A 72089-nucleotide genomic window follows, 5' to 3' on the forward strand; every position below is an offset into this window, starting at 1 on the left:
ATCAAGCAGGGGTTTGTAGTCCGTTACTATGATAAATTTACATCCATAAATGTATTGGTGGAACTTTCTCACACCAAACTGACCACCAAATCTTTCTTCTCTATCTGGATGTATCTTCATTCGGCATCAGCCAAAGTCCAGGAAGCATATGCTAGCTGGTGCTCCTCTCTGCTGGGCTACCGGTGAGCCAACACTACCCTGATACCATAGTGGGAAGCATTATATGTCAGCACCACATCTTACTTGGTATTGTAGTGTGCCAACACCTTAGACAATTATAGCTGCTTCTTCACTTCCCTAAAGGCTCCATCTTGACTGTGACCATTGCCAATGCTGACCTTTTCTCAATAGCAGATGTAAGAATGCCAGGATGGAGACTGGCTATGTATGAATTTTCTGTAATAATTCACCAACCCAATGAAGGACCTAAGCTCCAGTACAGACATGGGAGCCGGGGCACCTTTGGATGCCCTCACTTTATCTTCCAATGGTGTAACCCAGTCTTGTTGATTCTGAAACCCAGATAGGTCAGTTGGGGTGACTGGAACACACATTCTTCCCTCCTAAGGCATACACTCGCCTTGGAGAAACTTTTAAGCATTACGTCCAAGGCCTCTAAATGCTGTTTATTGGTCTTCCCAATTATTAGCATGTTATCAGATGAATGGCGTCCTGGGGTAAACCTTGTAAAACATTCCCCATCATCTGCTGAAAAATAGCACAGGCTGATGATTCCCCAAAAGGCAGTCTCATATACTGATATAAACACTTATGGGTATTAATTGTAGCATACTTCTGGGAATCCTCAGCAAATCACAGTTGCAGTTACGTAGGGTTCATGTCCAGCTTCATGAAAGACAGCCCACCCACCACGCCAGATTTGCTTAAGTCCTCTATGCGATGTATTGGGTATTTATTCAGCTGCAAAAAGTGGTTTACTGTTTGTTTGAAATCCTCAGAAAGGTGAACCGACTCATTGGGCTTCACAATTGGTACAATTGGTGCTGCCCATTCTGCAAACTGTACTGGTTTGATGATTCCTTCGCTTTCCAGCCTCCTGATTTCTGCCTCTACTTTTGCATGTAAGGCAAATGGCACCGGGTAGACCTTGCAGAATTGTGGAATTGCTTCTTGGTCAACATAGAATCATAGAATCCCTACAGTATGGAAACAGGCCATTCGGCCCAACAAGTCTACACCGCCCCTCTGAACAGCATCACACCCAGACCCATCCCCCTGTAACCCACCTAATCTACACATCCCTGAATACTATGGGCAATTTAGCATAGCCAATCCACCTACCATGCACATATTTGGACTGTGGGAGGAAACCGGAGCACCCAGAGGAAACCCACGCAGACACGGGGAGAATGTGCGAACTCCACACAGACAGTCGGAATTGAGCCTGGGTTGCTGGTGCTGTGAGGGAGCAGTGCTAACCACTGAGAGACCATGCCATCCCTAAATTAGATAATAGAATCATAGAATCCCTACAGTGTGGAAACAGGCCCTTCAGCCAAACAAGCCCACGCCGTCCCTCGGAGCATCCCACCGAGACCCATCCCCCTACAACCCACCTAATCTACACATCCCTGAACACTATGGGCATGGCCAATCCACTTAGCTCGCACCTGGGAGGAAACCGGAGCACCCGGAGGAAGCCCACGCAGACATGGGGAGAACGTGCAAACTCCACACAGACAGTCGCCCGGACTTGGAATCAAACCCGGGTCCCTGGCGCTGTAAGGCAGCAGTGTTAACCACTGATCACCCCCCAAGGTGACGGTCACATGTAAGGTGACATTGGCCCCTTTGATAGTCCCTAGACCTTCCTGGAAAACTTTCAGGTATTTAATTAGGCATTCACTCAGGCAGCCATTTTCTTATTGAAAAATGTTGAGCCAATCAAACTGAATCTTTCTCAACCAATTTCACACAATCAAGCTTGGGCCTGAACCTTCTGCCACAATCAGTGGTAACTGAATCAGCTACTTCTCATAAGAGACCGGAACCGAGCGTATACCCTTAATCTGTAGAAGTTCTCCTGTATAGGCTCTCAGCCTGGTCGAGGTCTTACAGGTTGGAGTGTAGAGTGAATTTTGGTGAAGACTGCGATCACTGATACAGCTGCGCCAGTATTGACCTCCAGTAGAACTCAGTGATAATTTAACCAGACGTTTATTTTGATTGGTTCTGATTTGGATGTTGCTAAGCAATTTAACTATTCTAAACCAGTTGTAGGTGGACTTTCCAAAGTGTGCACTCTCCTGGATACCAGCCTATGAGTTATCTTACTCAATTCAGGCCTAGTGAGACTCTTTTGCTGTCTCAAGTCTGCATACCAACAACAACAACAATGGCCTGCAGGCATTTTTGACCAAGGCTTGGCTTCATTTGGGGTTTTGCTGTGGGCTGACTTACAGTTCCTCTGTTCAGAATATATCCTGAGTAAGGCTATGCAATTGCTTTCACTCAAGTGATGTCCCCCAAACTCAGTCAGCCTGGCATGGGTGTCCACTTCCATCAGAATACCATGTAACTCATATTCTCCACTTGCTGCATTTTCTAATGATGAAGCCGGTTGTAGTACCTATTTGAGGTTCAGTTGGGCTTCAGCTAGTAGGTGGTTTTCCATTATCACATCATTAGTCCCACATACTAAATGGTCTCGTAAGCTTTGTCCCTTTGTTTGAATATGTTTATTTTTGGGAATAAATCAGTTAATTTGTTGCTGAACAAAGAAACTTGGCTGATTTGCTCTTAATACTGTACCTGATACAATCTGAGACCTATATAGTTGGCTGTATCCCTAACGCGATTAATTTAATATTGGTTGTGCCCAGTGAGGTGTGAAACTAGGTAAAGAAACAGTGCAACCTGGATTGTAACAGATCCATTATTAAGAGTTAAGGATTCATCTGAAACATATTTGTTGGAATCTTAAACCCAATGTTCTGACTCTGTGAAGTCTTTTTTTGGGATGTCCTGAAAAATGAAACATGATATATAATTATAAATTTGCTTTTCTTTTATGAAAACACAGTTACTTAGCTTGACAGAAGGTAATGAAATTTGGTTTGCAAAGTTTTAATCAGTCGTACACTGATATTATTTAATATTTATGTTGTTACAGCTAATGCATTCTCATTTTCAACAGAAGTTTTGCTGGTGCAAAAGAAATTCAAAAAATCTGAATTTCAGCACACAAGGAATATCCATCAGGTTTCTGCCTTATTAAGCAATCAAAATGTTGGGACAGTATATTGAAGGAAAATCAGCTCTACTGATACTGCACTGCTATCTCATTTTAAAATGTCATAAGCTTTATCTGCAATTTGTAGTCAAAGTTTTACCCCTAGTAGTATTTATCCTTCTGGTGTAGGGGATAAGAAACTATGAGAGGACTTAGTCAATTCAGTGAACCAATTACAGGAACAAGCTTTGTGGTCACCCATGGGTCACCAAAATATAAACTCACAACCTGGTTTTATCAAAAATGAAGATTTACTTGTGGGCCTGATTTTCTGCAAAGAAGGTAACTAATATCTAATGATGTCCAAAATGCCCACATGTAACCAAGGCAAATTCACGATACACAAAAACCTTTGTGCTAGAAAGACATAACCCATCTGCAAAATGACTGTAAAAACTGTGCACTTCATTTGCAGCAAGATGGCCTTCCTGCATATTTGAGGCTATTATCATTGCTGAAAACCTCAGCCATTATTTCCACGTATGCCTTAATTGACACAATGTATTGTATGAAGCAGTTCATATTTCTTTTCATGTAATTTCTGACCCAACTATGTCAAATACTTTAAAAACAGAAGTAGCATTTCTGAGTACAAAGACCTTCACTGGAGCAATGCTATTCTGACCCTTTATAACGTGTAACTGCGGCATTGCAAATTACTTTAATGGTGTGAGAACCCTCCCAGAAACTGGACTTGCATTCCTTTAATTCTGGTCTCCTATGCAACATCTATCACCCTCATTGTGCATCGGTAGCCGAGTTTTCAGTCATCAAGGCCTTAAGCTCTAGAATTCCATCTCCAACCCTGTGTACCCTCTCTCCTTTTAGAGGCCCTTTCCAACATAAATCATTGGTTAAGCTGTATTGCCACCCTTCCAATGTCCCTTTCTTTGGTTTTGTGTAGCTGTTTTTTTGTTGGATTATGCTCCTGAGAAACACCTTGCGACATTTTTTGTTTTAAAAATTATGGTCGCAATACAAATACAAATTATTGTTGGTTGCACATAGTACTAAGTTGTACTTCATTGAAATTTCAAAATGCAGCACAGGCTCAAAATACTGGACGCCATGTTTTTACACATTAACATTTATTGTTTTTCACTCCCCTTTGGATTAAAAATTTTCAAAGTTTGAACTTCAATACAGTCAAGAGTGTATTATTATATCTCTTCTGATGATTAACATGCTATGTTGTTAAAAAACCCAGTTTTATTAAAATGACTTTATTGAGTGGTTTTGAAACCACTAAATAAAAGACTGAACAGCAGCATTTGAAATGACTAAAGGCAGTAGCTTCTAAGATTGCCAAACATTTCCATAGCCATATCCTCTATTAGCCCACAATCAGCCTCTCTTGAAGGAATGCACCAAAGACAATCAACTAGATTGCCTGGTCCAGGAGATGGGTCAATCATGTTCACAAAAAATTTCCAGAAATCATCTGTGTATTCTGCTGACCACAGATAAAGCTATTAGATGCTTGCTGAGAAGGGAACCTACCAACTATAGTCTCATCTTTTCCAAACTATGGACTTGAAATCAGCTTGCCATGAGCATATTTGGGTAATTAATCAGCATGTGACAAGAGATCATCTGATGATCCAAACCCCACTTTGTGTTTTAAGCTGCTTTTCTCTGAGCCAGTCAGAAGAAGGGCGACAGTCTGGTCTGGGACCAGCAAAGCCCTGAATGGGCACTGCTTTGTTGGAACAATCTTGCAAAATTGTGGCCTCCCTGATGCTTGACCAGCTTTACATAGTAGGCAGCAGCATTCCCTCTAATTCTTTTTCTTCTGTCTGGGCCTCCAAGATCTGTGGGCGGCAGCAAGCTCTGGAACCAAAAATCAATGCTGTAATGCACGTTGGCATCTGGATCACTGCACCAAACACTGGAGCAGCAGCGCACAAGCACAGCTCAGAGGGAACACTGATAGGCATCTTTAAAGTTTAGCCTAGCAGTTGCTGACTCTAAAAGAAAAGACGTAGACAGACAAGCTAGCCCAGTCTGAAACCATCCAAGTTAACAATTTATAGCATCCATTCATAACTGGCTTTCTTTTAAATGCTTAAAATATGTAACTTACTGAGATACCTCCGCAGAGGGCAGTATCCTGTCAGGAAGTCACCCTTTATTTACACATGCACAGTACATGGGCTCTGACCAGCCAGCTCACAGCTAGTCCCTAGAATGAAAAGAATCTCTGAGACTTCTGTTTATATCTGTCAGCCAAGACTCCCTGATTGGCTCAGGCTAACTCAATCAGAGATCTCATACTCAATAAGATCCATCTGGCCCTCATACCAATCACTACATCTACACTTTCACTTTGCCACTTATTGTGTGTGTGCGCATAAAAATTGAACGCATATGAGAATTGAAACAATTTTTAATCATGTCCATGGAATAGCTGTCAAGTACAATAATTTTTTCCCCTTTTTTAACTGTACAAGGAAATTGGTGTCTTTTACAGTCACAGCATGTGAAATAGTTAAACACTCACTGAACTGGCAAATTCCAAAAGAAAATCTGTTGCAGCCAACCAGATTAGAGAAAACAAACAACTAGTCTACCACTGATCACCTGACTCTTAGCAGAATTTTTAGCAATTTTGTACTTCTATTTCTAATTTACAGTAAATTGCTATATATCATACATTTTGAAGTTACTCTTGTGATCTAAATTTTCAACAAATCTTAATTTAGTCAACATAATATCACTTCAAAACTGAGATCTACATCCTTTTCTTGTAACTTTGAGTTCTGTTATTGTGGTTGACTGTCCCTCAATTTGAGGATGATGCCAACTCTAGGTCACAGGTTTCTGTGATGGGTCATTGTGAGATTGTAAATCATTTCTCAAACCAGATCTTTGGAGACAGAGAGCAGAAATATTAGACAACCAATGGATTTGTGAAACTGAGGAAACGAAAGACTTAGTAATAGAAAGAGGAATTACTTGAAAAGTTAACCAGATTGAGGATGATAATTTTCCTGGAATAAATGAGCTTCATTCCATCATGATCAAGGTGATTATCGAAATTGTGGTTGCATTGGTGGTTATTTTTCAAAGTTCTATAGATTCTTGAAAACTGTAAATGTAACCCCAATATTTATGGGATGGAGAGGAAGAATGGGGAACTACAGATGTGTTAGTTTGACATCAGTAGTAATGAAAATATCAATCACAAAGATTGTGATAACTGGACATTTATTAAAAAAAAGTAAAAATGGCAGAGTCAACACAGATTTCTGAAAAGTAAATTATATTTGACAAATCTGTTGGAACTTTTTGAGGATATTACTGAAAGAAGAGAAAAAGGTGAACCATTGGATGTGGTGTATTTGGATTTTTTAGATTATAAGATCCCAGACAAGAGGTTAGTAAACAAAAGTAGTGCATAAGATTGGGATTATATTATTGATTGAGAATTGGTTAATAAGCCAATTCCTACTCCAGTGGGAATGTTATGAACAAAAACAGAAGTTGCTGGAAAAACTTAGAGGGTCTGGCAGCATCTGTGAAGAAAAAAAATCAGAGTTAACGTTTCGGGTCTGGTGATCCTTCCTCAGATGGCCAGCTCATCGGGCAGCAGCAGTACATGTGGTCTGGATCTCCCAGGAACTGATGGTATTCCACTTGTTGTAATGGGGCAGGCAGGAAGCTTCCCCCTCAAAAATATCATTGACAAATGAGTTCATGATGCTCCTTGGCCTTGGAGGAGATTTTGGTGTCAGGGTGAGCCTGCTTCATTGCTTTGTAGATGTAGATGGAGTAACTTTCCTTCCTGGAATTTCTCCTCTTCTTGCCACTCTTTGCTGGCAGCTTCTCGATGATTATCTTTGCGCCCTTGGAAGTTTGCTGTATTTTCTTCTCATTAGCCATAGTGACTAGCAGAGATCATTGTTATCAAAAATGTACTGCTATAGCTTGTATAAGGCTAAGCTGAGGCAGCTGATCCGTGATCTCTTTTTGATGGTGAATTTTGGGGGCATTCTTGTGGCACAGTGGAACCGGGAGGCCCAGGTTTAAATCTCATCTGCTTCAGAGTGTGTAATAATATCTCCAAACAAGTTGTTTAGAAAAACTATGGTGATCTTTTGGGAGATGTGGTTGCTAAGGCACAGAAAGTGCTCACCATATTCCAGAGTTGTCTTCAACTTATATGGCAGGTAGAATAGTTAACTGATCCGGTGTGGGCTGATCTGGGATAAAAACCAAAAGAACTGCAGATGCTGTAAATCAGGAACAAAAACAGAAGTTGCCAGAAAAGCTCAGCAGGTCTGGCAGCATCTGTGAAGAAAAAAAGTCAGAGTTAACGTTTTGGGTCCAGTGACCCTTCCTCAGAACTGATATTAGCTGGGAAAACGTCAGTTTATATGCAGAAAATAGGGAGAGGGATGGGGTAGGGAGTAAACGATAGGATAGAGCCTAAAGAGACAGAAGAACAGTTGGACAGACAAAGGAATTGATAATGATCCGGCTGGGAGGGTGAATAGTTGTTAATGGGGACTGTTAGTGTCTAACAACAGGTGGTGTGTTATGGCAGGCTATATAAATAACAAGGCCTGTCATATGGGGTAAGGGGCTGGGACATGGGAGAGTTTAGGCCCTAAAATTATTGAACTCGATATTGAGTCCGAAAGGCTGCAGGGTCCCCAAGCGGAAAATGAGGTGTTGTTCTTCCGGCTTGCGTTGAGCTTCGCTGTAACACTGCAGCAAGCCAGAGACAGAGATGTTGGCCAGTGAACAGGTTGGTGTGTTAAAGTGGCAGGCTACAGGTAGCTCAGGGGGCTGATACGAGGACAAGGTGACACTTCATGTATGCAGAATTGCTGAGCTGTTTTGTACAACTGGGGAGTTGCGGCAACATCCAGTCCGGATGGCAAACCGACACCTTGGACTAACATCTCTAAATAGGTTGATTAGAAAAGTATGTTTAAAAAAAAACGGGCGTCAAGCCCTTGAGCTGCACCCACATTTTCGGACGAGACCAAATACGCTATGCACTTGGATCGAGCGCTTACCTACATAAAGCTAATCTTCTCATAGCTTAAAGCATGGTGCACAATGATAGGTTATTTCGAAGTATGGACCACGAGTGCCCCCACTTGCTTAGTCCATCGTATGTCAGCAGTACCTGTTGATGTGGAGTGAGCAGCGGGACAGGACGCCCCCTCCCCGCGAATCCTCCCGGGCAGCAGCAGCTAACGGCCGAGCCCGCGCCACCAACCGCCCTGCCTTCGAAATGCCCCTGCCAGTTGATTGGGCGCTGTACCTGTGACTGACAGCAACATCCACCACTCACACAACGCACCTCCATCCAGGAGTGGGCCGATCCTATAGCACAGCCAATCAATTCTTTTGCTTCAGTCGGAAATTCCGTTGAGGCGCTGCTGTCAGCTGGAGGTGTCAGTAAAAGATAAAGTTGCCGTTACAGTGTGAAGCGGAGTTTCCCTGTCGCAGTGCTGATTTGATAATTTATTTACTAAATCAATTACTAAAAAGTTAGTGTGTGTCTTGAATTGAAGTTGTTTAAAGTGTCACTTGCAAGAATCTTGTGGGCAGTTTAATGAAGCCAGAAGAGAGCGGTGGAATCATGCTGTTGCTGTCAGATATCTTTCAGGAGACACCTTGATTTGGTCGAATACCCTCTCATCGTTGGCGTATAAACTGGCTTGAAGATGCCTTTCGGGTACAATCGGGAGACAACAGTTAAGATGAAATCTGGGAAGGCTTCTAAGGTAAGAAGTGCTGACAATCGTTGCAAACATTTGTTAGAGTAACCAGGAAAGTTGAATCAAACAGGAATTGCTGGATAAACTCAGTGGGTCTGGCAGTATCTGTGGAAGAAAAGAGCTAATGTTTTGAATTCAGTGACCCTTCTTTAGAACATTGTTTTCTGTTCACAGATGCTACCAGTCCTGCTGAGCTTCTCCAGTTTCTGTTGTGTACTTGTTGGTGAGCTGTGTGATTTCTAACATGATTTTGGTTTGAGGGTACTATGTACTAATTTAAATTCAATCCGTTAGAATGATAGGATTTTTTGGATCTGATTACATGTTTGCACAGTTAGTTTGTTGTTTTTTTTTGATTGTTTGGGAGATAACATGCATGTTAACAGTCGTCTCTAATGTGAAACTTGAGGACTCGGATTCATGACTTGTGTAATATTTGGACTGAGAATTTTACAGTACTTGGGAGATTGCATTTGTCTAAGATTACATTTCAGAGATGGATGATACATTAAATAAATACTTATTTCAAATCCAGGCAAGAATATCTGAATGATTCCGAGTGGCCATATGTGCCCAACATTTAATCCTCCCACTAACACCAAGATATTCACTGGTTGTTGACTGAATTGCTTTGTGCAGACTAAAACTAAAACACAGAGGATGACCACAAGACATAGCAGCCAAAATTAGGCTATTCAGCCCATCCAGTCTGGTCCGCTATTCAGTCATGGCTGATAAGTTTCTCAACCCAGTTCTCCCTCTTTCTCCCCATAACCCTTGATCCCCTTGACATCAAGAACCTATCTATTTCTGTCTTAAATATACTGAATGACCTAGCCTCCACAGCCTTCTGTGGCGGTGAATTCCATGCTGGAGTTCAAAAATAAAAACAAAGTGTTGGAGAACCCTAGAGAGCCTAGCAGCAACTACGGAGAAAGAAATGAACATTAGATAATGTTTAGAATTCAATACAAATAATCTTCAGAACTGTTATGAAGAAGAGTTATGTCAGACTCAAACATTTAATTAAGTTTTTCTGCACAGGTGCTGCCAGACCTGCTGAACTTTTCCAGTACTTTTTTGTTTTTATTGCTAATGTGTGGTGCATTGCTATTGCTGCTATGCAGCTTGCATTTGTTTGTATTAATAACATTGCCAAAGTATATTGCTAACTGTGAAGTCGTTTGGAACACCCCCGGGGTTGTAAAATGCCACATGCAGAATGTATTCTTCATATCTATTGACTAGATGGTGGTGGAGTTCCCATGAATCAGCTGCCCTTGTCCTTCTAGGTGGTGGAGGTTGTGGGCTTGGAAGAGACTATTTAATACGTTAAGAGAGGAATAACACTTAAGAGATAGTCACATTATTCTCATCCATCACCAACTCACTACCTGAGGCGTAGGGAATGAGAAGAAGAAAAACTTTGAACATAAGCACTCAGAACAACGTGTAGTTGTGGAGAAATTTGAGCCAATTTTCGAATAGAAGCTTGTATTTGTATAATATGTTTATTTCCTGTGGCACTTCAAACAACTTTGCAAACTTAGCTATATCAACAGCTGTTCCAACAAGTGAGTTTGGTCAAAAATCATAGAATCCCTACCATGCAGAAAGAGGTCATTTGGCCTATTCTGCACCAACTGTCCTAAGAGCCTCCCTCTGAGACCCAGAACCCCACCATATCCCCATAACCCCACACTTACCATGGCTAATCCACCTAGCCTACACGTCCTGGATGCTACAGTGCAATTTAGCATGCTCAATCTGCTGCCTAATTTGGACTGTGGGAGGAAACTGGAGCACCTGGCAGAAACCCACGCAGACACTGGGAGAATGTGCAAATTCCACATAGACAGTCAACCGAGGTTGGAATCAAACCTGGGATCATGGTGTTGTGAGGCAGCAGTGCTAACCACTGTGCCATGCTTAAAGTAGCCTTCAAAAAGAATATTAAAGATGGTTAGAGAGGGAGAGGTTTAAGAAGGGCAAACCTGATGTTGGTGTCAAGGCCAAACATTTCCCCACTATTATCCCATTTCGAGTCTTGGATGTTGTGGCATCCCTTCAGTTAGAATTAGGGGGAGATCTCTTAAAACACGGGACAGCCCTTAAAACTCTGCCAAAGTTCCCACAATGGCTATTGTGCCTTAGAGCATGTGACCCCACTTGAGGTCCTGCCCCCACCATTTTGGGAAGCCCTGGACGAGGAGGTTGAGTGATTAAAATCGAGGATATGCATCATGTCAGGGACACTGAGATCTGAAGTTAAGGAAGGAGGTTTGAGGTAGAGAAATACCAGATGGTGTTTAAAAACTAAGATTAGAATTTTTAACATTGTGGTATTGCAGGAATAGGAGCCAATACCTGTGGGATAAATGAAAAACTCTTAACAAAACCTTTGAATGTGTATCAATGCCATCTGTACAAAAAAATTATTCATGGAGAGATAATGAACAACCTGCCATAGAATGGCAGAGGCAAATAAGGCAGATACTGGTAATCTGAACTAAAAACACACAAATGATGGAAATATTCTGAAGGTTTGGCAGCATCTGTATTTTCAGACACTGACCTTTCCACTGGCACAGAAATGTAAGGGGGGGTAATCTGTTATAAACAGATGAAATAAGGGAGAGGTGCAGAAGAACAAAAAGGAAGGTGTATGGCAGGACAGAAGACTGGAGATATTATTTGGCAAAAGAGCTGATGGTATAGGGCCAAAAGGAATGGTGATAGGATCAATAAAGAAATAAAAAGAAATGTCCAGAGGAGGTGTGAATGACAGTAAGATGAGCTGCTGTCCAAAAGATTGGAACCTTATACAGCCTTTTTCATGATATGTTAGCCATCTAGTGTTCTACATTCAGTCACTACTTTTGAACTGCCGTCACTGGTTTCCTTCATGAAACCAATGTCCCGTCCACTCAATCATGCTCAACAATCCTTTCCCTTCTATGGTACCATTCCATGAAAGTGCTATCCTCATTGATATGTAATTCAGTTTTTCACCCTCAAATTGAATTGTGAAATTAATTCATTGTTTTTATAATTATTGCTCCCCAGAGGATCCTTTCATTCTGTTTTATTACCCATTTGCAAATATAAAATGGCCTGTTCCCTGTTTGGTTCCATAACCCATTGTATTCAGGAGTGTTTCTTTAGAACAGTTAATGAACCCCTCCAGGCTACTTCTGCCAATTTGATTCAATGTCTTTGCATATTAAAGTCACGTATAGTTATTGCAGACAACAAGGTGCAGGGCTGGATGAACACAGCAGGCCAAGCAGCATCATAGGAGCAGAGAGGCTGACGTTTCGGGCCTAGACCCTTCATCAGAAAAGGGGGAGGGGAAGGGGGTTTTGAAATAAATAGGGAGAGAGTGGGAGGCGGATAGAAGAGGGATAGAGGAGAGGATAGGTGGAGAGGAAACAAACAGGTCGAAGAGGCGGGGATGGAGCCAGTAAAGGTGAATGTAGGTAGGGAGTTAGGAAGGGGATAGGTCAGTCCAGGGAGGACGGACAGGCCAAGGGGGCGGGATGAGGTTGGTCGGTAGGAGATGGAGGTGCGGCTTGAGGTGGGAGGAGGGGATAGGTGGGAGGAAGAACAGGTTAGGGAGGCAGGGACGAGCTGGACTGGTTTTGGGATGCGGTAGGGGGAGGAGAGATTTTGAAACTTGTGAAATCCACATTGATACCATTGGGCTGCAGGGTTCCCAAGCGGAATATGAGTTGCTGTTCCTGCAACCTTCGGGTGGCATCGTTGTGGCACTGCAGGAGGCCCAGGATGGACATGTCGTCTGAGGAATGGGAGGGGGAGTTGAAATGGTTCGCGACTGGGAGGTGCAGTTGTTTATTGCGAACCGAACGTAGGTGTTCTGCAAAGCGGTCCCCGAGTCTCCGCTTGGTTTCCCCGATGTAGAGGAGGCCACACCGGGTACAGCGGATGCAGTATACCACATTGGCAGATGTGCAGGTGAACATCTGCTTGATGTGGAAAGTCTTCTTGGGGCCTGGGATGGGGGTGAGGGAGGAGGTATGGGGGCAGGTGTAGCACTTCCTGCGGTTGCAGGGAAAAGTGCCGGGTGTGGTGGAGCTGGAGGGGAGTGTGGAGCGGACAAGGGAGTCACGGAGAGAGTTGTCCCTCCGGAAAGCAGATAAGGGTGGGGAGGGAAAGATGTCTTTGGTGGTGGGGTCGGATTGCAGATGGCGGAAGTGTCGGAGGATGATGCGTTGGATCCGGAGGTTGGTGGGGTGGTACGTGAGGACGAGGGGGATTCTTTTTTGGTTTTTATTGCGTGGACGGGGTGTGAGGGATGAGGTGCGGGAGATGTGGGAGACACGGTTGAGGGCGTTCTCGACCACCGAGGAGGGGAAGTTACGGTCCTTGAAAAACGAGGACAACTGAGATGTACGGGAGTGGAATGCCTCATCCTGGGAGCAGATGCGGCGGAGGCGAAGGAATTGGGAATGGGGGATAGCATTTTTTGCAGGAAGGTGGGTGGGAGGAGGAGTATTCTAGGTAGCTGTGGGAGTCGGTGGGCTTGAAATGAATATCGGTTTCTAGGTGGTTGCCCGATATGGAGACAGAGGTCCAGGAAGGGGAGAGAGGTGTTAGAGATGGTCCAGGTAAACTTAAGGTTGGGGTGGCAGGTGTTAGTGAAGTGTATGAACTGTTCGAGCTCCTCGTGGGAGCACGAGGCGGCGCCGATACAGTCATCAATGTAACGGAGGAAGAGGTGGGGTTTAGGGCCGGTGTAGGTATGGAAGAGGGATTGTTCCACATAACCTACAAAGAGGCAGGCGTAGCTTGGGCCCATGCGGGTACTCATGGCTACCCCCTTTGTCTGTAGGAAGTGGGAGGAATTGAAAGAGAAGTTGTTGAGTGTGAGGATGAGTTCGGCTAAGCGGATGAGGGTATCAGTGGAGGGGGACTGGTCGGGCCTGCGGGACAGGAAGAAGCGGAGGGTCTTAAGGCCATCTGCATGGGGAATGCAGGTGTAGAGGGACTGGACGTCCATGGTAAAGATGAGGTGTTGGGGACCGGGGAATTGGAAGTTCTGGAGGAGGTGGAGGGCGTGGGTGGTGTCACGGACATAGGTAGGGAGTTCCTGGACCAAGGGGGAGAAAATGGAGTTTAGATAGTTGGAGATCAGTTTGGTGGGGCAGGAGCAGGCAGAGACAATGGGTCGACCGGAGCATTCAGGTTTGTGGATTTTGGGAAGGAGATAGAAGCGGGCAGTGCGAGGTTGGGGAACGATGAGGTTGGAGGCCGTGGGTGCGAGGTCACCTGAGGTGATGAGGTTGTGGATGGTTTGCGAGATGATGGTTTGGTGCTCAGGGGTGGGGTCATGATCAAGGGGGCAGTAGGAGGAGGTGTCGGAGAGTTGGCGTCCGGCCTCGGCGATGTAGAGGTCCGTGCGCCATACTACAGTACATTTCTTGCGTGTCCCCCTTTTTTTTTCTTGATTTTGGTTCTGTTCTTCCCTCATCAGTGAATTATTTCTCTTGCTTTTTTTTATTTTTTCCTGTATTCCCTACCTATCTTTATATCATCAACAACTAAGATGCACTTCTGTGTCTCTTCAATCTGTCCTTTAATATAGCTTGTAAACTGCAGAAGCTACAACTCTGGTCCCTTGTGGCAATTTGAGAATGCTCCATGTATCCATATTCTCTGCTTCCTGAGTATTAATCAAACCTCTATCCATGCCAATATATTATTTGAGTTGTTTTTGCAGTGGCAAATGAAAGCAGTTAGATTAGGAATGGTGGGTGGCATGGAGATATTTAGCCTTGCCTAAATGGGCTGCAGATAATAAAGTTTGAGAACCAGTGTTCTGGGGGTGGTGTATATGGAAAAAGCTGAATTGTTACCTAGAACACATGATCAAAAGTTGTGGAATTCTGTGAAATAGCTGACTGAAGGATCACACATTTGACGCAATAATTTGAACAATCAAATATTTCTGGAAATTTAAAAAAGACTTCTTAAGAACTGTGGTTACCAAAAGCTTCTCATTTTGCATATCAGAAATTGTGCACGTTCACATGCAGTATTTATCTTCAACTTGTTGCTGCAGCTGTGAAAAGTTCTCGTCAACGTTTTCATGCTATTAGAGAAAACAGATAATTTCATGTTTATGAAATATTTTGATTTTATTGTCTCAAAAAATAATAACCCTCAGTTAGTTAATTATTTGGTAGGCTAAAACTTGATGTAAAATTTTTGCACATAGTTTTTATTAAATTGGCAGAAAATTGTCATTTTCAAATGGTGATGCACATGTAAGACTTATTGCTACAAAAACAATACATGCCAAGGAGTCAGGTGATTTTTTTTTTCCCACCCTCTTGGCCCACCTTTTAATACTGTATAGTTAGCAGTTGTCAATATGTTTAAACACTTATTATGTTAATGCATAAAAATGGTCTCATTTTCTTGCTAGGCACTTTCTTCAGGAAGGTTAGTAGGTTCTTCAAAGCAACGTAATGGAAAAAAGAGGTAGGATGTCCGCTGTTTTGGCCATATTTCTGAATTGTTAATGTTTTATATTAAAAGCTCCAGTTATGATTACTTTAATGTTATGTAATATGTAAGCATTTTAACTCTTTTGAGAAAAGTTACAGCAGCTGTTCATGTTTCAAGTCCTGAAATTTGACCAAGAAATGTATGGACAGAACTATTTCTAGTTTAGGAAGATGCCTCTGATATTTCTGTATAGTTCTTTATTTATGCTGTATTTGGTGTTCATTTGGAGTCTAATTTTTTTAATGTGTGCCAGTTTTCAGAAATACAAACCTGGTTGAGATTAATATTGAAACTTGTAAGATTTTTCAGAAGTGAAATTTGCCCTATTCTCATAATTATGGAAGATTTGAAGCCATGCAGGTCTTGCTGTGTTCTTGCCACCATATAACTTTTTTTCTTGTAAAATATGTTTATGTTAATATGCTAATTAATAACTTTTTTTTAAAATGGAAAGCTGTATTTTTTTAACAAATGGCTGGGGCAGGTAGCATTTGAACCCTGATCTTCTGACCCAGAGGTAGGGACACTGCAACCCAAGAGCCCCAGAAAATCTGTGCAGTCATCCCTGACTTACGAACATCCAACTTAGGAGTGATCACAGTTAGAAATATGATACCATACAGTGATGTAATTTTTAAATATCTAACATAAGAATGTTTCTTGTGCTTATGAATGGCTATTTTTATATTATCCTGCATGGTATTCCAACTTTTGTGCAAATTGATTTGCGAATGCACACAACTGGAACCCATTTGCAACCCGAGGACTGATTGTATTCAGTTGAATTTGCAACATCCTAGATGTCATCCTTTTTTTAAAATTATAGCTGATTGGTAGAAGCAACAATTGAGGAAAATAGTAAGCATCAATAATGCATTTGCCTTGGAGTTGGGTGGTTACCAGCTAAAGTCTCTTCCCAAAATCTTGCGCACAAACATGTAGGCTGATATTTTACGCCAACACTGAGGCAGTCCTGCACTTAAAGGTGCCGTTTTCCAAGGTTCTGCCTGCTCTCTCAGGTGGATGTTAAAATCTGATAGTACTATTTTTAAAAGGAGTGAAGGAGTTATCCTTAGTATCCTTATGAAAATTTACCTCAAATCAATGTCAGAAATAGACAATCTGTTTATTATTCTATTGCTGTGTGTTTGAGCTTACTGTTTTGCAAATTGGCTACTGCCTTTCTTGCGTTATGACAGTGATTATACTTCCTCAGAAATACTTCATTGGTTGTAAACTGCTTTTGGTGGTTTAACGGGCTACATAAATGCAACAGCTTTTTATTGCCCTGGAACAAAAATTTGCTATGAAATGCAAGTGAGTTTACATCCTCTGGTGAGGCTTGCCACAATGCAGCAAAACGTTTCCCATTTTGAATTCAACACGAAAAGCAAATGTTTTATTGATCTCATTTTGTTTTTCTTATTAGGTTTACAAGTAGAAAAGCTTCAACAAATTCTGTAGACTCTGGTTACTCCCTGTATTCCACAGATTCTGAGGATCAGGTATTAACATAAGATGGTTGCCTCTTCTGGTTTTAGTTATATTATTGTTTCACTTAAATACTTGGATTTTATCTGATAGCATAAATTGTCAATTTTTTTTTTCAAAGGTTGCCAATATTCATAAAGGCCTTGATCGATGTGCAGCTTTATTGCAAGACATTTTGAAAAATGAGACAGCAGGTATGTTATTTTGCGTCTCTTTACTTGTTCAAAATATGATGCGATTTCATATGAAAATATGTCAACATTGCTTTTAATGTGATATCTCATTTGCATACAAAACTTGACAGTCATAATATAAACACTAGATCTATCAGCATCTGAAAAGACAAGTTAGCATTTTAAATAGGGTTGTAAATGGATTTCAGTTTTGAGATGAAATGTGCTGGATGTGTGTGCAAAAGTTCAATTTTGGCAGGTTATAAAAATGCATTAAAGGACTCAACCAGTAAAACAGCTCATAATAAAAGCAAAGTAGAAATAAATGAAAGAACGCAGCAGCAAAATGGGAAGACAACAACAGTCTATAATCACTAGAATCGAACCAGAGCTTTGTGGAATATCTAGGAAGAAAGTAGACTATTCCTGAAGTTTTAATTGGACTAAGGTAAGAAGTCAAAATCAAGTGGTGAAATGGAAGGGTGAATTGAAATGACAACCATAAGTAGATTGGGGCCATTCTTGTAGAAAATGGATTTCTTCTCTGTTTCTATGTTTAAGTGAACTATCTAATCATGATCAGAAATATTAGGCGATACTTTTTTTTCCTTTTTAATCAGGCAGTATGATGTCAACATTTGTACATACTGGAAATTGTGTTAATGCTCTGTTTTATGCAAACCACCATTAGATCAGAAGGTTGCTGCTCTGCCTTCAAAGAAGACAAATGTTAGAAAAGCAAAAGTGGCTTCCAACAAAGGAGAAAACAGTAAAAAGGAAGTCAAGAAAAATGGGCCTGTTTCCTGTGCTGTATGTTTGCAGCAAGAGACAGGTGAGTTATAGAAAAGGTAAACTAAGTAATATATATGTGAACGCTTGTATCATGAAATAGTTGTGCAATGTTTCACATTGTAATTCAAATTTTATAGGTGCAAAAGTGTGATAAAACCATAATTCATGAATTATTTGTTCGATAAAATCGTCACCACTCCGTCATTTTAGCTCTACCTCTGGATCCGTTCAGGGCTCTGCTATTGACATAGCCAAGGTGACCTGGTCAGTGCGCACATGTGTATACAGATTACTGAGTTGTTCACTAGGTCTAAGAACTGTGGTAGCTTTACCTGTTAAATTCCCAATCATAATGCGTGGGCACTGGCTTAAAGCTCTGGCTCGCTTCCCAGAGGTGCTACTACATAAGTGGCAGTTTGCACATCCTATGATCAACCAGGGTATCTGTTAATCTAAAGGACTTCTACTCCAGTACAGAGCTGGAGTTTTTTGTTTTTGTTGCTGTGTGCCATGATGCTCTCATCCTGTCCCCTTCCATGCTCACTGACATCTTTGGATGTGAAAGCAGATTTGAAATGAAAGCTGAGAGATAAAGAATACCCTCTTGAAACGTTGCTGCTGGATGCAGAGAAACCTAACCAATGTACTCTGTTTTCGGCACCAATGAAGCACTAAGTGCATCATTTAAGCATGCAATGAGCTATTCAGGGACTTGAACAGAAATTAAACTACACTTGAATACTTGCTAGCATGGGACTTCAAAATTATTGTGATGTGCTGCATGCTTCACAAGATCATGCAACAGTGAAGACAGAAGATGCAGAGTGAATGCTTGCAGATGAAAGGATAGCACCAGCTGCTCACTGGTGAGATTTTTATAGCTGCAGGCTCTGCTCAGTTATTACCTGTAATAATCACATCTGACCACTCTCTCTTCTACCAAGCAGTTCTGTAAACAACTAAAACATCTATTATACATTGTGACGCTTGATCAGAGACATTTCTTAAAATTGCCTGACTTTGTAGTTTGCTGTCTGATTTACAGGATTTTGTATTTCCAAATCACTTCCTGTTTTGAGGCTTTTAAATTATGATGTGATTCCTAAAAGTATTTGTAAAGATTATAAGGTTCATACTGTATCTGTAGCTAATTAATCTGAATGGATTGTGTTTTGCTATGCTAATATTGCCAGAGTACAAATTTAATTAATTTTCTACTTAGCTTCAACACCAAAGTTGAAGAGGATTCCTGATGCAGTTGAAGTAGGTGTGAACAACACTACCCATGTGTCAACGATGCCACAATCGACAATTCCATCAAATCAGCACTCTCCTGTTATAAATCATTGCCTCTCTGATCACGTACAGACACAAATGGGTCTTATAAATGACCATGCTCCAGGAGGTCCCTCAAGTAGGATATCGCCTCGATCTTACTACACAATCTTGGACTCTGGTAAGAACATGCTTAATTTCTTTAGAGCAAATATTGTAGTAAAAAATAACTCAATTTTGTTCCTTGATTTAGAATGCTTAAAACTGTTTACAGATGTCAGTACATGCTTGATATAATTTTCTGTGCCAATAATAGCACACCACAGTTTTTACTTGTTTGTGTTAACTACTATTACTAGTTTCATTTTAAATATTTATCATGTTTACTTTTAGGACCCCAAGTTGTTTCAGCATTTAATTGTAGGCTGCCTACATCTACACCAACTCTGTCTCCAAAGAATCTTGAGCATCCGTTAGTAATACATTCTGTAAGTATATAAATGGGTAGTTCTGTAATAAATATATTATTTACAATATCTGGAACATAATGTACATAACAGTTAAACGAGCAGATTAAGGAAGATTCAATTCTCCTGGATAATCTGATTTGGACCTTGTAAAGCGAAGCTTTAAAATATACTTAGAAGTTGTTTATTGCTCTGATAACTCTACGACTGAAAACCTAATCTCTCAAACCATAAATATTTTATTTTCATTCTTTATGGCTGCTATATTTTGTTTTCTCTGTCTATTTCCATTTTCCGTCTTATTTTAATTTAACATTCATTTTACACATATTCTTGGACTTCTCTGATTCCAATCTCTCTTTTTTCACTTTATCTTTGCCAAATTCTTCTATCTGATTATTTTGGAGATGTGTTTAACTTTGGAAGAAAATACCTTCAGCTAAAGTTTGCCAAAATTAATAGGCTCTGGGGCAAATCAAAAAATTGAACCAAAAAGCAGAAAATACTGGAGAAGCTCAGCAGGTTTGGTAGTAACTGTGGAGAGAAAAACTGGGCAAACACTTCAAGTCAGGTGACCGTTAACTAAGTTGGCTCCAAAACAACTCACCTGCCTTGTGAAAGTTCTATGAGAAGTTAATAAATCCAATACCTCAGCAGAAAAGTTCAAGATGCCGTAGAACTTGGAGAGGCAGGATTTTTTCCATTCTATTCGTGTTTGTAAGTTTGTGCCTGAACGCAGAATGGAATGGTTTTAGTTGTTCAAATGGAATGAAATTTGGCAGTGCTCTAATCTTGTTTGGTTGTACCTGATTACATTGAACACACTCCCTGTCAACACTGAGGCATGACTGTTGTTGGTTTCTAGATAAGATTCTAACTTTCATTTGGGCTGAACGGCTAGTTTGCAATGCAAAGTGAAGCCAACAGTGTGGATTCAGTTCCCGCACAGCCTAAAGTTACCATGAAGGACTTCTCAACGTCTCTGCTTGCCTGAGGCATGGTGAACCTTCAGTTAAACCACCACTAATTACCTGTCTCATGAGCTCTAGGGTCCAGTAGGACTGTGGCATCTACTTTATAAAGGAAATGTATGTACTCCATTTTCTGCATTCAAAATTATACTCAGTATTTCATTTGGTTTGATGACTCTACCGTGTCATCAATTTAAGCTAATCATTTTTTAAAAGACACACTACTACTTCTGGACAAAATGTTAAATAAATGATTACCTTTCTTGATAATTGTTTTCAATAGAATTCTCAGTTTTTAAAATGTATGTAGAAAATGGTCTTTTAAATGAAATATCCTTTTTTTAAATTGAAACTATGAATTGAATCATAAAGGGGTTAAATTATTTTTTTTGAATTTTTGGTGATCCACACACAGTCTCAAGATTTTTTAAAAAATCATGTCAGTCTTGTTTTATTGGGGATGCTTCCTACATTGTAGAAATAGTTTTTGCATAGTACAACTCAGTGGCACAACTGATAGGTGTCTCACAAACAGATCTGTTGAAATTTTATTCGGTACCACTTTATGGCAAAGTTTAATAGCACAGCTGGAACGATTGAATTTGTTTATTTCAAAATAGTTGACAAAAAAATCAATTCCTTGTATGTGATAGCACTTCCAGATATTTAAAAAGAAGTTAACATAAAACTTGATGGAATTGACAGCTGTGAATGATGTTAGTCTCATAAATAGCATTCCAGTTAATGAGGTTGTCTGAAAATGGATATGGCAATTAATTGTCTTAAGTGAATATTCCTTGTTTTTATGGACCAAAATGAGTGAGTAAGTTTATTTCATTTTAACTAACAATTAAAAACATTAAATACGTTTGAAATTCCAGCTGTGCTATTATAGAATGCTTTTTGTTTTCTTAATCTGGATATATAATAAATGTACATCGTACATCTGGAAACAAAACAGTTAACATTAAAAGTTAGTTTAGTGGTGAGAAATGGTCGATGTGTCCATCACAATCTATCCCCTGAACACTGATCTTCATATTATTAACACGAAATGTTTTTGAATATACAATTCTCTCTTACCAAATTTATTCTGGTTATTTCAAAGGGATCTCGTATATTAATAGCTATTTAAGTTCATGAAAAGCAAATCCAGTTTGTCATTGCTTGTACTATTCATTATTTACAATGCCCTTCTATTAAATAATCTAGTATGCTTTATACCTTACTGGTCCCTTCCTTGACTGTGATATTTCAGAACTATATAAGAAATCTTTTTGTACCCTGTTCAATGCAAATACATTTTTTGAGCTATAGCAGCCATAATCATACATGCTGCTGAATCTGAATTTGATCTTGCCGGACCTTTTGTAAATCTTTTAGTTTAACAGAAGGAGACAAAATAAAACAGTGTTACAGATACTGGAAATAGCAAGTTGGATAGTACCTGTGGAGGAAAAAGCAACGTTAATTTTTTAGAGATAACGAGGTGTAGAGCTGGATGAACACAGCAGGCCAAGCAGCATCATAGGAGCAGGAAGGCTGACGTTTCGGGCCTAGACCCTTCTTCAGAAATGGGGGAGGGGAAGGGGGTTCTGAAATAAATAGGGAGAGAGGGGGAGGCGGATAGAAGATGGATAGAAGAGAAGATAGGTGGAGAGGAAACAGACCGGTCAAAGAGGTGGGGATGGAGCCAGTAAAGGTGAGTGTAGGTGGGGAGTTGGGGAGGGGATAGGTCAGTCCAGGGAGGACGGACAGGTCAAGGGGGCGGGATGAGCTTAGTAGGTAGGAGATGGGGGTGCGGCTTGAGGTGGGAGGAAGAACAGGTTAAGGAGGCGGGGATGAGCTGGGCTGGTTTTGGGATGCGGTAGGGGGAGGGGAGATTTTGAAGCTTGTGAAATCCACATTGATACCATTGGGCTGCAGGGTTCCCAAGCGGAATATGAGTTGCTGTTCCTGCAACCTTCGGGTAGCATCGTTGTGGCACTGCATGAGGCCCAGGATGGACATGTCGTCTGAGGAATGGGAGGGGGAGTTGAAATGGTTCGCGACTGGGAGGTGCAGTTGTTTATTGCGAACCGAGCGTAGGTGTTCTGCAAAGCGGTCCCCGAGCCTCCGCTTGGTTTCCCCGATGTAGAGGAGGCCACAATGGGTACAGCGGATGCAGTATACCACATTAGCAGATGTGCAGGTGAACATCTGCTTGACGTGGAAAGTCTTCTTGGGGCCTGGGATGGGGGTGAGGGAGGAGGTGTGGGGGCAGGTGTAGCACTTCCTGCGGTAGCAGGGAAAAGTGCCGGGTGTGGTGGGGCTGGAGGGGAGTGTGGAGCGGACAGGTGGCCTAAAGGACCCTCCGCTTCTTCCTGTCCCGCAGGCCCGACCAGTCCCCCTCCACTGACACCCTCATCCGCTTAGCCGAACTCGTCCTCACCCTCAACAACTTCTCTTTCAATTCCTCCCACTTCCTACAGACAAAGGGGGTGGCCATGGGTACCGGCATGGGCCAAAGCTATGCCTGCCTCTTGGTAGATTACGTGGAACAATCCCTCTTCCGTACCTACACTGGCCCTAAACCCCACCTCTTCCTCCGTTACTTTGACTGTATCGGCGCTGCCTCGTGCTCCCACGAGGAGCTCGAACAGTTCATCCACTTCACCAACACCTTCCACCCCAACCTTAAGTTCACCTGGACCATCTCCTGGACCTCTCTGTCTCCATCTCTAGCAATCACCTAGAAACCGATATCCATTTCAAGCCCACCGACTCCCACAGCTACCTGGAATACACCTCCTCCCACCCACCTTCCTGCAAAAATGCCATTCCCTATTCCCAATTCCTTCGCCTCCGCCGCATCTGCTCCCAGGATGAGGCATTCCACTCCCGTACATCTCAGATGTCCTCGTTTTTCAAGGACCGCAACTTCACCCCCTCAGTGGTCGAGAACACCCTCCACCGTGTCTCCCGCGTTTCCCGCAACTCATCCCTCACACCCCGTCCCCACAATAACAACCAAAAAAGAATCCCCCTCGTCCTCACGTACCACCCCACCAACCTCCGGATCCAACGCATCATCCTCCGATACTTCCGCCATCTGCAATCCGACCCCACCACCAAAGACATTTTTCCCTCCCCACCCTTATCTGCTTTCCGGAGGGACCACTCTCTCCGTGACTCCCTTGTCCGCTCCACACTCCCCTCCAGCCTGACCACACCCGGCACTTTTCCCTGCAACCGCAGGAAGTGCTACACCTGCCCCCACACCTCTTCCCTCACCCCCATCCCAGGCCCCAAGAAGACTTTCCACGTCAAGCAGATGTTCACCTGCACATCTGCTAATGTGGTATACTGCATCCGCTGTACCCGTTGTGGCCTCCTCTACATCGGGGAAACCAAGCGGAGGCTTGGGGACCGCTTTGCAATAAACAACTGCACCTCCCAGTCGCGAACCATTTCAACTCCCCCTCCCATTCCTCAGAAGACATGTCCATCCTGGGCCTCCTGCAGTGCCACAACGATGCTACCTGAAGGTTGCAGGAACAGCAACTCGTATTCCGCTTGGGAACCCTGCAGCCCAATGGTATCAATGTGGACTTCACAAGCTTCAAAATCTCCCCTCCCCCTACCGCATCCCAAAACCAGCCCAGCTCATCCCGCCTCCCTAACCTGTTCTTCCACCCACCTATTCCCTCCTCCCACCTCAAGCTGCACCCCCATCTCCTACTTACTAACCTCATCCCGCCCCCTTGACCTGTCCATCCTCCCTGGACTGACCTATCCCCTCCCTAACTCCCCACCTACACTCACCTTTACTGGCTCCATCGCCACCTCTTTGACCTGTCTGTTTCCTCTCCACCTATCTTCTCCTCTATCCATCTTCTATCCACCTCCCCCTCTCCCTATTTATTTCAGAACCCCCTTCCCCTCCCCCATTTCTGATGAAGGGTCTAGGCCTGAAATGTCAGCCTTTCTGCTCCTCTGATGCTGCTTGGCCTGCTGTGTTCATCCAGCTCTACACCTTGTTATTTCAGATTCTCCAGCATCTGCAGTTCCTACTATCTCTTTAATTTTTTAGAACTGTTGAAAAGGCTCACAAAAATACAAGTGTACGCCTTCGAATCATTTTCCATTGTGTTATCTGTTATTGGTACTACAAATCTATTACTTGACCTTTTTTCTAAATTGGTAGAGAAGTGTAGGGTAATTTTTTGGGGCCTGTCAATCCTGCATTGGCAATTTGTGCCCAAACAGAGGTCCAAGCCTGTTCCAATGTTGGGCCTCTATCTAAATATTTTAGTTGAACTGCAGATACTTGTTATGACTCCTCAGGCAGCAAACCTTGTAAGGAGGATAGTCTTGCGGAGATGTAGCTTTACCAGCATTGATCTCTGATAGGTCCTGTGAAGAGGAAAGGCAGCAGGAGGGGTGGGGTGGTGTTGATTGTATCCGTCATGTGTGTGGAGAAAGAGCACTCATTGTTCATTACTTCACAATAAAATTGTAAGTAACTTAAGTTGTTATACTCTCATAGTAAAATTGAATTCCTGAGAACTGTTTGTTATCACTATCACGTTTTGTTCATTCAGTTTCCATTGTTTTAACAGAGTATACCCACTGAGCTTTGTGATCAACCTGTTCTTCAAAAAGGATTGAACTTTGTACCAGCATATTCAGGTTCAGCTACCATTGTCCCTACAGCACAACCTGTGGTAACTTTTCCGGTATCTGCAGTCACATCTGTGGCTGCACATCCTTTAGCTCAGTTAGTCTGTAACACTGGCACTGGGCATAGTCACTACCCACAACAAGTAAAGGAACAAGAGCTGCTAAAGTGTATCCAGTGTCATACAACCCAAATGCACCAAGGGGAAGTATTCCAGCAAGTGACTTGGGAAGCACAAGGGACTGATAAATCAGATACGGAGCAAAGTGATGGGACAACAAGTGAAGATGATCACATAAATTTTGTGGATATTACACCAGTAAAAGATACCAGATGTCAGACCAGCTTTGACAAGCACACAAAACCTAAAAAGCAAAGTCCTGACAAAACAGCCAAGAAAGTGAAAACTATCAGATATCTGTTGAGTGAACTGAAGGCTCTAATTGTTGACCAAGGTAATTGCAATAAATGCTATAATTTTCTTTTCTTTTACATCTCCACTCGCTTAATCTTCTATATGCACTATGGCTTGGTGCTTTCCAGTGCTACCCTGATATTAAGTATGTATAAACTTAATTTGTCAAATGGTCACTGGATATATTTACCAAATCAAAATATCTTTTTTTAAGTAACTAGCCAAAAATGTACATCTTTTTGATCTATGAAATATAACCCAAAATTAGTCATAATTAATCATAAGTTTCAAGATTGTGGAAAGATCCCAGTAGATAGGAAAACCACAAAAGTAACACTTGTATTAGATAAAGGGAGAAAGCAGGATACTCTAGGCCGGTTAACTTACATTTTCTTCAAAGACAGGTGTTAAGAATGAGATATCAGCAAGAAATTTAGAAAATCATTATACAATCTGACTGATTCAATGTGGTTTTGTGAAATGAAAATTGTGTTTGACAAGTTTTATTTATTAGAGTCCTTTGATAATGTAACAAGCAGTGTGGATGTAGAAGAACCAGTAGAAATATTAGTTACTACTACTATCACTATCTAACTACTTCTTGGCTAAGTGCAAATTATACCTAGTTTTTTTGTTTTTGTTGGGTTTCTTGCCATATGTTGCCAAATGTACCTTTTATAAACTACATATCCTAACCCTATAGGATCCCTGCATCCGATTCAAGTCCCATTTCACCGCTCAGCAAATACATGTCAAAGACAAGCTTTCTTTGCGCCTACACCATCTTTTGAAAGCTTGTTGTACACCCAGTCAAGCCCTAGCTGGCTTAAAGTCTTAACATTGCAACATCTTTCCGTTATGACAATCTAACTCATATATTTGGTTTATATCTGGGCTTGAAAACTGATTTCTGTCTCTGGGATAAGGGGGGTCTTTTCAGGATGGCACCCTGGCCACTGGGATCAGTGCTGTTGCCACAACTATTTACAATATATATTAATTACTTGGATGAAGAAAGTACTGTTGGCAAATTGTGGATTGCAAAAATAGGTGGGGGGACAAAAGTATAGGGTGACTCAGAGTCTGCAGAGTGATAATGACAGGTTAAATGAGTATGCATATGCTTGGCAGATGGAATATAATTTGGGAAAATATGTGGTTATGCACTTCGGCAGGAACAATAGCAGAAATGAATATTATTTAAATGGAGAATAACTGCAGAAAACTACAGAACAGAGGGATTTGGGAGTCCCTGAGCATAAATCACAAAAAAGCTAGCATCCAGATGTGATGGGCTTGACAGGATAAAAACACATAGGATGCTTCCCCTAATGGCAAAGTCTAGGACCAGAGAGCATAGTCTGAGTAAATGGGTGCCAATTTAAGACTGAAGTGAGGAGGAATTTCTTCTGAGGGTTGAGACTCTTAAGGACTCCTTGCCACACCGAGCTGTGGGGCAGACTCCTTGTGTATATTTAAGGCTGAGAGAGAGATTCTTGATCATTTGGGGAATCAAGGGTTATAGACAAAAAGCAGGAAAATGGACATAACAAATGTCAGATCAGCCATGATCCTATTGAATGGCAGAACAAGCTCAAGAGGCCAATCGGCCTACTCCTGTTTCTGTTTCTTATCATTTTCAGGCTCTAGTTAGAGCACAACTGGAAAACTGTGAATAGTTTTAGGCCCCTTTATCTAAGGAAAATATACTGGCATTGGAGATGGTCCGAAGAACGTTTGAGAGGCTGTTCCTAGGTCTGGGAGGGACTGTCCTATCAGTAAAGTAATTGAGGGTTATGGTGAAAAGACAGGGAAGTAGAGTTAATTATAAGGTCAACCAAGATCTCACTGAATGGGCAGAATGGCCTAATCCTCCTTTGTCATCTGGTCTTAAATGTGGGGGAAGGTCACTTGAAGTTACTCTTCAAAGGACTGGGAATACACAAGCCCTTCAAAAGCTGGAAGGAATTTTGGCAGTCCTGTATAAGAACTTCACTTCCATAGTGCAATTGTGTGAGGACTTTAAAAGGGGAGTAAAAGAGACATGTTCCTCTGCAGTTTAGATTATAAATTGCTCACAAAGATGATGTTTAGTTAAGTGTCTCAGTCAGTTATCACAGATTGTTAAGTTGGCATGGGGTAGATGTAGTAGCAGGCATGGGGAGTTGGTGGGGGCTGTTCAGGGCAATAGAATCTAATGTTTAATGAAACAATGGGGACAAAGTCCCAGAATATTAAGGAGGGGTCTTTTATTCCAGCCTGCCTCAACACTCAGAAACCCCCATGGCAGCCTCCAAAAGGCATTTGGCAGCAGAGAGCCCGACTCCAGCCTGCACAGGCTTCTCTGCCTACCGAAGGTCAAAAATCCCACCTTTTGGGTGAGTTTCTTCTGAGGTGGTGGGTCGGAGGGGTGGGAACGCAGTGAGCTAGTAAATTTTCTGACTCCTGATACCTGACTTGGCAGCAAAAATTCAAGCTTGTATGAAGTTAACTTAAGATGCTCATAAATTGTAATAATACTGTGTATAGGTAACTTCTCTTCAATAATGCTTCAGGAATCCCATTTTTGAGCTAAGCAGCTACATCTGATTAATGTTGGATAAATGTTTTGCATTGAAATCATGATCTATTACATTGAGTAAGATGTGAATGGATGGGGATCAAGTACTCATACACAACGTATATTGATAGGATTTGTTAATGTTAATGTCTTTCTATTGGCAGATGATTCTGAGGCTCACAGATTGATAATGGAACTAGAGGATAGTATCTCTCTACTACCAACTGTGATTGGAAGCACAAATGTACAAGCAGAAATAGCTCTGAGTCTCCAACCTCTACGCAGTGAGAATGCACAACTGCGCAGGTCAGTAAGATTTCTATCCTATTGTCTGCTTAGCATATTTTAATTTTCCTCCCATGACAATCAAACTAAAATGGGAGTTCAGTGTGAGGAAAGCTAAGTGCAAGCAACAAACATCTTGCTATTTCCATTTCGTATTGCAAGATAGTACTATATACATATAATTTGCTGATCAACTTTTGAGATGGGATTCCACCCCTAGGCTGAGCTTTTGCTGTCAGTTTTGTTAGTTTCCATGAGGAATTTTTGATGGAATGATCCTATCCTTCTACTCCTAGCAGTTTGCTATTTTTGATGCTATATAAGAATGTCCTTTTCTTTTATTAATTTGACCTTTTTTTTCTAATTAACCTGTTCAAAGATATTATTACACGCCTCTGGAGCAGGTGCGACTTGAATCCAGGTCAGAATGTCCAAACTTAATGTGCACCATCTGGTGCTCAATATTATCTTAAAGTGGAGCAATTTAATAAGCTCCCTTTCCTTGACATATTAGTTGAAATCTGCTAATGAGTTATCTACTCTTTGCTAGAAGCCTACCCTCACTGGACAATATATATGATGGATGCCTACTAATCCACATGCTGTATGATTGGCCTGAGCCATCTACTCACACTGCAAACTTTGTATAGATATGGGTTGCATCAAAGCTATAACTATGAGAAAGTGGTTAAACTGATTGGATTATTGCTCATTGTGGTTGGACATATCCATGAATGGGTCTAAGCTGTGTCTTTTGGGCCTTAAAATGGTCCAGTCTACTCATGACCTTAGAGTAAGGTATCTATAACTTGAATGGTACTTTCCCCTAACAGCAGTATCCTGTTAGGGGGAGTTTAAATTAGTTTGGTAGGAGGAGGGGAGATAAACTGTAGTACAATAGGGATATAGTAAAGGAATAAGACAGACGGAGTTCAGCCAAGTTCAGTTTTAAAGGAGTAGGTTTTTAGGGATAACCCTTACTTTAATGGTAGGAGTATTATACATAAGACAGATGAGTTAAGGGTGTGGATTAACACACAGAATTGTGATATTGTTCCCATCACAGAGACATCATTGAGGGAGGGGCAGGACTGGCTGAAATAGCCCCAGGAAGGCCGGTATCCTATCACTGAGTCACTCTCTAGTTACTGAACATAGTACATGAAACTAATCCAGCTAGCTCCTGAGCCAGTTTCTAGAGTGAGCAAAATATCTGACACTCCTGTTTAAATCTTTCAGCCAGGACTCCCTGACTGGGGCTGTTAATCTGGCCCAATTGGGAACTCGTATTGTATGAGGTCGATCTGGCTGACCTCATTCCAATCACTGCACTGGCAACTCAACATTCCAAGGTATAGGATCTTGAGGCAACATAGGTGAGGATGTAGAAGAGGAGATGATATTGCACTAATAATCAAGGTGGGACACTATCTTGGGAGGGTATTCAAATGAAGCTTTGTAAACAGAGATTAGGAATAAAAAGGGGGCAGTCACACTGCTGGAAGTGTGCTATAGGCTTCCAAACAGTCAGGAAGCAGTAGAAAAGCAGAGAGGCGCATAAAAACAATAATAAGGTATTTGAGAGATTTCAATTTCGCCAACATTAAATGGGATACTCATAGTTTAAAGGGTTTAGATGGTGTGGATTTCTTGAAGTGTATTTGGGAGAGCTTTTTAGGTCAACATGTAGACGTTCCAACAACAGATGGTGCTGTGCTGGGCTGAATACCAGCTGACAGATATGAGGTGGCAGTGGGGAGCATTTTAGCGACAGTGACCGTAACACTAGAATTTTAAGTTTGGCATGGAAAAGGAAAAAGCTGATCTGCAAAAAAATGGTTTTGGATTGGGGAAGGCAGATCTTATTTTAAGGCACGAAGTGGGCAAAGTAGATTGGGAACAGGTGGGAAAATCTACAGCAGAAGAATGTGTGTGTGTGTGTGTGTTGGGCACAACCTGTTCCCATTAGGGAGAAAAATATACCAGAGAACCCTGGATGTCTCGGAATATTCGCAACTGGATAAGATGGCTCGGGTTATTAAAACAAAAAGTGCCGAGGAAGGATCTGACTATGGTGCAAAAGCGTGGACAGGGTGGATAGGAAGCACCTTTTCCCCTTAATTTAAGGTACAATAACATGGGGGCACAACTTTAAAGTCAAGGGCATGAGGTTCAGTGGGAATTTGCAGAAACATCTTCACCCAGAGCATGGTGAGAATCTGAATTGCACTGGCTTCGAGGGTAGTAGAAGTGAGAAATCTTACAACCTTTAAAGAAAATGTGGACGAGCACTTGAAATATCGCAACATTCAAGGTTGTGGGCCAAGTGCTGGAAAGCAGGAGTAGTGTAGATAGGTCGGCACAGACTTGATGGGCCAAAGGGATTGAATGACTCTACAATAGATACGAGAATTCTGCAGTAAGTAACTCATCTCTGACTCCTCAAAACTGTCCATGTTTACAAGCCGCAAGTCAGAAATTTGACAGAATACTCCCCATTTGCCTGGATGAGTGCAACCTCAACAACACTCAAGAAGCTTGATGTAATCCACAAAAAAAAAGCCCACTATACTGCCACCGCATCTACTCTTTATATCACTTAGGCTCAGTAGCAGCAGTGTGTATCATCTACAAGATACACTGCAACAATTCACCAAGGCTCCTGAGACAGCACCTTCCAAACCCATAACCACTTCCATTTAGAAGGACAAGGACAGCAGATACATTGGAACTACACAATCTGCAGGTTCCCCACCAAGCCACTTACCATCCTGACTTGGAAATATATTGCCATTCTTTTAGTGTCACTGGGAAGGATTCTGGAATTCCTTTCTGACAATATCATAGATCTACTTGCAGCACGTGGACTGCAAAAGTTCAAGAAGACTGCTCACAAGGGTGGGATTGCTATCGTGATATATCGTGACTTGTGGCTTGTAAATGTGGACAGTTTTGAGGAGTCAAATGAGTTACTTGCTGCAGAATTCTTGTATCTATTGGCTAGGCTAGCATTTATTGCCAATGATGCCCACATACCATGAAGTAATTTTTCAAAAAAAATAGAATTCTTTTGAAGAGGTAACAACCAGGATAGATAAATGGGAACAAGACGTGTAATGTATTTGGATTTCCTGAAGTCCTTATGGTAAGAATTTAACATGTGGTCCCTTGTTTTGAGGTAGCCTAGGATAAAAATAATTAAGATGTTAGGAGTAATGTATTTTGAATAGACAGAGACTTGGCTAACTAAAAGAAGTCAAAGTTTAAAATAAAGGGGGCAATTTTGGGATGGCAGCCTCTAATTAGTGCAGTGCCATAGGGCTCAATGCTGAGATCACTGGTATTTGCAATATATCAATGACTTGGATGAGGGAAGTGAATGTACTGTTGTAACGTTTGCAGATGACACAAATAGTAGGAAGCCAGGCGGTGATGACACGAGGCATCCACAGAACAGATGCAGGCAGGCTAAGTAAGTGGACAAAATCTTAGCAGGTGGAATATAATGGGAAAATGAGGGGTAATGCACTCTAAGAAGAAGAATAGAGAAGCTAAACGTGATTTAAACAGGGGAGGCAGTGCGGAAGGCTGCAGTGCAGGGGGCATTTGGAATCCTATGGCATGCATCACAAAAAGCTAGCATACAAGTTTAGCAAATAATAGGAAATTGGATTGTTGGCCTGTATTTCGAAGGGAATGAAATATAAAAATGGGAGCTTTTGGTAACTTGTACAAGGCATTATTAAGGAAGCAACAGCTAAACATTTGGAAAACCGTAATCTAATCAAGCAGAGTCAGCATAGCTTCATGAAAGGGAAATTGTGTCTGACTAATTTATTAGAGATTTTTAAACAATTTTCATTGAGCGTGGATAGAGTGAATAGATGTGTTGTATTTGGACTTTTAGAAGGCACTTGAGAAGGTACCTCAAAAAAGTCATACAAGAGCCCACAGTGTTGGAGGAAGTATATTGGCCAGAATATAGAATTGGCTAACGGGTAGGAAACAGCGATGGGAATAAGGGGTTCTTTTTCAGGTTGGTGACCAGTCAGGTTCCACAGGGATCAGTGCTGGGAGTGAACTGGTTATAATACATATTAATGATTTGGAGGAAGGAAGTGAATTTACTGTAGGCAAATTTGCAGATGACACACACCGGTGGTAAAACAAGTTGCAAGAGGGATATTAACAGTTTAAAGTGAGGGATTGATAAATTAAGTAGGCAAAAAGTCAAATGGAGTATAATCTGGGAAAATATGAAGTTGCCCATTTTGGAAGGGAGAACAAAAAAAGTGTTATTTTACATGCTGAAAGCTGCAACACAAAGGGACTTGGGTGTACTTGTGTGCGAAGTGCAGACAGTGAGTAGGTGCAGCAGGTAATCAGGAAGGCTAATGGAATGTTGGTCCTTATTTCAAGGAAGTTGGAGTATAAGAAAAGGGAAGTTTTACTGCAACTACAAGGTGCTGGTGAGACCACATCTGGAATACTGTGAGCAGTTCTGGTCCCCTTATTTGAAGAAAGATATCATTTCATTGGAGGCAGTTCAGAAAGGTTCACTAGGATGATCCCTGCTATGGAAAGATATCTTATGAGCAAAGATCAAACAGGTTGAGACTCTACTCACAGGAGTTTAGAAGAATGAGAAGTGATCTAATTGAAACATATAGGATTCTAGGACAAATTGTGCCAGCTTGATTAGCAACCCATTCACCACCTTCAAATGTTCACTTCTACCATTGGTGTTCCATTAGTGCAGTGAATAACATCTACAAGGTGCACTGCAGTAACTTGTCAAGGCTTCTTTGACAGTACCTCCCAAACATGATCTCTACAAGGACAAACACATGAGGAACATACAAACATCATTACATGTGGCTAACACATTACCTGATTTTGAAATAGTTCACATTTCTTTCATCATAATTGGATCAAAATCCTAGAGATCCCTCCCTAACAGCATTTTGGAAATACCTTCACCATACTACAATGGTTAAAGATGACTACTCACCACCACCTTCTTGAGGGCAACAAGGAATGGGTGATAGAAGCTGGCTTTGCCCTTGTGGCCACATCCTAAGAATTTTTATTAAAACTGTTTTGGGTATTCAACATAAAACTTGCTGCTCTTAAAGCATGTTGTTTCACTTTTGTGTTTAATTAATTCACAAAAGATTCATTGTGCTGAAGCCATTTGTCTGTGAATACAAGGTAAGGCTCTTGAGCTGGAAATAAAATCAGCAATGTTGAAATTACTCAGCATGTCTGGCAGTATCTGTAGAAAGTGAGAACTATTCTGATGAAAGATCATTTATTTGAAACAGTGGACTGAACCTTTCCTGAACAGCAGCAATTGCTGAGAAGCTCACTACTTTTGAAGGATGCAACTAAACCATCACTTCCAAAGTGCCCACTTGTGCTCAAATGCACAAATCACAGTTCATGTACAAGAGCTTGCAAGTGTCCAAGTTGGTGGTCTCGGCTTGTCCTGTAATTGAGGAATGTGGGCTGATAGTGTAACTTTCAGATTTTATTTTTTACTTTAAAGGGCTGATTCAGCAGGTACAGGAATTAATCCACCATTGCAAAGACTCCAGTAGGGTGAATTTTGAGATTGACTTTGACTTTGAAAATCTTGCATGAGTGACTTATGGAAAAAGCTGTATAGAATGCAATTTTCCCCAAGATGCGTTTTAAAATAAAAATCTGGAAAATGGCTAGACTGATTGAAAGCAGATGTGGATCTTAATGCAGTCACGTTGGAGTGCTGTAACACCTCGAAGCTCCCTCTTCACTCATTATGAGCAGAATACAAATGTTTGTGAGTTGTTGCTTTGACACAAGGTTTTTGTTTATTTGTAATAGACTAGTTTCATTTGTAATTTTATTATTCTTAAATGAGTGGCATATCATGTGCTCAATACAACAGTGGCAAACAATAGAATAGTGTTAAATCAATCTGATATTATTTCAATCAATGAAATAAGACTATTCTGGCAGAAAGATTTGAACAGGGCTACAAGTGGCATTAAACAGTCTACTTGCTTATTGACTTGAAGCAACAAAATATTCTTAAAGTTGAAAAACTGAAAGTTAGAATAGAATTAGAACTTGCTTTATTTTTGCTAATTTATAAGTGATGTTGTCCATATACTGTTTAACTTTCAATTTTGCTGTTATACTTTTCCAAAAGAAAATTAGATTGTTCAAGTCAGTGGAAGATCTTCAACAATAATGGCTATGACTGTCTTTACCAAATATTTATAACATTAAAAATATCTCATAGTACTTGAATGGTGGTGCAGTGCAGTGCAGGGGCCAAAACAGGGAATGATGCCGTTTTGTAGCAGGGAAAACAAGTTCCTTCTGCAGACAAGATGTGGTTTCTTCTAGGCAGTCAGTAGCTAATGTTGCAGCTTCATTGCATAGCAGACATATGGGCTCTTACTTTCTGTCAGTGCTGTCAGATTATATTTGAGAATTTCCAGCTTTTTTTTTTATTCTAGATTTCCAACATGTACAATATTCTGCTTTGGGCTTAAGTATTATTGCTATTTGAATTTGAATATTTGAATATTCAAAGCAATTTTTCAAAGTGCTCAGCAAAAGTATATTCCAATGAAAAGGAAGGACTGTAAGAAAAGGGGTAATCCGCCATGGGTGTCTAAAGAAATAAGGGAGGCTATCAAATTGAAAGAAAAGGCATACAAAGTGGCCAAAAACAGCATGAAACTAGAAGATTGGGAAAACTTTAAAGGTCAACAGAAAGCCACAAAAAGAGCTATAAAGAAAAGTAAGATAGAACATGAGAAAAAACTAGCACAGAATATAAAGACAGATAGCAAAAGTTTCTATAAATATATAAAACGAAAAAGAGTGGCTAAAGTAAACGTTGGCCCTTTAGAGCATGAGAAGGGGAATTTAGTTATGGGATATGATGAAATGGCCGAGGCCTTGAACAGGTGTTTTGTATCGGCCTTCACAGTGGAGAACACTAATAACATGCCAGTAATTGACAAAGAGACGAAGGTAGGTGAGGACCTGGAAACAATCATTATTACGGAAGAGGTAGTGTTGGGCAAGCTAATGGAGCTAAGGATTGATAAGTCTCCTGGCCCTGATGGAATGCATCCTAGGGTACTAAAAGAGATGGCGGGAGAAATAGCAGGTGCGCTGGCGGTAATTTTCCAAAATTCGCTGGACTCTGGGGCAGTCCCAGCAGATTGGAAAACAGCAAATGTGACACCACTGTTTAAAAAGGGAAGTAGACAAAAGATGGGGAATTATAGACCGGTTAGCTTAACCTCTGTAGTGGGGAAGATGCTTGAGTCTATTATCAAGGAAGAAATAGCAAGGCATCTTGATAGAAATTGTCATGTTGGACAGACGCAGCATGGGTTCATGAAGGGCAGGTCATGCTTGACAAATCTTTTGGAATTCTATGAAGACATTACGAGCAAGGTGGACAATGGGGACCCAGTGGATGTGGTGTACCTAGATTTCCAAAAGGCCTTCGACAAGGTGCTGCACAAGAGGTTACTACATAAGATAAGGATGCATGGCGTTAAGGGTAAAGTATTAGCATGGATAGAGGATTGGTTGACTAACAGGAAGCAAAGAGTGGGGATAAATGAGTGCTATTCTAGCTGGCAGTCAGTGACTAGTGGTGTGCCTCAGGGATTGGTGTTGGGACCGCAATTATTTACAACTTATATAGATGATTTGGAGTTGGGGACCACGTGTAGGGTGTCAAAGTTTGCAGATGACACTAAGATGAGTGGCAGAGCAAAGTGTGCAGAGGACTGTGAAACTTTGCAGAGGAACATAGATACATTGAGTGAGTGGGCAAAGGTCTGGCAGATGGAATACAATGTAAATAAATGTGAAGTCATACATTTTGGTAGGAGTAATAGTAAAAAGGGTTATTACTTGAATGGTAAAAAGTTGCAGCATGCTGCTATGCAGAGGGACCTGGGTGTCCTTGTGCATGAATCACAGAAGGTAGGTCTGCAGGTACAACAAGTAATTAGGAAGGCAAATGGAATTTTGTCCTTCTTTGCTAAAGGGATTGAAATTCAAAGCAGAGAGGTTATGTTGCAGCTGTACAAAGTGCTGGTGAGGCCATACCTGGAGTACTGTGTGCAGTTTTGGTCTCCTTACTTGAGAAAGGATGTATTGGCACTGGAGGGGGTGCAAAGGAGGTTCACTAGGTTGATTCTGGAATTGAGGGGTTGGCTTATGAGGAGAGACTGAGTAGATTGGGATTATATTCATTGGAATTCAGAAGATTGAGGGGCGATCTTATAGAAACATATAAAATTATGAAGGGAATAGATAAAATAGAAGTAGAAAGGATGTTTCCACTGGCAGGTGAAGCTCGGACAAGAGGGCATAGCCTCAAGATTAGAGGGAGCAGATTTAGGACTGAATTGAGAAGGAATTTCTTCACCCAGAGGGTTGTTAATCTATGGAATTCCTTGCCCAGTGAAGTAGTTGACGCTACTTCAGTAAACGTTTTTAAAGAAAAGGTAGATTTTTTTTTGAACAATAAAGGAATTAAGGGTTACGGTGAGAATGCGGGTAAGTGGATCTGAGTCCACAAAGATCAGCCATGATCTTATTGAATGGCGGAGCAGGCTCGAAGGGCCAAACGGCCTACTCCTGCTCCTAGTTCTTATGTTCTATTTCTTTTTCCTGTTGATTTTGCTTTAAGATGTTAGCTTTTATTTGGCGTGCTTTTGAAACATTTGCTGCAGATCTGATTTTAGTTCTAAACTGAAGTTTGTTATTCCTTTTTCTACTTTTGTAGACGATTAAGGATATTAAACCAGCAACTTCGAGAGCGAGAAAGAGCTGAAAAAGACTCCAGACCTGTAGAAAATAACTTTGAAGGTATGTAGCTTATTTACTTATTTTTAAAAATTATGTTACAGCCTAAAGCTCACTTCTGAATCCATGCAATTATATAATCTAAAAGGAACCAAGTTTATTTCTTTAAAAAAACTTGCCTAGGAAATCACAGGTTAGTGCATTTTCTTTCTTGTGCTGAGTTCCTTTAGAAGTAAACTTAAAATAACAATAATGCAAACATATTTGCCTGTAAATTATGCTGATTACCACAATAGTTGAAATTTTCGATTCTCAGCAAAATCTCTAACTTCATATCGGTTGATCATTTGGATATGTAAAAATGCAGCTTTGTGAGCAGTGAGGCTGAATGCTTTGCTCTGAGGATTTTGTAAGTGAGAGAATTCAGTGCAGGGAGGGAGGAGGTGCCATTCTGCCTTTTCACAAAAAAGAAATGGCCCAAGAGGAGGGAGCTGGAGATGGCGAGACCCAATACTGAAGCCTGGAGGAATTAATTTAGGTGAGTAGGTAGGTGATTGAATTTAAGTTGGTTTTTCTCCCTCTAAACTAGGACAGTAGTTTGAACTATCCATGAAAGTGCAGCTGTTCTAGTCTTCTGCACACAGCAATCAGTGATCACAGGATTGACTTCCAGTTCTGGAAGTCACTGCTGCACATGAACCAACTGGTAAGAAAGTTAGAGGGGACGCTGTTGGTGAGACCATACCTGGAGTATTGTTCACAGCTTTGGTCTCCATCCCTAAGAAATGATATATTATCCATATAGGGAGTGTAGCAAAGGTTCACCAGACTAATTCCTGGGATGGACAGTCTGTCCTATGAGAAGAGATTAAGGAAACTGAATCTGTGTTCTCTATAGTTTTAAAAGAATGAGAAGTGATGTCATGGAAACATGCTGAATTCTTAAACAGCCAGACAGGGTAAATATACAAAGGATATGTCCCCTGGCTAGGACATGTGGAACCAGGGTACTCAGTTTTTCAATAAAGGGCAGACCATTTAGAAAAGAGAGAAGAAGGAATATCTTCACTTGGAGTGTAGTGCATCTTTGGAATTCTGTATCTCCAGAAGGCTGTCGAAGCTCAGTCATTGAGTTTATTCAAGAGGAAATTGATTCCTCAGTACTAATTAATGGATATGGGGATAGTACAGGAAAATGGTTTTAAGGTAGGTAATAACCATGATCTAGAATGATGAAGCGAGCCATAGTAGCCAAATAGTCCCCTCCTGTTAGGTTGTTGTATTTATTCTCAGAAGTGGGTGAATAGGGGAATTCCCAGAGGGTGGTGTGTACATGGAATGAACTGGCAGAGGTTGTTTGATGTGGGTACATTTGCAACTTTTAAAAGACACTTGGACAGGCACATAAATAGGAAAAATTTATAGGGATATGGGCCAAATGCAGGCAAATGGGTTTAGTTCAGTTTAGGATACCTGGTTGGCGTGGACAAGTTCAACGGAAGAGTCTGTTACTGTTCTGTGGACTCTATGACTGTATAAACACATGTTGATGTTTCTGATTTATTATTTATATGATATGAAAAGATGATGTATAAGTAAATATGTCAAGTTAATGCTGTTGTAGAAATGTGGCTAATTTGGGATTTGATATGAAGGGTTGCTGGATGTGCTTTCTTTCCATAAAGACTGAATTGTTGAAGAAAGATGTTCAAAAGTGAGGATACAGTGCAATATAAAACAAAATACCTGCATTTTGCTGTTCATTTAAATTGAATTTGATGCATATTTCATTTTGAGATTTTTACATATACCAAAGTTGTTTTGGGCATGAAAATGCTCTTTTACATTCATTGGGAAAAGAAATTGGGTGGACTGTGAAACGACTTAGTTTTATGTTGCTTATTTTGTTGTAATTTTTAAGACAAATTTCACAACTTTTGTCTTTGATTCTTTTTTTCTCTGTCGTGCACTCATTCTCACTCTGTCCCATTTTGCAGTGATTTCCTTGCAGTCCATGAATACAACATTGCAGGCCCAGCTGGCAGAGTCTGTGAAGGGGCTGGAGTCTTTGCAAAAGGAAAATGAAGAACTGCTGACTGTAATCGATAAACAGAGAGAGGAGAATAAACAGCTTCTCAAATTAGTGCAGGGGAAAGAACAGGATCTGTTTGAGAAGAGCCAACAATGTGAGATGGACACAACTCGAGTCAAAATTGGTAGGTCAGAATTTTTTTTAACTTTGATCAATGAATGTTACTAGGTTGAAGCATAAATTCTGACTGATTTACTGCTACTCCTACAGAAGTAGGTGAAGCCTTGACAAAAATGCGAAACATTCAGCTGAAGTTGGAAGCTTCCGAGAAGGAGAATCAAATTTTGGAAATAACACTTCATCAACGTGATGCAGAAGTGAACAGATTACGAGAACTAACCAGGTAATTTTTTTTTCTTGTGAAGTATTCAGCTCATTTTTTTTAACATCAATATTTAAAAAGTATTATAGTTTATAAGCACAAATGGGAATAGAAATTTGTTGCACCTTTTATTCTGTGGTGCTTGGGAAGTACGTTGGTACATTAATGTGTCTATGCATAGAACAATAAGAAGCAGTTTAATCTTCAACTCAGTGCTGGGACACAGTCTTTCTAGGGATTGAAGGGAGGCCAGCTCCTTGCTGCTAGTAGATTGAGAATGTTGGCCTTGCCTGTCCGAATGTGTAACTTCTGTGGTTTGCATTTTTGCCATGAAAGCTGTTTTTGGGTGATTTGTTTATGTTGCAATTTGTCCTATAAATGCTTCAGCCTCTGGTTTGTGACAGGACTTACCATAGTTGGGGATGAATATTTTGGCAGCTGCCAGTGAGAGATATGTGAGTGGATATTGAGGAGGATAGAAGTGCTTTAGTAATGTGTTGAAAGTCAACATGCAGAAATGCAACATTCACATCTGCTCCTGGGTAACTATCAGATTGGATTGAACTAAATAAAGGTAGAGTCTGTGAGAAGGATTCCAACATTTTGAAATCCAGTGACAATAATGGAGATGAAAAGTGACAGCAGTGAAAAGAATAAGCCATGCCTCAAACTAATTATACATGACCAGACGTCTCACATAAAAACAAATGCCCAATGTGTGTCATTAAAGTTTGTAGATTCCAAATTGGTTTAATCAGCCATCCTCTGACCTATTGAAGATAATTGTCCTTGCCTGAGAGATAGCATGCTTGGTTTAATGGAATTTCAAGGTTTGTTGTGGACTTTTGTCTCCAACCTACCATTTATCATGTTTGTTAAAGTAATTGCTAAAGTTACTTAATTATCATTCCTGGTTTATGATGTTCTAGTAATTTCCTGATAGGTGATGATCAGAGGTCTAAAGCAGAACAGAATCCATTCTTCCGGCTCGTAAGCATCCCACTATTTTTCTGTTATCCTTAGAAAATGTGTTACTCCAAGACTAGTTATGGACAATACAGTTCAATTTGATTATTAACTCTAACTTTCTAACATGTTTAATTGTGCGTAGGATCATATGGCTTCAGGGAGTGCTGTGGAGTGAAGGATTGTAATCCAGCCTTTGTGGCCGAGTTGGCCTTGTCTGGTAATCCTTTCTCTCGTGATCAGCATCTGAATCTATTTGAAGTGTTTCTGGAAATTCTATGCTGTGCCAGATGAATGAGAGTGTTAACAAGCCCAAACAGATCCTCTTTGGTATAATTTTCCCTCCAAGATGAAGGTAGTGACAAAAGGTTGTTTATGTACCATCAATCTTTTGTAAAATTCTAATAGACGTTGATCACAGTCTTTGCCTTTTTTTTAAATTTGGCTTTTCCACCACAATTAATGAAGTTGGGCAATTGGAATTGACCCTCCTAATATTTCTAGGCAATGTAAAATATTGTGTTGCTCCCCTAACCCGCCAGTCGAGATGAACAGCAGTGTCTTTTAGTTGTACAACATTGTATGTTATAAAACATTGAAGTGCTTCAAGATGAAAATTAGTTTTAAACAGCGATGAAACGATGACTAAGTGGTCACATTATTTGATCTAGCAAGGTTAGAGAAGTTTTGGGAGGATCTTATGAGTGTGGGAAATAGGCAGTTGAAGACTCTTACCAACATTGCGGCAGGAAAAAGAAAGATTGAAATTTAATTGGAGCTGCCTGTGGTCTTCAATTGAACACATTTTCAAATTTATACAGACTTTTGACCAGTGTTAGCACCCAGTAAAGTAGCGTCACCATTTTAAAATTCTGATTCTAGTTTTCAAAGCTTGGCATATCTTCACCTCTTCCAAGCTCTGCAATCGCCTCTAGCCCTTCCAAGGTCTTTGTGCTCCTCTATTTCCACCTTCTTGAACATCCCCCATTTTGATCACTAGTGCCAGTTAGCCTCCAGCTGCCTGAGCTCTTGACTTTACTCCCTAAATCTCTCCACCTTACTTTCTTCCTTTTTCAAAATGCTGTAATTACTTGACCTAATGGGCTAGATTTTCGCGGTTACATCCAAGTTGACAGGGCTCCAATCCTAGTGCTAGTAAGAACTGCCGATGCTGGAATCAGAGATAACACAGTGTGGAGCTAGAGGAACAGAGCAGGTCAGGCAGCATCAAAGGAGCAGGAAAGCTGACATTTTGGGTCGCGACCCTTCTTCAGAAATGTTCCACACTGTTATCTCCAATCCTAGTGCTCCCAGTTTTCACAAGCAAGGGAGAAGTGAATGGGCTGTGAGTCTATGCTCTGTATTTTCGATCTGGCTGTGACATTTTTAGCAACTCCTAGCTCTCTCACCCCGATTTTTTTCATGGAGACTGCCCTCTCAATCCATAGCACCTTTTAAAGAGAAGTTGTGAAGCAAAGCATTGAATGCAGGAATCTTCTTACCTATGTCACCCACCAATCCTCAACAGCCCTTCGTACTCCCCATGACATCTTGAAGCACTTGCTCAGCCATTCAACAAATTTCTCTTATCTTTCACACAATGAGTGTTGCTGGCAAAGGCAATGTTTGTTGCCTTTCCCTAATTGACCTTGCACTGAGTGGCCATTTCAGAGGGCAGTTATAAGGACTGATTTATATTTTTAAAATCTTATAATGTGAAGAAGCCATTTTAAAAACACAATTTGAAACGGTGGCTCAGTTTTAAAAGCAAGTAATCTGATACCTATGGCAGGCATTGTAAACAACTGTTTGAACAAACAGTAATTAGAATTTCAGATTGCAGGCATTGTGAAGCTGAGGGTGTGTCCTGATGCAATTTTTGTTGGCAACGAGTGGGAGATAAATTTTCTCCCACCCCAGAAACTACCTATTCTCTGCTCAAAAACTTAGTTTAAACCTGAAGTAAACTCGTTTCCTTTTGTGACTTCTGATTTGATTAAATAAGTTCCATATTCCAAGTGCATCTGTACTACTTACAAACCTGGCCAACAAGGAATCTAGCTAGCCGAAGAAGAATCATCACAACATTAGAACTAGGAAGCAAAGACCACTGCATTCACTTTCCAGTGTTTCTATATTCTGTATTTGTGTGTCCATGTAAAGAGGTGTTTATAAGCCTATTTGGGTTTTAATTAGAGATCGTAGGAACTGCAGACGCTGGAGAATCTGAGATAACAAGGTGCAGAGCTAGATGAACACAGCAGGCCAAGCAGGTGTAGAGCTAGATGAACACAGCAGGTCAAGCAGCATCAGAGGAGCAGGAAAGCTGACATAGACCGGAAACGTCAGCTTTCCTGCTCCTCTGCTGCATGGCCTGCTGTGTTCACCCGGCTCTACACCTTGTTATCTTGGGTTTTAATTAGTTGTGTTAAGTGGTAACGGTTTATATCTGTGTACTTGAAATTTTCTGGAAATATAGTTGGGTTTGATTTACAGCACGCTATCCCAATGAGTCGTAACACAGTTAAAAGTCACCAGTATTTACTATGTGTCTGGAGTCACATGTAGGCCAGACTGCATAAGGATGGTTGATTATATAAACTTCACCTCTAGGTACTAGCAAGATGGCACAGGGTAAGTCGCTCTGTTTGGAACTCCACTCTTCACCAGTTCCCTTTCCTTTCTTTTTCTCCTCTTCTCTCTCCTCTCTGCAGTAATTCTACTCCACCCCCTGTAACGTGATGTTCTATGGCGATTTTCTATAGTGCAAGGTCACACAAGAACACAACTATCGCGTTATAGGCGAGACACCTGTATGAAGAGAGGCTGGGTCAGTTAGGATTATCTCTGCTAGTATTTAAAACAATGGGGAGGAGGAAAATCTGCTAGAAACTTGTAAAATTCTAACAGGACTAGATCGGGTAAATGCAAGAAGGATCTTCCTGATGGTCAGGAATCCATGGCCAGGAGTTATAGTCTAAGGATATGGGGTAGGCCATTTAGAATTGATGTGAAATTTCTTCACCTAGAGAGGGTTGACCCTGTGGAATACTCTGTCACAGGAAGTGATTGAGGTCAAAACGTTGAATATTTTCCATAACGAGTTGGATATAGTCCTTGGGGCTAAAGAGAATGAAAGGGTATGTGAAGAAAGTGGGAACAAGATACTGAGTAGAATGGTCAGCTGTGATCATATTGAATGGCAGATCATGCTCAAAGGGCTGAACAGCCTACTTGTTGTTCCATTTTCAGTGTTTCTATGTTGTTTTCCCTGACCTTGATATTTCTTGTAAGTTGTCCTGATGAGTTCAAGACAAATACCTTTGATTAAAATGTATTTTTTCCAATAGTTCTTGGTTTATTTCGTATGCCTGGCAAAAAGCATTTCAAAATTTCAAATCTCCTCCAGAAAGCAGTAATTTTTCCTCAATTGTCTCTTGTTTCTTATTCCACAATAGTCTTGTCATCCTGGATTTCTAATTGCCAGTTTTCCTGTTATATTTTATTGTAATCTCTGTACTCTTTCAAAAAATAATACACTTCCATATAGAGGAGTGATGTAGTTGGTTTAAATCCCAACTTTTAGTTCTAATTTGCTTAAACAGACCTTTTTTTTTGTTTTGATATTATGGTTGGAAAAGATAATTATTTGAGGGAAGCAGGGTTGCAACTCCTTTATAGAATAACTTTGACCACTAGGTGGCCCTCATTGACATATGATTAGATGAGAAATGCATTCAGATAGTATAATTTTTGAAAAGGAGTATTACAGTTATATTATTTGCTAATTTAATAATTACAGTTATATCTTAAATGCAGGATACAAGAAAGTATTAACATGCATTTACACCGAACGTTGACCAAACAACAGTCTAAATGTATTACGCTGTGGATTCATTAGTTCCATATTGCTGGGAGAGCTATGCATAGTGCAAGGGTTTTGTGACTACTCTTGAGCAAGGAGGCCCGGTTTCAAAGTCCCAGCTTTTCTAGAAATGTGTAATAATGTCTCTGAACAGGTTGACATAGGAGATATCTAGATCAGTAATCCAGATCTGCAGAGTAAGTTCCTTCCCCAACTAGGTTTAACTTTCTTGAGAAAATCAGGAGGGTTATTTTTTTTTTCAAAACCAAGTGCAAGATATTTCAAGACATCATATTTTCTTGAATAATGATCATTTTTCTTATTTCTGTAGATTGAGAATAACTGACAGATTATTTTAAAAGCTTCTAAAAAACATTTTCTTTCAAAGTTATTCCCTGTTCTATCATCTGAGCCCTGGACACCCTTGCAGGGATTTACAGACATCTTCAAATGCATCCTCATTGAATGTCCAAAGTGTTCTGTTCACTGACTCCATTTTGGCTTAATTTAAAATTCCTTAGATATGAAACATAAGATTCTCCATCACTCACATGCCAATATTTATGTTTTGGCAATAAGCAACAAGTAACATTGCCAAATGTTAGGCAATGAATACTTCTAAAATGAGAGCACCTGATCATTTCTCCTTAGATTGTGGCTGATCTGATGATCCTGAACTTCCACTTTCCTGTCTTTTCCCTCTAACCCTTTTTGTTTCCCTTGCTGATTAAAAATTTGTCTATTCAGCCTTGACCTTACCTAATTAACCAGCTGTGACAGCCCTCTGGGGTATTCAGTTCCCTCCTCTGAAGAAATTCCTCCTCATCTCTGTCTTAAATTTGTGACCCTTTTTTCCTAAACTTATGCCTCTTGGTCCTTAATTCTCCCACAAGGAGAAGCAACCTTTGTGCATGCACACTGTCAAGATTTTTGGAACGTTTTCAAATAAGGTCACCTTGTTCTTCTAAGTTCCAAGGAGTACAGGTCCAACCAACTCAACCTCTCCTCAAAACACTGTCCCTACATACCTAGTATTAGCCTAGTAAACCTTCTCTGGACTTCCTCCAATGCTCCTTAGGTAAGGAGCCCAGAACTGTTCAGTAATTCAGCTATGGTCTGACTAGTGCCTTATATTTTAGCAAAACCTCCCTACTTTTGTACTGCATTCCCTTCGAAATAAAAGTGAGCATTCCATTTGCCTTCCCTATTACCCCACTGAAATAAGATTCTAATTTTTTGTGATTCATGCACAAGAACTCCAAATTCCCCTGTGCTGTAGTTTTCTACAGTCTTTCTCCGTTTAAATAATATTCAGCTCCCGTGTTCTTCCTGTTGATGTGTATAACTTGATAAGGGCAGCACGATGGCTCAATGGTTAGCACTGCTGCCTCACAACGCCAGGAACCCAGGTTCAATTCTGCCATTGGGCAAATGTCTGTGTGAAATTTGCACATTCTCTGTGTCTGCATGAGTTTCCTCTGGGTGCTCCACTTTCCTCCCATAGTCCAAAGATGTGCAGGTTCAGTGCACTGGCCGTGCTAAATTTCCTGTAGTGTTCAGGGATGTGTAGATTAGGTGGGTTATAGGGAATGGGGCTGGTTGGGACATCTGAGGATCTGTGTGGACTTGTTGGGCCAAAGGGCCTATTTCCATACTGTAGGGAATCTGTGATAATTCTATGATGATTTTCCAGCATTATATTCCATCTGCCATGTTTTTACCCACTCAACCTATTTATATCCTACTGCAGACTGTTTGTTTGTCTCATCTTCACCAGTTGCCTTGCCACCAATTCTTGTGTCATCCACAAACTTGGTGACAGTACATTGATAACTTGGATGAGGGAAAACTAATATATACTGTAAAAAATTGCAGTCCAAACACTGATCCCGATGGCACTCCAGGTTGTCATCCAACTGCACGCCCTCCCTCCCTCCCAACTCTTTGTCTCCTATTAGTTAGTCAATCCTGTATCTATGCTAATACTATCTCCAACACCATAGGCTTTTATCATAATAATGTGGGCTACCTTATCCAGTGACTTATGAAATATGAAAATCCAAATATATTGCTTCCCCTGCTTCCCCTTTATCTAACTTTCTTGTTACTTCCTCTAAGAATTCTGTTAAATTTTACAGGTATGACATGCCTATCATGAAGCCATGCTTCATGACTCAGCTGATCATGTGTATTTCTAAATGTTGTAATAGTCCCTCATATTTTCTTGTAAACATTAAGCGAGCAGACTAACCTGTTTCTTGCCCCCTTTTCTTTTTAAACAAAGTTGTTTAATTGACAGTTTTCTAACCTCTGGGAGATTTCCAGAATCTAAGGATTCCTGGAAGATTACTACCACTGCACCCGCTATCTCTGTAGCTGCTTGCTTTAATATCCAAGGGAGTTAGATATTGGTGTTGACTAAGAAAGGAGTTTGGCAGCAAAGACGGTTGAGGAACAATAGCAGGTGCTTTAGAAAACAGTTCATGGCCCACAGCAATGATATATTCCAGTGAGGAAGAAGAATCCTCAGAAGGAAATGCACCAACCATGGTTAGCCAAAGAAATTAAGGATGGCTTCAAATTGAAAGAAAAAGCGTACACTAACCATTGCCATGTTGTAAGCCAGAGAATTGTGAAAGTTATAAAAACAATCAAATGATGACCAAAAAAAGGAAAAAAAATAAATGTTGAAGGCAAACTTGCAATTAATATCAAGCTTGACAGCAAGAACTTGTTTAAATGCATAAAAAAGGAAGAGAAAACCAAAGTGAACATCGAGAATGAGGTTTGGGAAATAATAATGCAGAACCATAAAAGGCAGTGGAATTGAATAAATATTTTGCATCAGTCTTCAGCGTAGAAAACACCCATAACATTCCAAAAATTTCTAATTAATAAAAGGGCAAAAAGAGAAGAGGAAATATATTACTGCTATCACTGGAGAAAATGTACTAGAGAAGTTAATGGGGCTGAAGATCGATTAAATTCCTTGACCAGTGGGATGCATTATAGGATTTTAAAGGAAGTAGCTCCAGAGATGATGGATGACAACAAATGGATCCCTCCCTTTCCTCTCCCAAGTTCTTCCCCAGCTCCCACTCAAAGCTGCAGGGTACGGTATCCCTAATTGTAATGTTCCCTACCATAAGAGCATTCCTATTTCATCCCCTCACTTGAATGTGCTCCCCATACCAAGGTACTGTGTTCATCCTTCCCCACAGTCCCCACTCTTGTTCTCACAGCTTGCAGGAACCTCATAACTATTGGACAATTGCAAAGGTTAAGGCTTCTCAGTTTTAACCCTGTGTCCTCATATCTGCTTCATCTGCAGTCGCACCTTCTTGTTCCTAATCACAGACCAATTTTGAATTAACTATTTTGAGTGGTGTGACTGCCCTGTGGAGTAAAATGTCCAGGTAACTTGCCCCTTCCCTGATGTGTCGCAATGTCTGCAGTTCAGACTCCAGCTCCTCATTTCAGATCCAAAGTTCCTTGAGCTGCAAACACTTTAGAGTGGTGTCCAGTAGCTTCCACATGTTGCAGCAACAGCACATTACCTGTTATCTATTATCATTTTGATTTAACTTAATTATTTGAGATACACTTCACTATAAAGAGCAGGGAAATGATATTTTGTTTTTATCAGCTAAAAAGAAAATAATCAGTCTAATAATTTGACAGTTCTTTATCAGATAAGAAGAAAAACACAGGAAACCTAAACTGAAGACCTTACCTTTAAAGACTAGATGTATTCACCAAGATGCTGTAATTTGTGGTGTCACTCCACTGCTGATCTCAATGCAGGTTGACCTCTTGATCTACACCTTTTATCCTCTCCCACTCACCTCTTACTCTGTACAGATTGCTTCTTGCAATAAACCTTAGTTAAAGCACCTTTGTGAACATCTGCACCAAGTTTCCACTTTGAACCAAATTTCCAGTAGTGTAATCAATCATACACTTGTCCTTCATCTTACTCTGCTGTAGTCTTGTTCATAGTTTTGACTATCACATAGCCCACATGATACTGGATCACAAAGCCAAGAATAGCTAATAAGCCAGGAATTCATATTTACCTGATCTTAGGGTGGCATGGTTAGCACTGCTGCCTCATGGCACCAGGGTCCCAGGTCCGATTCCACCCTTTGGCGACTGTCTCTGTGGAGTTTGCATGTTCTCCCTGTGTCCACTGGGTGCTCTGGTTTCCTCCCACATTCCAAAGATGTGCAGTCTAGGTGGATTGGGCATGCTGAATTGCACAAAGTGTTCAGTTATATGTAGATTAGGTGTGTTAGCCGTGGGAAATGCAGGGTTACAGGGAAATGTCTGGGTGGGATGCTCTTCAGAGGGTCACTGTGGACTCGTTGGCCCCAAGGGCCTGTTTTCACACTGTAGGGATTCTAAGATTCTAATTTCTGTCTCTGATTCATTGTCAAGAACGTACAGAGGATTCCTCTTCCAAAACCACCTTGCTTCATTCAGTCCAAATACGCAAGGTGCTCACATTGAAATTGCGGACCTGGCAATCTTTTTGTGCCAACTGCTGTACTACTGGTGTGTTAGTTTTGTGTTTGGAGGGAAATGTCAAGTATTTTCATCAACTGATTATATTGCTTGGTTTGTTTTAACAGAAAACTGCAAGGTAGCATGGCAAGACTCCTTTCAGATCTTAGCACAGATTGCATGAAAACCAAACCCACGTCCAGACTGACTAGAAACCTCCTACATGAATATGAAAAACAACTACAGGATGTTCCAGGTTTGAGTTCTGTGACAGCTTATCTTAAAAATCTGGATAATAATGCTGAATACAACACTCCAACTTTATCATTTTGTAAAGTTCCTGAATCTGAATCTTTAGCCACGCGAGATCCCCCTTACTTAACATCTGCAAACACAGGAACGTGCCAAAGTAATGTTCTGTCAGCAAAGTCTTCACCCAGCATCTTTTCCAGGTTTGACGCACAGACTGAATGCCATATAACTAGAGGAAGTGAGAACTCTACTCTAGATGAAACCACATATCTTCCGCTAGTTGGCAATACCACCAAGCAAGAAAATAAATCAGTTGAAAGGAGGAAATGTATACCATTACATTTGAACAGCGGATCAAAGAAATTGCACTATGACAATGGAAGTTCATGTAATGGAGTGGTAGTAGTGCCATGTATCCTGGATGACTTACAAAAACCAGAAAAGCCTGTTCCTGAAGAAATACCTGTTACTCAAAATTTAAAAGAGAAGACTCTGGTAAATGATTGTGCATCAAGAATGGCAGAGACAGAAAATAAGCAGATTCAGTTAACGCATTTGGACATAAATAGTGTTAATTCTCCACACACTACTACAGATCTTCCAAAATCCAATTTAAATCCATGTACACTTCATTCAGATCAGAGAAACAGGACACTGTTGTATAAAGACAAGTTTTCAGCAGTAGACTCAAGCTTCTCTAGTACTGATTATAAATCTATAAAATCAGGCTGGAGTATTTCATCTATTTCTTCATTTAATTCTCGTGATGAACAAGACTTCAAGAATAGTCTGGCAGCCCTAGATGCTAACATTGCAAGACTGCAAAAGAGCTTGCAGGCGGATCTTGAGATAAATCGATGTCAAAATATTTAATGATAAACTTGACTTTTATCTGTAGATTGTGTATTCTTTGATTTTCAACATATGATATGATTTAATGGAATGTTATTTTTAATGCTGTGCACTGAATTTTACATTTAGGTAAGTTTTTTTTTTTTCTTGTTTTATAATCATGTCTTTTTTTTCCACTTATTAGATTTTAATTTCAGAAAATAGATTCTCATGCGTCTTTACTAGTTTATTTTCATTTTAGAACCAAATGAAACTTCATTTGGGTGAAATTCCTTCAATTTGTACTTGCATTTCACAAATCATAAAGATCAGGTCTCTTTCAGAGGAAATTACATCTTGTACAGATTTTGGTTTTGCCACCATCTGTGTACAGGCCTTAGTCACTTCTGTCAAAGATATAGAATACTTTACTTTCTAAGCCTTTTGAAGCACAACAGCTTATCAGTCCTCAAATTGATGTCCTGCAGATGTCAGGAAATAATCTAAAGCATCTGTGCATGGTCTGAATTTTCAATAAACTTCATCAGACTTGCCTTAATAAACATCAGACTTGCCTTACATGGGTGCTTCCAATGCAGTCCAGCATGGCACCATTTTAATTATCCTCTGGTTAACTTGGATATGTTATGATTGCTAATGCTTAAATTAAAATCCACCTGGAAATGTAACAGTTACTACTTTTGAGGGATTGACTGATGCTGTACATTAGACACTGGAGACACAATCTTCTCCTGAAGATGGTCAGTTAGTGGGATGGAAAATTAATTAGATATGTTATGGCATACCCAAACTCCACTACCTTCCCTCCTCAACCCAAGAATGAGTCCTAGCTGGGAAAGCTTAGGGTCAACCTTCCTGAACCCTGCTTCACTGATTTGCCAGTAGCTCTCATTGGGTGGATCTTCTGGTCCCATGGTCTTGCTAAGCAAGCAGTGGGAAGGCCATAACTTGGCCTTCCCCAAGAAGCATGATTCAGCAGGCCTGCCCTGGAAGAGGCAACACCAGCATCTTGGTTTTAAAAAAAAAGGGGGGGTCACCCATTTTAAAACAGATGGGAAAACATTTTTTTCTGAAAGACTTGAGAGTCTTTGGAATTCTCTTCTTTGAAAGGCACTGTATGCAGAATATTTAAATATTCTTAAGGCAGAGGTAGGTGGCTAGGCAGCCTTAATTCAGGTTTTAATGGAGATAAAGCCAAAGTTGATCCTAACCACTATTTTTGGAGCTAGTTTGTTGTATAGTCATGTATCATGACTCCCAGTGCTCCTCATCCACCAGCAGAAATTCTGTATAGAAGATTACAAACAATAAAAGCTAACTTAAAAACATCCAATCTGGTCATTTATGCTGACTACTGAAAGCAATCAAAACAATTTCCAGGTTACAACTATAGCCCTGAGGCATATCAACCAATCTTCCCCACCAACATTTATATTCTTTAATATTTGCTTAATTCGGGAGCTCATCCAGGTCTCTTTTAGAACCTTAATAGATGAGCTGAACAGTTTTCAAAAGTCATTGCCCTTTTGCAGGAGATGAAAGTAAAACCTCCTCATATGTACCCTTATTCCATGTTTGCATAACAATTCTCTTCATTCTCTTTCTTTATTTATCTTGCTCTACCTTCCTTGGTATATAGATTTCTATCTCTCTGGGTATCTCTATATCCTAATTATTTTGCCTAATCCTTTCATTATTTCAAATGACTCAGTCAAATCTCCCTGATGTCAAATAAAAGCAAAATACTGCAGATGCTGGAACCTGAATTAAGAATAGAAAATGCTGGAGAAACTCAGCAGATCTGTCATCTGTAGAAAGAGAAAGAGTTAATATGATATAACTTCTTCAGAGCCGAAAGGGTCTGGAATATTGTGGTTTTTATGCTGTTGACAGAGGAGGAAGAGGAATGCGTGGAACAGATGGTAAGGGTGTCCAGATAAAAGACAAAGAGTGCTAAATAAAAACCGAAAGAAGTGCAGATGCTGTAAATCAGGAACAAAAACATTGCTGGAAAAGCTCAGCACATCTGGCAGCATCTGTGAAGAAAAAGTCCAGAGTTAGCATTTCGGTCCAGTGACCCTTCCTCAGAGATTGCTAATGGTTGTGTGTGAGAGAGATGCAAAATGGGTGTAAATGATAGCTGTGAAAGTGAGAAAGTGGCTTTGCTCTGAGAACAGCAAACCCAACAAAATGCAAACAAGACACATGGGTGGAGAGGTTATGTTCTGAAGATTGATTTCAACCATGTTGTGTCTGAGAGGCTGTTGTTCATCCATTTTGGGTTGCATTTAGAGTCATTGAGATGTACAGCATGGAAATAGACCTTTTAGTCCAACTCGTCCACGTTGACCAGATATCCTAAATTAATCTAGTCCCGTTTGCCAGCATTTGGTCCATATCCCTCTAAACCCTTCCTATTCATATACCCATCCAGACGTCTTTTAAATTTTGTAATTATACCTGCATCCACCACTTCCTCTGGCAGTTCCTTGCACATATGCACCACCCTCTGTGTGAAAAGGTTGCCCCTTTTGTCCCTTTTTAAATCTTTCCTCTCTCATCTTTAAATCTATGCCCTCTAGTTTTGGACTCCCAGATCCTGGGGAAAAGATCTTGACTATTCATCCTAACCATGCCCTTCATAATTTTATAAACTTCTATAAGGTCACCCCCCAGCCTCTCCCTATAGCTCAAACCCTCCATCCTTGTACAACATCCTTGTAAACCTTTTCTGAACCCTTTCAAGTTTCATAACATCTTTCCTATAGCAGGGAGACAGGAATTAAATGCAGTATTCCAAAAGTGGCCTAACCAATGTTGTGTACAACCACAACATGAACTCTCAACTCCAATACTCAGTGCACTGACCAATGAAGGCAAATGTACCAAGCGCCTCTTCACTATCCTGTCTACCCGTGACTCTACTTGCAAGGAACTATGGACCTGCACGCCAAGGTCTCTTTGTTTGGCAACACTCCCTACCTTACCATTATATGCATAAGTCCTGCCCTGATTTGCCAAAATGCATCACATCTCATTTATCTAAATTAAACTCCAACTGTCACTCCTCGGTCCATCTGATCAAGGTCCCATTGTGTTCTGAGGTAATCTTCTTCGCTGTCCACTACACCACCAATTTCGGTGTCATCTGCAAACTTACTAACCACTCCTCCTGTATTCACATCTAAATCATTTATAAAAATGACAAAAAGCACTTGCGGCACAGCGCTGGTCACAGGCCTCCAGTCCAAAGAGCAACCTTCCACCACCACCCTCTGTCTCCTTCCTTCAAGCCAGTTATGTATCCAAATGGCTTGTTCTCCCTGTATTCCATGTGATCTAATATTGCTAACCAGTCTACCCTGTGGATCGTTGTTGAAGTTCTTCCTGAAATCCATAGATCATGTCCACCCCACTTCATTCCATTGAACAAGCCCAAGACAGTTGTCAGACTTGCTCGCCACGCCGGTGTTTTTGATTGCAGACATTTCATCACCCTGCTCGGTAACATCGTCAGTGTGCCTCCGGTGAAGCATTGGCATTCTGTCCTGCTGTTACTTATATGCCTCGGTTTGCTGGAGTGGTTGGCATCACTTCCGGTTCTGTTTTTCAGTAGATTTTGTATCGGGTCCAGTTCAATTTTGTGTATTACATTACATACAAAATACCAAGCAAGGACTGAGAAATTTTACTTGGGTCAAACTGGGAGAAAACTGACAATAAGGATACAGCAACATCAACTAGCCGCCAAGAGACACAACCAGTTCTCACTGGTCTCAATACACAAGGACAAAGAAGGACACAAATTCTACTGGGCCAACACATCCATAATAGCCCAAGCCAAACAGAGACATGCCAGGGAATTCTTGGAGGCCTGGTATTCCAACCGGAACTCCATCAACAAACACATTGAACTGGACCCGATGTACAAACCACTGATAAACAGAACTGGAAGTGATGCCAACCACCCCAGCAAACCGAGGCATATAAATAACAAGCGGGACAGAACACCAACCTTCACTGGAGGCGCACTGATGATGTTACCTAGCAGGGGGATGAAACATCTGCAATCAAAGACAGCGGCTTGGCGAGCAAGTCTACAACCTCATTCACAACCCGAGCTACAAATCTTCTCAAAAACTTCAAACTATCTTTTTCTATAAATTCTAATAACTGATTCTCTATTGAGGTGATTAGATGGATCCTCAGTAATGATCCCTTTAGCAACTACTCTATGTTAAAATGAATAGGTCTGTAGTTTCAGCTCTGGTTTGTTACCCATTTTGAATATTCATACATCATTAGCCTCCCTCAAGACCCTGGGTTGTAATCTATGATTGTAGCAAATGTTCAATATATAATTGAGCCGCTCATTTAGCAGTTGTCCAATTTGATTATTTTCCTGGTGATTATTTGCATATATTTTCCTTGCAAACTTAGTGACAACTGTACATTTATATTAACTAGCAACTTACTTATCTACTGGAATAAAAACTGATATAAAGTAGTAATTTTAGATCTCTACGTGGCCTGGAAGATCACTTAAATCTCTTCTGAGGAATTTGTTGGAAGCACAATAATAGAATACACTTCTGGTTCAGATAATGGAAGGTAAAAGCCATGGAGTGTTTAATCATTTATGATCCAAGTGGATACTATGACAATACAAGGCTTGTTAGATCATTTTTTTTTTAGTTTTAGTGATTTGGCATCTCAATGAAAAATAAGCCGATAACTGCCTCAGATTTTGGGTTTAACAATAAAACAGTTGTTTATTATGCAAGAAATTACGACAAAACAGAATAAGCCTAACTGTCTACATATCATATTTAAAGATTTTGAAGCATGTGATAAAAATATAATCCCCTTAATCTTAAAGTTTGCATTTACAATACTCACATCAGAGAGAATTCCCTTCTCTATAACCCCAGTAGGACTTAATTTAAGCTTTTGGTAACTTCACCTCCCAGCTGTCCAACTGTCTGTCTTGAGAATCTGATCATTTCTTCCTGGAACCTTCATATAATTGAGTTTAAACTTTCTTAGCCTCAAATAATCTTTTCAGGGTTTTAACCATTTATGTCTGGTCTGGAACTTATGCTAAACTTTACACTGAGTAACCTATTTTTAACAGATCTAAATTATTTTCTCCTTTTATAAGCAATAGATTTACACAAAACAAAAACTTTTTAAAAAATTATTTTCCCAATCCAAAAAAAACTTTCATTTTTAAAACTGGAATCTAATGTGCAATCCTTATTCCACTCATGCAAAAACTGAAAATCTAAATTGAAAAAGAAAAATTATTAAAATAAATATGAATCATACCACATATCACAGAAGGAACATGTGAATGCTGAGCATAGTGGAAAGATAGTCTGAGGGTACTTTCTGATTCCTATCTGCCTTACTAATTATTACCGTAACTTAACTGTAAACAGCAGTGATAGCAGCATTTCAAAACCACACTTGTTACCAGAAAGGTATCTCCAGGCAATTTAATAGAGAGAACAACAAATGGACACCAAGCTGACAGAAAGGACAGATGTAGGATGTTTCAAAATTACTAGAAAATCTTAAGAAACTTCTGAAGATTGAAGGGATGGGATTTAAGAAAAATGCTCCAGAAGGCATAGAAATGTTGACTTAAACTGAAGTTGGAAGAATGGTATCAGAAGAGCAGACTGTTCTCAGAATACAAAGGAGTTGAACAGAAACATGCAGCTGAAGCTTCATATAGGATAGTCTGAGAATAACAAAGGTCCCGGCAAAAACTGGGGTGATGGATGTGTGGAGCTTCAAGCTGGTAAAGACATAATTAGGAGCATTTGAATTTAATAAAATTTATGGATGAGAGGAAGCAGAAGAACATTACAGAAGCAGAAAAAAAACATGAATTATGGTATCCTAGCAGTGGAGGAATGGTGGAAATGGATGCAGGCAATATTTATGTTGTGGAAGAAGATAGCCTTTATGTCAGAACAAATGGAAAAACAAGGGTACATTCCAAATCATACATTACACTAGGGCTCCAAGTTACTAAACTGCCTGAAATACAATCGGAGAAGTTGAAGTAGTTCAAAGCCTGTCCACCACTTGTTGGCACATCTCAAAAAGGTGATGGAATACTCTTCATTTGTCTGGTTGCGTGCAGTTCTAAAGCACTCGAGAAACTTGAAACATCCAGACAAAGCAACCCACTCGATCGGCTCCACTGCTTAGCAGCAGTAACATGTATCATCTACAAGATGCATTGCAGAAATTCACTTGGGCTCCTTAGACAGCACCCTCCAAACCTGATGACCACTAGAACCACTATTGCGAACAACAGGTATATGGCCAACACCACCTGCAAGTTCTCTTTCAAGCCACTCACCAACTTGGCTTGGAAATATATTGCCATTTCTTCACTGACACAGAATAGAATCCTGGAACTGTCTCCCTAACAGCATTGTGGGTGTACCTACACCAATAGACTGCAGCAGTTTAAGAAGGCAGCTCACTAGCACCTTCTGAAGGTCAACTAGGGATGCATAATAAATAAAAACCAAAAGAACTGCAGATGCTGTAAATCAGGAACAAAAACAAAGTTGCTGGAAAAGCTGAGCAGGTCTGGCAGCATCTGTGGAGGAGAAAACAGAGTTAATGTTTCGGGTCCAGTGACCCTTCCTCAGAACTGATGGTGGCTGGGAAAACATCAGTTTATATGCAGAAAATAGGGAGGTGGGTGGGGTAGGGAGTAAACGATAAGATAGAGCCCAAAGAGAGAGAAAGACAGTTGGACAGACAAAGGAGTTGCTAACAATCAGGCTGGGAGGGTGGGTAGTTGTTAATGGGGACTGTTAGTGACTAACAACAGGGGGTGTGTAGTGGCAGGCTATGCGGTAACAAGGCCTGGTGTGTGGGGTGGGGGGCTGGGCCATGGGAGAGTTTAGGCCCTAAAATTATTGAACTCAATATTGAGTCCGGAGGGCTGTAGGGTCCCCAAGCGGAAAATGAGGTGTTGTTTCCTCCAGCTTGTGTTGGGCTTCACTGGAACACTGTAGCAAGCCAGAGACAGAGATGTTGGCCAGGGAGCAAGGTGGTGCATTGAAGTGGCAGGCAACAGGTAGTGCAGGGTCTTTTTTGCGAGCAGAACGTAGATGTTCCGCGAAGAGGTCGCCAAGTCTACGCTTCGTTTCCCCAATGTAGAGGAGACCACATTGTGAGCAGCGAATGCAGTAGACTAGATTCTTGGGAGTGCAGGTGAAGTGTTGCTTCACCTGGAGGGTATGTTTGGGCCCTTGGATAGTGCGGATGGAGGAGGTAAATGGACAAGTGTTGCACCTTTGCCGGTTACAGGGGAAGGTGCCATAGGGCTGTGGGGAGGGGTTGGGGGTGAAGGAAGTGTGGATCAGGGTGTCCCGGAGGGAACGGTCCCTGCGGAAGGCGGACAAGGGAGGGGAGGGGAATATGTGTCTGGTGGTGGCATCTTGCTGGAGGTGGCGGAAATGGCGTCTGATGATCTTCTGGATGTGGATGCTGGTGGGATGGTAGGTGAGGATAAGGGGAACCCTATCGCTGTTGCGGGAGGGAAGGGAAGGGGTGAGGGCAGAAGTGCGGGAGATGGGTCGGACCCGATTGAAGGCCCTGTCGACAACGGAGCTGGGGAATCCTCGGTTGAGGAAGAATGTGGACATTTCGGAGGCTCCCTTGTCGAAGTTGGCCTCATCTGAATATATGTGATGGAGACGGAGGAACTGAGAAAATGGGATGGAGTCCTTACAGGAAGTGGGGTGTGAGGATGTACAGTCCAGGTAGCTGTGGGAGTCGGTGGGTTTATAATGAATATTAGTGGCCAGTCTATCCCCAGAAATGGAAACAGAAATGTCGAGGAAGGGAAGGGAGGAGTCAGAGAAGACCAGGTGAAAGTGAGGGCAGGGTGGAAATTGGAGGCGAAATTGATGAAGTTTTCCAATTCTAGACGAGAGAGGGAAGCAGCACCGATGATATCATCGATGAATCGGAGAAAGAGTTGTGGGTGGGGGCCGGAATAGGACTGGAACAAGGAATGTTCCACGTACCCCACGAAGAGACAGGCATAACTAGGGCCCATGCAGGTACCCATGGCAACCCCTCTTACCCAAAGAAAATGAGAGGAATTGAAAGAGAAGTTGAGGGTGAGGACAAGCTCAGCCAAGCGGAGGAGGGTGGTGGTGGGTGGGGATGGTTCAGGTCTTTGCTCCAGGAAGAAGCGGAGAGCCCTAAGACCCTCCTGGTGGGGAATGGATGTGTAAAGGGATTGCACATCCATGGTAAAGAGGTGGTGGCTGGAGCCAGTAAACTGGAAGCTTTGAAACCCGGCGTAAGGCGTCAGATGAATCATGGATGTATGTGAGTAGGGATTGGACCGGAGTAGGGGGGGTGGGGAGAAGACTGAGTCCAGGTAGGAAGAAATGAGTTCTGTGGGGCATGAGCAGGCTGAAACAATAGGTCTACCTGGACAGTCCTGTTTGTTTTAGCCATCTTGTCTAGTGCATAATAAATGTTGTTCTTGCCAGCAATGCCCACTTCCCGTTAATGAATCCGAAAAATACAAAAAAGACATGAGCTGATGGAAGCCAGAAGATATTGCTTCAGTTTTGTCTATATTATTTTGAAGGAAATTTTGATTCATCCAAAACTTCCAGATGCTTTGGAAATTTGAGCAGAAGTCTTCCAATCAAAATGAGACAGAAGGTGATGCTCGGTGTCAGCAATATCTCTGTAACTCAAACCCATGCTTTTGAATGTCACTAAGCAGAGCTGATATCTGCAGTCCATCCTGTGAAGATTTCTGAGCAGATGCAAATGGGGGGAGGTGAAAAACTAGCAGTGGACTAACAAACATAATATTCTTATGGTTTCAAAGTTCTCATTATCATGTATGAAAAACATTTCTTCTCAGTTCATCTGTAATGTACAACTCCTGAATAAAATCTTTTATTAGTTTACCCAGCTGTGGATATAACCTTTCATTATTTACCCTTGGAAACCTTTTTAAAGACTCTAAAAACTTCAATCTGAGCCATCCATTAACTTTATTTGATGCAGACATTCACATATAACTTTCCAAGTACACCAATAGAAAGAACATAATGAATTTATGTTCATAGTTTCAATATCCTTTCTATAAATGAGGTACCCAAAATTGCACTGTACTAATATGATTAATAATACTAATATGACCTAATCACTGTTTTATATGGATTCATCATTGCTTTCTTATTTATATTGTTCAACGCTGCAGACATTTTAAATAGGTAACCATTGATTTTTTTTCCATTTGCGATTCTGAATCTAAGTTCTGTGATATTTGCAGGAGTAAGTTTCCTTTTTCTTCATTTTATTAAGAATGGTATCACTTAAGGTATATCCATATTTTTTCTCTCAAAATAGACTCCTTTTTTATATTGAACTGCATTTGCCACATTCTTATTCCCCTAATCTGTCTTATATCAGGCATTCTCAGTTTACCAACTCAAAATGTTCTATTATCAAAGAAATGTAATTGATATCCAGTTTTACATATTTCCTACTGTATACCTCCAATAATTTTTTGTGATTTCTGTAATGAATTTAAAAAGCATGCGTTTTGTTTTAAAATATTTCTTCCTGTTACAATTTTATTGTATTTTGGCCAACCTTTTTGCTGTTATAAATTCTTATGTTAACATGCATACTGCGAAGTGTATAGGTCAACTTGTCCTGCAATTATACTTTCTCACCAGTGGTTGGCCCTGTGTTACCACATTTATACTACTAAACTCTAAGTTACACATGCACAGACATTCCTGTGTTTTAGCCATCTTGTCTAGTGAATCAAAGAACCCCTACATTGTGGAAACAGACCATTTGGCCCAACAAGTCCACACTGACCCTCAGAGCATTGCACCCAGACCCATCCCCCTATAATGCACCTAATTTACACATCCCTGAACACTGGGCAATTTAGCATGTCCAATCCACCTACCCTGCACATCTTTGGACTGTGGGAGAAAACTAGAGCACCCAGAGGAAACCCACACAGACACAGGGAGAATGTGCAAACTCCACATAGACAGTTGCCCAAGGGTGGAATCAAACCTGGGTCCCTGGTGCTGTGAGGCAGCAATGCTAACCACTGAGCCACCGTGCCCCCCCTGCCTCCAAGGGCATTTGAGGAAGGAGGGAGTTGTTCTGATGGGACAAGCTCCACTTGAACCATGCCGGGATCAGAGTCCTGACAAATTGCATAACCGGGCCTCTGGATAGGGCTTTAAACTAAATAGTTGATGGGGTGGGAGTGGATTCAGTTGCATGGAAAATTATGGAAAAAGTTAAAGGGGTGGAGGCTCTGCAGGTGTTATTAAAGTTTCCAGAACACGTAACAGAACAGAGTCAGGAATTTAACTTCAGGCACGGCATCTTCTTCATAGCTATAACATTGCATTCTGCATTCTGTTTTATTACCCTGATGTACTTGTGTATGGTATGATCTTGCTGTATAGTTCATAAAGCATTACTTTTCACTGTATCTCAATACATGCGACAATAATAAATCAAATCAGAACAACATGCAGATATGAGGACAACAATGAGAAGAGGGCAGTCAACGCAGGACTGGGTGTCTTGTAATTAAATGTGTGTATAAGCTGTAAATGAGCTTATACCATGGATTGAAATTGGCAAGATGTTGTGCATATCACAGAGACATGTCTGCAAGGGGCTCAGGGCCGGCAACTAAATATCTAAGAATACACAATGTATCAAAAAGACAGGCAGATGGGCAGAGGAGGCAGGGTTGCCTTGTTAGTACGAGATGAAATTAAATCAATAGCAAGAAGTGATATAGAGTCAGAAGGCGTAGAATCTGTTTGGGTAGAGTTGAGAAACTGCAAAGGAGAAAAAAACACTGATGGGAGTTGTGTACAGGCCACCTAGCAGTGGTCAGAATGTGGGGAGGAAAATAAATCAGGAGATAGAAAAGGCATATGAGAAAGGCACTAATATAATAATCATGGGGGACTTCAACATACAGGTGGACTGGGAAAATCAGGTTGGTAGTGGATCTCGAGAACAGGAACTCGTGGAATGTCTACATGATGGTTTTTTTGGAGCAGCTATTGATAAAGCCCACTAAGGAACAGGCAATTCTGGATTAGGTGATTTGTAATGAGGCAAACTTGATTAGGGAGTGAAGGAACCTTGAGGGGCAGTGACTAAAACGAGAGAAGTCACCTTGCAGTTTGACAGGGAGATGCTTGAATAGGATGTAATGGTATTACAAGTGAGTAAAGGTAACTACAAACACATGAAGGAGTAACTGGCCAGAGTTGATTGGAAAGAGAGACTTGCAGGGAAATTGGTGGAGCAACAATGACAGGAATTACTGGGGTAATTGGGGAGGCACAGCAGAAATTCCTCCTAAGGAAGAAGAAATATACTAAGGGGATGATGAAGTAATCATGACTGACAAAGGAAGTCAGGGTTAACATAAAAGCTAAAGGAAAAAAGCAAGCTGTGGGTAGTGGGAAGTCAGAGGATTAGGAAGCCTTTTATAAACGAACAGAGTAACTAAAACAAAAAGGGGGCAAAGATGGAATATGAGGTTTTGCTAACTAGTAATACAAAAGAAGATTGCAAAAGTTTGCGTAGATATATAAAAGGTTAGCGAGAGGCATTGGACATTGGACCACTGGAAAATGAGTCTGGAGAAGTAGTAATAGGGAACAAAGAAATGACAGAGGAACTACATTGATACTTTGCACCGGTTTTCACCGTGGAAGACACCAGCAACATAACCAGAACTTAAAGAGAATCAGAGGGCAGAGTGAGTATAGTGGTCCTCACTAAGGTAAAGGTGCTGTGGAAGCTGAAAAGTCTGAAGGTGGATAAATCACCTGGCCCAGATGGATTACACCCCAGAGTTCTGAAGGAGATAGCTGTGGGGAGTGGTGATCTTTCAGGAATCACTGGAGTCAGGAAGAGTAAAGAGGAAAAGAAAATGGCTAAAGTAGCACCCCTGTTTAAGAAGGAAGGGAGGCAAAAGACAGGAAACTATAGGCCCCTTGATAAGATTTTAGAGTGCTTTATTAAGGATGAGACTGCAGAGTACTTGGAAGTGCATGTAAAGTAGGGCTGAGTCAGTGCTTCATTGTCAAGAGGAGACCATGCCTGACAAATCTGTTACAATCATTTGATGATTAACAAGCAAGTTAGACAAAAGAGAGCCAGTGAATGTGATCTATTTGGATTTCCAGAAGGCGTTTGACAAACTGCTGCATTGGAGGTTGCTGAATATGATAAGAGTCCAAGGTGTTACAGCTAAGATACTGGCATGGATAGAGGATTGGTTGACTCGCAGAGAGTGGGGATAAAGGGATCTTTTTCAGGAAGGTGGTTGGTGACTGCTGGAGTTCCGCAGGGCTCAATGTTGGGACTGCAACTGTTCACATTCACATGATGAGGGATGAGGGAACTGAGGGTATTATTGCAAAGTTTACAGATGACACAGAGATAGGTGGAGGAACAGCGAGGGTTGAGGAAGTGGGAGAGCTGCAGAAGGACTTGTGCAAGCTAGGAGAGTGTGGCAGCTGGAATACAATGTGGGAAAATGTGAGGTTATGCACTTTGGGAGGAAGTATAGAGGCACAGACTATTTTCTAAACTCAGAAAGGCTTCGGAAATCTGAAGCAGAAAGGGGCTTGGGGAGTCCTAGTCTAGGATTCTCTTTAGGTTAACATGCAGGTTCATTTGGCAGTTAGGAAAACAAATGCAATGTTAGCATTCATTTCAAGGGGGCTAGAATACAAGAGCAGAGATGTACTACTGAGGCTATTAAGCCTCTGGTCAGACTTTATTTGGAATATTGTGAGCAGTTTTGGCCTTGTATTGAAAGAAGGATGATGGTGACAGGAGGTTTACAAGATTGATGAAGGGGATGAATGGCTTGTCATATGAGGAATGGTAGAAGACACTGGGTCTGTATTTGATGGAATTTAGAAGGATGAGGGGAGATCTGATTGAAATTTATAGAATACTGACAGGCCTGGAGAGAGTGGATGTGGAGAAGATGTTTCCACCAGTAGGAGACACTGGCACCTGATGCCACAGCCTCAAACCTCAAAAGGTCAACCCTTTAGAAATGAGATGAGGAGGAATTTCTGCAGCCAGAAGGTAGTTCATCTGTGGAACTCATTGTCACAGAGGGCTGTGGAGGCCAAGTTATTGAGTGTATTTAAGACAGAAAATAGGCTCTTAATTAGTTAGGGGATCAAGGTTATGGGGAAAAGGCTGGAGAATGGGGTTGAGAAACACATCAGCCATGATTGAATAGTGGAGCAGACCTGATGGGCTGAATGGCCGAATTATGTTCCTAAATCTTATTGTCTACACAATGCTCCATTTAACTGTAAGTCTATTCTATACATTTTTACCAACACCACCCCTTTTCCTGCCTAATACCTAAGGCTAAACTAAACTGTTTGTAACTTCTACTGTTATATTTGACTCTACGATTCACATCGTCAATGAGTCTCTGGCTTTTTTCCACCTGTAACATCACCCAACTTCAGTCTTGCCTCAGCTTATCTACTGCTAAAACCCTCATCCATGCATTTGTCAAACTCAGACTTGCCTATTCCAATGCACTGCTGGTTGGTATCCAATTCTACTATCATGAGGTCATTCAAAATTCCAGTTGTCTGTGTCACGACCCTTATCAAGACTTGCTCACCACCTTCCCTGTGCTCACTGAGCCTACATTTGCTTCTAGTTAAACAATCCGTAGATAAGGAGATCAATTACTCACATTTGGAAAAGAATGGAATTATTTGGAACTCAACATGGCTTTGTGTGAGGGTGGTCTTGTTTTGGAAGTTTTGTCTTGGCTTGGAACCCAACAACTCAAATTTGATTGCGTTTTTTGAAAAAGTACCAAAGATGAGGCTAGGGCAGTGGATGTTGTCTATGTGGACTTCAGTAAAGCATTTGACAAGTTTCTTCATAGAAGGTTAGTATAGAATATTGTGTCACGTGGGATCCACAATAAGTTGGTAAGTTAGATATAAAATTGGCTTGGTCATAGAAGAAAGAAGGTAGTGTGGAATAGTGTTTTCTTGACTGAAGATCTGTGACTAGTGGTGTGTCCCAAGGAACAGTGATTTCTGTTGTTTGTAACATATATAAATGATTTGGATGGACATGTAGGTGGTCTGATTAGTTAGTTTTCAGGTGACACAAAAGTTGGTGGAGTTATGTATATTGAGGAAGGTTGTTAAAGGTTACAGCAGGATATAGGTCAGTTGGAAAGTTGGGTGGAGGAATGTCAGATGGAGTTTAATCTGGAAAAGCATATGGTGATGCATTTTGGGAGGTCTACTACAAGAGAAAAGTATATAGTAAATGGCAGGACCCTTAGGAGCATTGAAAAACAGAGGGATCTTGGGTGCGAGTCCATTGGTCCCTGAAAGTGGCAACACAAATGGATAAGATGGTTAAGAAGGCTTACGGCATGCTTGCCTCCATTGCTTGGGGCATTAGTATAAAAGTTGGCAAATCATGTTGCAGCTGTAAGACTTTAGTTAGGCCACATTTGGAGTACAGTGTGCAGTTCTGGTTGCCACATTATAGGAAGGTTGTAGAGGCTTTGGAAAGGGTACAAAATATACTTACCAGAATGTTGTCTTGTTTGGAGTGTATTAGCTATAAGGAGAGATTGGACAAACTTGAATTGTTTTCATGACAGCGTTAGAGACTGAGGGGCAACCTGATAGAAGTACATAAAATTATGAGAGGCATGGTTAGGGTGTATAGTTGGAGTCTTTTTCTGGGATGGAAATGTCAGATACTAGGGACCATAGGTTTAAGGTGAGAGGGGAAAAGTTTAAAGGAGATGTCTGAAGCAGGTTTTTTATTATGCAGAGGGTAGTTGATGCCTGGAACACACTACCAGGGGAGGTGGTAGAAGCAGATATGATAGAAACATTAAAGAAGCATCTAGACAGACACATGGGCAGGGACTAGAGAGGTACAGTCCTTGTGTAGGCAGATGGGATTAGTTTGTACTGACATCATGGTTGGCACAAACAATGTGGGCTGAAGAGGCTATTCCTGTTCTTTCCTATTCCATGTTCTATGTAACAGAGTACACAGTACTCCAGATGTGGTGTCATCAATTTCCTATATCACTGAAGTATGATCTCAATACTCTTTTTTCAATTCCCCTAGCAATAAATGATAACATTACTAATTCGTCATTTTTCTAATTTCTTGCTGGACTTGCCTACTTGCCTTTTCTGATTCATACTCAAGAACACCCAGATCCCTCTGCATCTCAGAGCTCTGAATTGCTCACCATTGTAGAAAACATACTTTCTTTCTCTGCCAAAATGGACAATTTGACATTTTCCCATATTGTGTGTCTTTTGCCAGATCTTTGCCCACTCACTTAACCTATCTGTAACCTTTTACAGCTTCCATATCTCTTTACAGTTTTGTTTGTTGCCTATCTTTGTGTCATCAGCAAATTTAGCAACCATAATTTTGAGTCTTTCATCCAAATCATTTTTACAAGTTGCAAACAGCTGGGACCCTAGCATTTATACCTATGGCACATTCGTTATTAAATTTTTACTGAGCAAAAGACGATGCATTATGTTTATATTTCCTGTTGGCTAGCTAATCTTCTATCCATGCCTGTATATTACTCTCTACACCTTACCAAATGATTCCTGGAAATTTAAGGACAGTACATTAACAAATTCCCCTTTATCAACGGCACATATGACTTCAAAAAACACCAATAAAATAGTTGAACATTATTCTCTTTCACAAAACCATGTTGACTGTGCATGATTTCCTTAATTTTTTTTCTAAGAGACCTGCTAAAACAACTTTACTAATGGCTTCTAACATCTTCCCTGTGACAGATGTGAGCCAACTGGCCTGTAGTTTCCTGCTTTCAATCTCTCTTTTTGGATAAAGAAGTGACATTTGCTGTGGCAGCAACAGGCATAGCTGAGGTTTTAAATTAATACTGTACAACTGTCTTTACCAAGGAAGATAAATGCAACAGATGAGATGGGTTTACGGTAGACAAACAGGAGGGTGGAAGAACACAGCAGGCCAGGCAGCATCTGGAGGAAGGGAGCAATAATACCTGAAACATTGACTTAAACTTCTGAAGAAGGGTAATACCCAAAACAACTGCTCCTTTCTCCCAGATGCTGCCTGGCCTGCTGTGTTCTTCCATCCTCCTGTTTGTCATCCTTGGATTCCAGCATCTGCACTTTCTGTCTCCAAAGATGAGTTTATTTACAGTTGGTGAAGAGGAAATATTGGATCAGCTATCTATATGTAAAATTTATAAAGCATCAGACAATGAGATATATCCAAGGATATTTAGAGAAGAGTAGAAATTATAGCATTATGGCCCTGGCCATAATTTCTCAGTCTTCCATAGTCTCAGTGGTGGTGCAAGTAGCTTAGAGAACTTTAAATGTCATACCCTTGTTCAAAACAGAATGTAAAGATGAGTCCAACAACTATAAGTCCAGTTAGTTTAATGTTGGTGGTGCAGAAATTTCTAGAAACTATTAGGAACAATGGTAACATTAACCTTGAATTAAATTTTGCAATTTACGTGTTAGCAAGGTGGAGACTGGCTTTTATTTAATTCTAGAATATTCATGTCGACTTGGTACTAAAGAATATGGAATCCCTTTGTTTACATGTATTTGAGTGAGGGTTGACACCTTTGATGTGAAGAAATGGGTTTAGCTGTACTTTAAAAATATGGTAGAAGGGCGATAAAAGCTGTTGTTGCCTAGAGACAGGAGTCCAGGGACACACAGACAAAAAAATCTAGAAGTCAGACAGTGAGTGAGTGGGCACATTCCAGAGAAAGACTCCTGAAAACTGAATTCAAGGAACTTGTATGTGTGCTCTGAAGTAAAACTGAAGTTTAGTTTGTGGTTTGTTTTAGGTGTTTCAGCGAGAGATACCAGCTGAAGGCAAAAGCCTCTAGTGCACGTGCAGAAATTGGAAGGAAACCACTTGCAGCAGTGCCATATAGGGGAGGCAATGGCCTAGTGGTATTATCACTGGACTGTTAATCCAGAAACCCAGATAACGTTCCAGGGACCTAGGTTCAAATCCTGCCATGGCAGCTGCTGGAATTTGAATTCAATAAATATCTGGAATTAAGAGTCTAATGGTGATCACAAATCCATTGCTGATTGTCAGGAAAAACCCAACTGGTTCACTAATGTCCTTTAGGGAAGGAAACTGCCATCCTTACCTGGTCTAGCCTACATGTGATTCCAGACCCATAGCAATGTGGTTGACTCCTAACTGCCCTCTGGGCAATAAATGCTGCCTAGCCAGTGATGCCTTTGTCCCGTGAATGAATAAAGGGAAAAAAAAGCTAAGCAAGAAGCCTTGGTATAGAGAAAGGGGTGGTACTTCAGAGCTTCTGATGTTTGTAATGATATTGCTGGGATAAACGGAATAGTGTGATGTTGATCATTTTCTTTTCAACCTTTTTGTCTAGTGTAATACAGTTCAAGTTTTTCCTTGTTTAATAGACGTTTATTCTTTTGTTTAAAAGTTCGTTGACACCCTCTAGAATGGGTTCTGTTACTGATCTCTACAGTCTTTGAAAAGTAAAAAGAAAAATCAAAGTTAGAAGCTAACAAGCCAACTTTCACTCTTGGATCTGACTTGTCCAGTATTAACATCAGCTAGGATCATAACAAAATACTTCTCAGAGACATGTGATATAGTGCTGCAAAGCAGACTTGTTAGCGAATTATAACTCATAAAATAAAAAGGGACTATTGCAACATGGATATGAAATTGGCTGAGTGACAATAAAATGAGATTAGTGGTTAATGCTGTTTCCTGACTGAAGAGGGGTTTGTAGTAAAGTCCTGCCGGCGTTCAGTGTTGTGTTATGATCTCAGCTGATGGTAATACTGAACAAGTCAGATCCCAGAATGAAACTTGCCTTGATATGTTTCATTTTTTGCAAGTCTCTGGAACATGCTTACATGAGCTTGCAAATGTTCTTGCATGAAATAACTTTAAATCTTCAGGTGATTATTTTAAAAAAGTTAGAAAGATGTTAAAACATACAGCAAAACAAAGTTTTGGTCTGCTTTCCTGCGACATTGTTGCAGATACTCAAATCACATGAAAATATCTCTCCAATCTCAACTCTTTAATTTCTTACTTAACTGACTCTTCTCAGTTCTCCTCCTTGGACTGCAAGACAGTTTTAGACTTCTTTACAAATCTTCTGGCATGAATCTTTTCAAAATTCTAACATCTGAAACATTTTTAGCTTTAACGACTTGAAGACTTCTACACAAACTCTCCCAACTTAGAAGCTTTACGAACTAAAGCTAGAGTGATTGGCTCCTTGAACTAAAACCACAAAAGGTATGTTCTGAAGTTGAAACTAAATGAATAGCCCCGATCTGTTTTCCCTGCCTTTCATAAACTCAACAGTATAAATGTTTTATCCATTAGCATCACAGGTATGTAGCCATGCACTTCACTGAAGTCTCATGCCTTCTTAGAAGTGATATTTTACGTCACTGTTTCAAATGACTCTCTGACCATTTTTAAAAGAGAATTATCTTCACAGAACTGACCAAAATCCTCCATTTCTAAAATCCAAATGCCAAATGATTTTAGATATACATAAATATATTTTATATATACACATATAAAAACTGTATAAAGCCAGACCATGGTGAGGTTCCTAACTCATTACAATTCCAAACAGGATACTGTAAACAGTTAAACTCTTGGGTTGAGGAGGGTTGAACTGGTTCCCACTCTTTATTTACCCACACTCTCAGTTGCTTGTACAAAGTTAAAGAAGATTTCTTCCCTTGTGAATACCTTGCTCCCAAACCCAAATGATCTTGAGTTTTCAAAGGAGTCAATTTAACTAGACTTGAATTAACAGAGAGCAAGTGTATTAATTACTACATGAGAAGAAATACTAACAAAACACACACACAGATTAGAAATAAGGAGTCCAATAAGATTTAACAAAAAGAAAAATATTACAGGGATCAACCTGATGAATTGTTCATGAGGAGCTAATAGTTGAACATTGCAGTGGTTGCTGTGGAGGTTATGGATAGCATTTAAGTTGGTGGCTGAACCATCAGTTTCATCGTACTTGGTTTTGTGGGCTGAGATTGTTATGAAGATGTGGACAGGTGTTTTCCCAGTGCAAACTTCCTGAACAAAGGATGGGGCAGTTGCTGCCCAGGGAGCATGCAATTAGATGGTGAATGGCGTTTAAGATTGAGGCCCAGCAAAACAACCGGCGAGTTGCATCCACCCTGTAACAACTCTGACTCTAGAATTGGTGCCATGTAGTTTCTTACCAGTGCATGGGAGAGTCATGAATTGCATATAAATGAGGTGAGATTATCTAATAATGAACCACAATAAGGTAGTTGTTACTTACTAGCTAGACCCCGAACTCACCGTTTAAATTTAACGGGAAAGTTGGATTTTTTTCATGACATTCGAGAATCAGATTAATTCTTGCTGCTTTTCCATACATTTCCTGCCATTGGCCAAGCTGCTCAAGGTCTGGGAAAATACCACCCTTTGTTATCTTCTACAAGACTGTACCGAAGTTTAAGCTACATGATTACAGACTGGAGAGTAAAACAACTGACTAGCTCCATCCAGTAGCAGTCATGTATATACAGGCGGTCCCTGATTTGTGAATGTCTGAATTACAAACGCTCATACTTAGGATTGTGATCTCATATAGGAGTATAATTTTAAAGGCCTGACATATAAACAATCCCCATCCTGACAAACCGCTGCTTTACATTGTCTGCATCGTGTTCGATTTGTGTGCTCATCGACTTGTGAATGGATTCCAGAACAGAACTTGTTTGCACCCCTGGTCTGCCTGTAATTGTACACAAGAGCAAACAGTTATTCCCTTCATGGCAATCATATTATACAACAAAATCACTTTCATATGCCCAATTAGCTGTCTGACAACTGCGAGCTCTCTATTTACCATCTGAATTGCTATGTTCCAAACTGGTCTGGAGATGGAGGCCTATGGCAAACTAGCGTGCTGCAAATGTCAGAAAATTACATTCTGTCTCACCTCAAGTGTTTGAACATTCTCCCATTAACTGTCTTTCTAAAGAAGCTGCAGAATCTGCTGAGTATTTCCAAGATATTCTGTTTTTGTTTCAGATTTTCAACATTCACTACCCGATGAGCATCTTAACATAAAAGACTGTATACTTCAAAAAGGAAAATGTAATTTTGTGAACTCCAACCATGATTGTAGGCCTGAGTGAACTTACATAATGTAGGTAACATTGAGAATGAAAGCCTGTTCATTTATCTTTAAGTCTCATTTCAACTGTAGTTTCCAATAATAATAGAAAATTTTACCAGAGTTTTCTTGCCATTCTATTATTTCTCTTTGATCTTGTTTCACATTTCTTTAATTAAAATAATTATTTTACCTAAAGTTGGATGCTCAGCACAGCATATAAGACTTGTGATACTTAATGCTTCCAAACTGTTTTCAACTAATTGAGGACACTTTCAGGAGACTAGTTGAATATAAACAAAGCCAAAATACCGCAGATGCTTGAAATCTGAAAAAAAAACACAAAGAATGCTGAAGAAACTCAACAGCTCTGGCAGCATTTGAGTAGTTTTGATTTTGAACCTGCTCTGAAGAACAGTGATATCGGACTCGAAATGTTGTTTCTGTTTCTCCATTTTATATCCAAATCCAACCAAATTAACGTTCATCCTTTTGAAAAGTGGTTTTCTAATTGACGAGTTTTAGTTCTTGATCAAAAGAAAATTATTTGTATTTGCATTGTGTTAAGAACTATATTACTGAAGCTTTATCAGAGAAACAAAATTTATTTTCAGATGAAAACAATGATGGATCATGCAGACAATGTACATAAAATTTAGCCACTACAGTTAATTAAGGAAAGTACATCCCATAAATACATGAAATTATGTCACATGGTCTTGGTAACCTAAAATCTAGAAATTGTTTACAAGCTATGACTTTAAACAGCAAAGGGGATCAGAAAAGAGGGAAAATAATATCCAGAATCACATTCTTTTAAAAACGGGATGCACTGAGCAATGTCTAGACTGCAAAGGAAACAGCTGGAAAAAATGTTTAGTAAAGAACCAAGTAGATACTTGGGAATGAAATATAATTTGAAACATTAAATGTCTATTCAAAGAAGATTTTGTTCCATTAAAATTATTGTTTCTTTAAAACAGTTCAATCTGTAAAACAAGTTGACTATATAAAAAACTGTGATGGTGAAAATCAATACATACAACTCTCATGAACAGACTTGATGATATCTTCTTGAGCAGCTCCGTAGGACTGAGGATGACTTGCTTCCACTATGATTCAATTGGATCTGAGATGACAGATAAGTTCAACTGTAATCTGCAAACTCTGCCACATGCAGGGCAGGTGATGCTTGAAGGGATAGATAGGTAGCTGGCTTGCAGGTTTGTGCACTTGAATGACTTCGGTTTGAGTCCAACCTATGAGTCAATGGATATGAGATAGTAGGAACTGCAGGTGCTGGAGAATCTGAGATAACAAGGTGTAGAGCTGGATGAACACAGCAGGCCAAGTAGCATCAGAGGAGCAAGAAGGCTAATGTTTCGGGCATAGACCCTTCTTCAGAAAATTTTCTGAAGAAGGGTCTAGGCCCGAAACGTCAGCCCCCAGAGTGATTTACTGCGGCACC

At 40.6% G+C, this 72089-nt stretch overlaps 1 protein-coding gene and 1 long non-coding RNA gene across 4 annotated transcripts; one reads left to right on the plus strand and one right to left on the minus strand.

Annotated features, from left to right (window-relative positions):
- Positions 1-5623: 5623 nt before the first annotated feature.
- Positions 5624-8504, minus strand: LOC125483566. The gene is made up of 2 exons (XR_007262514.1): positions 8278-8504; positions 5624-7543 (listed from the first exon to the last, which is right to left on the minus strand). It is a non-coding gene; the product is annotated as an uncharacterized LOC125483566 (long non-coding RNA).
- Positions 8505-8646: 142 nt separating this feature from the next.
- ccdc14 (coiled-coil domain containing 14) lies at positions 8647-51694 on the plus strand. Of its 3 annotated transcripts, XM_048599573.1 has the most exons (15): positions 8647-8994; positions 15437-15492; positions 16949-17024; positions 17132-17204; positions 17875-18015; positions 19198-19238; positions 19344-19431; positions 19644-19738; positions 25290-25803; positions 28022-28141; positions 28488-28629; positions 37418-37500; positions 39435-39653; positions 39740-39872; positions 49314-51694. In XM_048599573.1, the coding sequence occupies exons 1-15, from the start codon at positions 8935-8937 to the stop codon at positions 50308-50310; spliced, it is 2838 nt and encodes a 945-aa protein (XP_048455530.1). In that variant the 5' UTR covers positions 8647-8934; the 3' UTR covers positions 50311-51694. The 3 variants fall into 3 exon arrangements, with proteins under 3 accessions (XP_048455530.1, XP_048455529.1, XP_048455531.1); XM_048599572.1 differs by having other exon boundaries at positions 19198-19431; positions 49314-51693; XM_048599574.1 differs by lacking the exon at positions 28022-28141 and having other exon boundaries at positions 19198-19431; positions 49314-51693.
- Positions 51695-72089: the final 20395 nt, after the last annotated feature.

The sequence above is a fragment of the Rhincodon typus genome, chromosome 7, assembly GCF_021869965.1.
Source record: "Rhincodon typus isolate 14 chromosome 7, sRhiTyp1.1, whole genome shotgun sequence".
NCBI classification, from domain to species: domain Eukaryota; kingdom Metazoa; phylum Chordata; class Chondrichthyes; order Orectolobiformes; family Rhincodontidae; genus Rhincodon; species Rhincodon typus.

Coding starts and splice junctions, on each gene's coding strand:
- ccdc14 (XM_048599572.1), top strand. CDS start 8,935: ATGCCTTTCGGGTACAATCGGGAGACAACAGTTAAGATGAAATCTGGG. Junction 18,016..19,197: donor ATGTTTGCAGCAAGAGACAG/GTGAGTTATAGA, acceptor TTTTCTACTTAG/CTTCAACACCAAAGTTGAAG. Junction 28,630..37,417: donor GAGAATGCACAACTGCGCAG/GTCAGTAAGATT, acceptor CTACTTTTGTAG/ACGATTAAGGATATTAAACC.